We start from the raw sequence: 69,419 nt of genomic DNA, 5'->3' as shown, positions 1-69,419 counted from the left end.
AGAGGGAAAGGTGTCCCAGGGCAGGAGTGATGTGGCTGGTCAGGAACGGTTCCCAGACGGGGCTCACAAGGTGCCATTAGACTCTGAGAGTATGTTTACACTTGCAGCCTAATTCGAAATAGAGCTGCAAATGTATGCATTCAAAATTGCAAATCAAGCCTGGGATTTAAATATCCTGCGCTTGATTTGCATCTTCCCGGCCGGGCGCCATTTTAGAAATTGACAAGACCGGAATAACTGCCCGCAACTACACGCGGCAGGGAAACGGCTGTTCAAACTACCTCCTGCGATGAGGTTTCGAATTAGGCAGCATGTGTAGACACACCCTGAGGGACCAAATGCCCTAGCCAGCGGAAGCGCTTCCTGGTTTGGCAGCCATGTGCAAGCAGGCACAAGCCCCCAGCTGTCACATTACTGGATTTTAAGGGGAGCAGCCAGATCCCTGCTGCCCCCACAGAGAGGTGGTTACCCCAAAGTCGGTACAATGGGGGCCATGGGAGGAGTCCAATGAAAGCATGTGTGCTACTGATTCTGTGTGTGTACTTGTGTGATGTCTGTGTGTGGAGTTATGATTATGGACTCTGTGCTGGTACTGTGCGTGTTCTCTGCCCGAGACAGAGCGGTGGCCAGCAGGATGGAGGAGAAATGCAAAGGACCCCACCAGGCGAGAACAGGCCGTGCCACACACACAGAACGAGCAGCGACTGGCTCAGACAGAGCCCTGCCGCAAGGGATCGGGGCTCAGCGGGGACCCGGTCACTTGTAGAGCAGCGAGTTCCCCACCCCCTAGCCCAGAAGCAATGAGCCGGGGAGCCCTGGGCCTGGCCCTGTGCCCGCACTCCAAGCCGTGAGGCTGTGCAGGGCTGGCTCACTGGGAGATGCTGCCAATGGGCCGGGGTATTGGATCAGAGGAGCTGGACCCATCGCAGGTAACAGAGGGGTCGTGTTTAAGGGGGGCTCTGGATCAGCTGGTCCCTCTTGAGTGACACCCGGCACTAAACACCCCCCGGACCTTGGCACCATGCTCAGAACCCAGAGCGAGCCCAACGTCGAACAGGCCTGGAGTCTGACCTGCTGTGCCACCCGGACCAGGCTCCCAGTACCCAGAGCCCTGCCACGGCGGGGACGTGGTTACGTGGCATTTGCCCGGTGTCCTCGCAAGGGACCTGATGCTGCAAAGTGGCACAAAAGCCCCACGGTGCAAGCCAGTCTGCTCTGGGGGGCAATTCGCTCCCTGCCTGGGGTGTGTGAGCGAGGGCCAGCAGCCAACTCCAGCGCCTTGGCCACACGACAGGGTTTGGGGGGCAAGGCAGCTTTCAGGGCCACACAGAGGCGCTGTGCACACTTCAGTGCCACTCTTGGTGCCACAACACTTCGGTTTTACTAACAAAGAATCCGAGAACCCCAGGGCCGGCGGAGCCCTCGGGAATCACCGAGTGCAGCCCCCGCCCAAAGCAGGACCAACTGCAAGTCACAGAATCATAGAATCATAGAGCACTAGGACTGGAAGGGACCTCGAGAGGTCCTCGAGTCCAGTCCCCTGCCCTCAGTGCAGGACCAAATACTGTCTAGAGCATCCCTGAGAGACATTTATCTAACCTACTCCTAAATATCTCCAGAGATGGGGATTCCACAACCTCCCTGGGCAATTTATTCCAGTGTTTGACCAACCTGACAGTTAGGAACTTTTTCCTAATGTCCAACCTAAACCTTCCTTGCTGCAGTTTAAGCCCATTGCTTCTTGTTCTATCCTCAGAGGCCAAGATGAACAAGTTTTCTCCCTCCTCCTTATGACACCCTTTTAGATACCTGAAAACGGCTATCATGTCCCCCCTCAATCTTCTCTTTTCTAAACTAAACAAACCCAATTCTTTCAGCCTTCCCTCATAGGTCATGTTCTCTAGACCTTTCATCATTCTTGTTGCTCTTCTCTGGACCCTCTCCAATTTCTCCACATCTTTCTTGAAATGCGGTGCCCAGAACTGGACACAATACTCCAACTGAGGACTAACCAGCGCAGAGTAGAGCGGAAGAGTGACTTCTCGTGTCTTGCTCACAACACACCTGTTAATGCATCCCAGAATCATGTTTGCTTTTTTTGCAACGGCATCACACTGCTGACTCATATTCAGCTTGTGGTCCACTATCACCCCTAGATCCCTTTCTGCCGTACTCCTTCCTAGACAGTCGCTTGCCATTCTGTATGTGTGAAACTGATTGTTCCTTCCTAAGTGGAGCACTTTGCATTTGTCTTTCTTAAACTTCATCCTGTTTACCTCTGACCATTTCTCCAATTTGTCCAGATCATTTTGAATTATGATCCTATCCTCCAGAATAGTCAAAACCCCTCCCAGCTTGCTATCAATCATGCAAGTCAATTATTTCAGGCAGGGCTTTGTCAAGCCAGGCGTATGGAAGAATTCTGGTCACTCTGGATGCAGATGAAAAGAAGTCAGTGGATTTATTACACACCCAGCGCTGGTGGAGTACCAATCAGGGGTTAACCTGGTGAGCACTAGTTAATTAAAACAAGTTAGTTAGTTAATTCCTAACAAGCTAAATAAGCCAGCATAAACAAAACAGACAGGTTAATGGCAACTTTGGCTGCTGAAATTATGATGCATCTACTGCGGGGTGATACTGCCTCACGCTGGCATAGTCCTTGGGTTCCAGTTTTATTATCTAGGGTTAAAGGGAGACCGTGAGAACAACGTCCACAAAGTTTGTGTTGATACCAGCCAGGGTCTCATCGGATCGAGACCCTCTTGGAATGTGGTTGCCAGGGCAACCAGGGTCATGTTAACTGCTTGTGCTGTATGTTCCCAGGCCTGTCTCAAATTTAGGATTGAATAGGGGTTCTTAGCAAAATACCATGGACTGCCTCGATTTACCCCTACGGGGACTTAAACACCTCTAGGGATGGAGATTCTACCCACTCCCTACGGAACCCATCCCAGGGCTTCCCCACCCGCTATGGGAAATATTTTGTCCCAATCTCCAACCTAGACCTCCCCCACTGCAACCAGAGACCATGGCTCCTTGTTCTGCCATCTGCCACCCCTGAGAACAGCCTCTCGCCTGCCTCTTTAGAACTCCCCCTTCAGGAAGCTGACAGCTTCTCTCATAGACTCATAGACTCATAGACTTTAAGGTCAGAAGGGACCATTATGATCATCTAGTCTGACCCCCTGCACCGTGCAGGCCACAGAATCTCGCCCACCCCTCTTAGAATAATCCTCTCACCTATGTCTCAGATATTGAAGCCTTCCAATACTTTGAAGGCCCCAACATGCAGAGAGTCCTTCAGCTGTGATCTGTGCCCAATGCTACAGAGGAAGGCGAAAAACCTCCAGGGCCTCTGCCAATCTACCCTGGAGGAAAATTCCTTCCTGACCCCAAATATGGCGATCAGCTAAACCCTGAGCATGTGGGCAAGACTCACCAGCCAGACACCCAGAAAGTTCCCTATAGCAACTCCTATCATCCCTCCATTGACCTATTTCCAACTGGAAATGAATGGTCAATTAGTTACCAAGATCATGTTATTTCATCCAACCATCCCCTTATCATAGAATCAGAACTGGAAGAGACCTCAGAAGGTCGTCAAGTCCAGCCCTCCGCTCTAGGCAGGACCAATCCCATCTAAATCAACCCGGCCAGGGCTTTGTCAAGCCGAGACTTAAACACCTCTAGGGATGGAGACTCCACTACTTCCCTAGGTAACCCATTCCAATGCTTCACTACCCTCCTAGTAAAATAGTTTTTCCTAATATCCAATCTGGACCTCTCCCACCACAACTTGAGACCATTGCTCCTTGTTCTGCCATCTGTCACTACTGAGAACAGCCTCTCTCCATCCTCAAACCCCCCCTCATTCTGCTCTTCTGCAGAGTAAGTGTAGGGCCGGTGTAGACACCCCATTGGATTGGATTGCTTGAATCGGACCCTGGAAGGTGTCGCACAAAGCCCATCCTGATTGCTCTGGGCAGTGCTGTGAGACTAGGCCCTGTGTTCTTCATGAGGAGATTGTGGTGACGCGACGATGGTTGTATTCAGCACAGGATGGGTCACGTGAGGTGTCACGGCAGAGGCTACAAGTTCCTGGCTACAGCTGTTCTATTGTCTGCATCAACCACGTGTGCACCCGGCGCTAGGAACGTGGACGAGACACCAACCACCAATGTGCAGAGCTAGGCAAAGGACCATGGTCTGGCTGGTGAATCAATGGGCCATTAGGGAGAAGAGTGAAGGTTGAAGGAGCTAATCACCCACCTTCCCCAGACGGGTTCTGAGTTGCTGCGTTGAGACTGCAGGGTCATGTGATCATGCCCCCTGGTACTAGCCTCCATCTTAGACTGCTAGTCATTTTCCACAAAGAGAGGCTGGGAGCTGTGGAGATGGGACAGGATGGGAACTCCAGCCCAGGGCAGAAAATGTCGCAGCGGGCACTGGAAATCACGGACTGTGAGACTTCCCTGACCCCCGGGACATGCTCGTTGCCTTGCTTATCATTACGTACAATTGATCTGTCTGCAGTTAATAAACCAGTCTGACATCTGACCGAAACAGTGTTTTGGCTGGAATCTCAGCGCGGGTTAGAAAGGCCGGTGTGTCTTCTCCACACTGAGAGGGGCAGACTGGGTAAGGAACGCCCACTGGCCAGGGCCACGACAGCTCATGAAACCATCTGACCCACCTGGGCAGAAGGATGGCTCCTCTGCTGAAGAGAACTTCATTTAGTGAAGTCCTCTCACACGAATGAAACTGCAAGGCAGCTTGATGGGTATTTAGCCTGCTTAGCTGACACCACGGGTCTGCTGTGGTCTCTCCTGCAATCAGAGAAGTGTCTATCAGGCCCCACACACCTCTGCCTGCCTCAGATGCCTTTGGGAGACTCTTCGGTGTTGCTGGATTTATATATTGTCCTAGGAGAGCAAGGCTGGGCTCTGCTCATTTTGAAACTCAGCTACCTCTAAGATTGAACGAACGGGTTTGTAAATAATCATTGCAAGGCTAAAAATGCTAAAAATGCCCACATGTGCCTGTGGACAAAATTAATAAAGTTCTGTAATTTGACATCTGTATTTAATTTAGTCTCTCTTTAGCTTTATAAAGGAAGGCTGCGACTACATTTACATTCCAGATTTGAAATATAAATGTACAGTATATGTGTATATAATAAATATATATATATATATACACACACACATAAATACATATGCACACATATAAGTATATATATATATGCATGCACATTTTATAAACACACACACACATACACACACACACACACACACACACACACACACACACACACACACACACAGTGCTTTTTTGTGATGGTACGCCCAGGATGGCATATAGGCACCTATTTTCCCATCTTACTTGAATTGAATGGGATTCCCCTCTGGTGAACCAGCACCTGTTTTCTGGGGTGGCTTCGCTCCGGATGAAAGAACCTGGAACACATGGCTCTTAAAGGAGCCGCGAACTTTTTTTTTTTTTGCCCAACAACTTTGATCCTGGGCTATGTCTACACTGGCGGTTTCTTGCGCAAGAATATCTTGTGCAAGGGTTCTTGTGCAAGAAGTCTTGTGCAAGAAAACGTCAACCCAGCCATGTGAGAGCTGTGCTTTTGCACAAGCGCACCCATGGTAGCCAACCTTCTACTCACACACAACCAAGCATCCATGCCCCACCCCTCCAGTGAGTCCCTGCCCTTTCCCTGAGGTCCTGTTGCCCAGACCACGCAGGGAGCGGTGGCAAGTGCTTTGGAGGACAGGAATAAAATTCAAAATGATTTGGACAAACCAGAGAAATGGTCTGAGGTAAATAGGATGACATTCAATACGGACAAATGCAGAGCGCTCCACTTAGGAAGGAACAACTGCAGCCAAAATGTAGGATTTTAGGGTTTGTATAAGAATATAATAAGTATAATGAAGGCTCTAAGTTCTGTATGTTTGGCTTATAAGCTCTGTATCCTTCTGTCTCACCTTCCCAGCCGCCCTTCCTGATTAGCGGTAGGAATGGCTTGTGCTGTTGGTAGATACGTATCGGATAAGCTCCCAAATGCAGACCCAGGTGTTAAGGCAGGAGGAGACCATGACTACTTATGGGCATTTATTCTATCTTAGAACATAGCTTTATTGCAATGTTTGCTATTAGGTCTTGCTTCTTGTCTGCATCATACACTAAGCTGTGCTTGGGAGTGTTGTGAGCAAGACATGAGAAGTCATTCTTCTGCTCTGCTCTGTGCTGATTAGGTCTCATTTGGAGTCGTGTGTTCAGTTCTGGGCAGCACGTTTCAAGAAAGATGTGGAGAAATTGGAGAAGGTCCAGAGATGAGCAACAAGAATGACTCAAGGTCTAGAGAACGTGAGATATCAGGGAGGCTGAAGGAATTGGGCTTGTTTAGTTTGGAAAGGAGAAGACTGAGAGGCGACATGACAGCAGTTTTGAGGTATCTAAAAGGGTGTCACAGGGACGAAGGGGGGGAATTATTCTCCCTGCCATCTGAGGATAGAACAAGAAGTAATGGGCTTAAACTGCAGCAAGGGAAGTTTAGGTTGGACATTAGGAAAAGCTTCCTACTTGTCAGGGTGGTTAAACACCCTGGGGAGGGGCTAGCTAAAGCGCTGTGAGGGGGGTGAGTAGGTGGGTGGGTGGAGTCTTTCCCCCCCCCCCAAGTGGCCTGGAGAACACCCCCGAGGATCCAGCTGTGGCCCTTTTCCCAGCCCAGTTGGCAGCGGCTCCCTCTGCATTTCCCTCCTCCATGAGCTCCAGCTGCCGACTGGATCTTGGGGTCTCCTGGTGAGCTGTGAGGCACAAGACACCCCCCAGTGCAGTGCGGGGCCCAGAGCTGCTCCAGCTCTGATCCACCTGGGGCCCTCATAGCCCGAGATGGACCGTGGGCATGTGGGGGCGCAGCACCACCTACTGGCTGTCAGAAGGAATAATAGAATCATAGAATACTAGGACTGGAAGGGAACTTGAGAGATCCTCCATTCCAGTCCTCTGCCCTCATGGCAGGACCAAGGATCACCTAGATCACGGGTTGGCAACCTTTCCGAAGTGGCGTGCCAAGATTTAACCCTCCTGCCCTGGGCCGTGCCACTCTCCTGGGGGGTAGCTCTCTCCACCATGCACCTCGTGGACCACCTGGGTCAATGCAAACATTTCCGCAGACTACCGGTTGCTAATGGAAACTCACCGTTAATTACATAAAGACACCCGAGACATTTTGCTGGTGCTGCAGCTGGGGAGAAAGGTTTAATTTAAATGATTAAACAGATTACGCATGTTAACTCTCATGTTAGTTTATCAAATTTCATTTTTGCTCTTTATGTCCAGTGCAAAAGGTTTCAATGTTTTCTTCTTTTATGGCAGGGATGGGGAACCTTTTATGGGTTGAGGGCCATTGACCCAGGGAACAATCAGCAAAAAAAAAAAAATCCTCCCAAAACCCCCAACCCTCACTGATGTGGCCCCCAATTGAGACATCTGTAGCCAGACATGAACCCCATCTTGTCCCCCTCCCCCTTGAGAGAGAGCAAGAGAAAGGCAGTCTGCCTTTGATGCCCTGGGAACGCAGGTGTGCTGCCTGTCCCTGACTCGACAGTAAACAGAAACCAGACAGTAAATGGGCTAGCTGATGACCCGGGGCCTCCCGTCGCCCTGCTGGCTAGTACCAGTAATTGACATGCCTGCACTGTCCTAGGAGAGGAATCTTCACCCATCACATACCAGAGGTGCCCATTGTCTGCATTTTCCCAGGTGTGTATTATGCTTTGCACCCTTCCTGGGAAACTTGGTGTTCAAAGCCATTTTTCCTAATTGGCCACTTGAGACCAGGAAGAAGCCTACGTGACCAAGGGGTATAAAGAGGGTTTAGTAGCCCACCCCATTTGAGCTCCAATCATCTACACCTGCTGGCAGGTATTGATCGACTCCCGAGGTCTGTGGGACACCCAACCTCGCCCTACTTCTTCCCGAGGGATTGAGAGAAAGATGCTGGCCACGCCAAGTCTGGAACGCAGGGGTGAGAATATATACCTGCTAGGTGTCTATTTTGCATGCATTTAATAAGAGCTCAGAGAACCAAAAGGGTTTCATGGTACCTGTAAGTGACTTATTAGTGTAATTTCTGTCCTTTGTAGTGGCTGTGTTATCTGTAACACAGTAGTAGCATTTAACAGCTAAGTTTACCCTTTAACAATAAAATAACTGTTTAAGCTGTGACCTGACTCCTTCAGTTGCTGTAACAGAACCAAGCACAATTTTAAAAAGAACTCCAGCCGGTCATAAGGGACAGATATAGGGAGAGCTTGAGCGTTGGATCGTGTTGCTTTTAGGGGCCAGATCCGCTGGGGCATCTCTCAGCCTCCCCAGGCTGCCCGCTGCAAAGGGATTGTGTATCCTAGCAGTCAAAATCTGAGCTGTAATAGGCTCTCCCTGTAAACTCTGGGGCGTCTGTCGGCCTGTTGGCTGCCTGCCGCGAAGGGATCCAGATCCTAGCGGTAAAGACACGGACGTTAAACTCCTCGGGGCGCCCGTCAGTCTCACCTAGACTGCCCACTGTGACGGGGATTTGTGTCTCAGCAGTTGAAGACTCGGGTGTAACACACACGCATGCACTGCCCTGACCATCGACTGACACGTACCAGCACCTGTTCCCTGGAATGGCTTGGCTCCTGACAGAAGCTGGGACAAACAGCTCTTAAAGGGGCCGTGACTGCATTTTTTTTGTCAACAACTTTGAGCCTAGAGTGCCTGCACCTTTATGCCTACAATGTGTGTGTGTGTGTGTGTGTATGAATATGTATATATGTGTGTGTGAATATGTGTGAAAAATAAAGTTGCCCTCCAATACCGCAGTTGGTTACCCATAGCTTTCCATGGGACGGCTATTTTACTTCTGGATATGTGAGTACAATTGAGATGTGATAGTTTTTTACTTTTACTCAAGTAGTTTTCCAGGAGGGTACTTTGACTGTTACTGAGTTACATGTTTCAAAGCAGCAGTACTTTTACTCAAGTGACTTTTTTGGGTACTTTTCCCACCAGTGACTGACTGTGGCCCCCAGACTCCTTCCCACAAATCCGCTCAATTCCTCCACTTGTAATTCAGCTTCAAGGGTGAACTGTGCAGACCCATGTGGCCTGGGACATAACTTCCAACCCGGCTACTGGAGAGATCTCACAGAGCAACGGTAAAGGGGGACGAGGGATCCAGCAGGCGTGGTTTTCAGGGTCTGGCATGCATCTACTCTGAGCCCAGGGCCATATGATGACTCCATTAGTGCTCTGGGTGGAGACCGAGTCCTGCCCCTCAGCCCAAATGCCAGATCCAACCTGCCTCCCTTGGGGATCCCCTCCCTCCTATCCAGTGAGGTCTGGCCTCCTCAGGACCAGAGGGGGCTGGATGGACCCATCTATGCGGGGCCAGGCATGGGACAGAGGCGACACACACAGACCTGCATGCTCAGGAGAGTTTATTGCTGTAGCGGCTGCAGTCATGGAGGGGGAGAGAGGGAGAGGGCAGGGGTGTAACTAGCACAGAGACACTGGGGGGAGGCAGTTTGCAGTTGGGTACCTGAGAGCTGGTCTTTCAGGGCAGGGCAGGACTGGCCCCAGATGCAGCAAAGAAGCTGAAAGTCTGGGATGTTGCCTGATTGTGCCCCAGGGGCCCGGTTCTTTACACCTCAGGTGCTGAGCTCCCCGCTGGGAGTCTGTACTTGCACAGGTAGGGGATTTTCATTTCACATGGATCATCGTTCCAGTTCTTATAACCTAGAAGGCAAGACAGAAATCACTGGGGTGGGGGAAGGGCAAGTGGGTGGTGCCTGCCCTGGCAGTGCCCCCTCCCCCGATGGCATCGTGCGGAGAGACGACCCCGCGGCTGTGTCACCCACTCCCAGCCTCTGACAAAGTTTTTCTTATTGTCCAGCCCGAGCGTCTCTTGCTGCAATTCAAACCCTTTGCTTCTTGTCCTGCCACCAGAGGTTACTGGGGACAAGTTTTCTCCCTGCTCCTTGCAACCCCCTTTCAGGTATTTGGAAGCTGCTCTCCTGCCCCCTCTCCGTCTTCTCCTCTCCACAAGGAACAAACCCCATTTTGTCAACCTTCCCTCCCAGCTCATGTGTTCGAGAAGGTTCATCAGTTTCATTGCTCTGGACCTTCTCCAGTTTGTCCATATTTTCCCTGCAATGTGGTGCCAGAACTGGACACACTATTCCAGCTGAGGCCAATGTGGGGCAGAGCAGAGCAGAAGAATCGCTTCTCGGGTCTGGCTCCCAACACTCCGGTTCATGCCGCCCAGAAGGAGGTTTTCTGTTTTTGGCAGCCGTGTGGCACTTGTTGATGTGAAGTGATGGGATTAGAACAGCCCCTCTCCCGGACGTGTGAGCCGTGGCCAAAAAGGGGTTAAACAATCCCAGGCCAAACGGCTGGGAGTGAACTTGTCCGGGCGTGTGGGAGCAGTTGGCCAGTGACAAGTAGGACCGGCCAGGGCTGGGAGGCACATGGACGGTGAATTAGAGGGAAGACTAGTTGGATGTGGCTACTTGGACCTTAGAGATGCTACCATGGAAACAGACATTTCCTCTGTCTCAGAGATCAGCTGGGGGAGCCGGGGGAGAGGCAGGGAGATGGGACAGGAGGCAAGGCCCTAAGCGGGCTGTGTGGTGTGCACAGGGTCCTGGCGGGGCTCCTTTCTGGGTGCAGGTGTGTTTGAGCCTCTGCCTTACCGGTGGTGACCAGCAGCTCGACACAGTACTCCTTGCCTTTGGCGTTGTTTGGTTCGCCGATGTTCCAAGCTTTGTAGCGATAGACGGAGCCATCTGTCCACACCCAGGTCTTGCCCTGCAGATCCAGGGGAGAAAGGTTGTGGGGGGCCGGGCAGAAGAGACCCTGGTGATACGGCACCATAGACACACCAAACCCGCATACAGCAGGGCCCTGCTCAGGCCGGGGCGAGAGCGGGGGAAGGGGCAGCCCAGAGACACGGACGTCACAGTAACGCTCAGCCCCTCAACTTTCCCTTCTGCCTCCCAAGCCCTTTGCCGACGGACCAAATCCCCACCCCAAGCTGCAGTCACTGGGGGATGGGGGTAGTCCCCAGCGGCCAGGGCCGGCGGAGGGGCAGGGGGCTTCCTGTGCTGGTCTCAGCCGGTGGGAGCAAAATCGACGTGTGTCTGTGATGGAGACGCTGGGGGTCGGGGGAGGGGACTCGGGGCCGTTTCCCTCTCGAGGGCTCAGCGCCAGCCTGGCCCCAAAGCAGCAGGACCGGTAGCTCCGGACACTCAGAGCAGGGCACAAGGGGCCGGTCACTGTAAGGGTCTGGCTCTGGCCTGGCCTCAGCTCTTGGGGGGACTGGCTGGCTTTGGGGGGCACAGAACTTGCTCCATCCAGTGCCAGGAGATGGGGTTCACAGCACCTCCCCCCTCCTACATGGGGCCTGGCCCAGCCTCTGCTCTGGGGCAGAGAGCCAAGGCCCGAGTCTGCAGGAGCTGCCCAGGAGCCTTTCTCCGCATCTCCACCCCCGGCCCAACGCTACCCTGAGCAGGGGCAGGAAATGGATGGAGCAGAGCTCGGATGGAGATCTATGTGGTTACACAAGGGAGCTGTGATGGGCCCCTCCTGCCCCCCTCCCTCCGAACTACCCCCACCCTCTCCCGAGGTTCTTGCCAGGCTGAGGGAGTGTTCAGAGACTCAACTCTTGGGCAGGGAAAAGCGGCTGGAAAACATGGGGTGGTGGATGGGAGACAGGGAGAGGGCTCGGCATAGAGCGTTATCCAGGAGGAGGAAGGGAGGGGGATATTGGGGATGGGGGGGAGGGCTTGGCAGGGTCTGGGAGGGGGAAGGGAGGGGGCAGTAGTTGGGGAGGCAGGTGCAGGTCAAAGGTCAGCCTGAGGATCAGGGGACCAAGTCTGGGCTCTGTCTGCGGGGAGAAGCCAGAGGGGAGGGGGGGCCGGGCAGAAGAGACCCAGTAGGATGGGGATGGAAAGGGGGTGGGGGCCGGGGAGATGGGGCAGTGCAGAGGGGAGACACTGGTGCCCGTGAGGGGGGGAAGGGCGTAGGAGTCGGGGAGGGAGATCCTGGTAGCCACATGAAGGGGTCGTGGGGTTTGGGATGTGCCCAGCCCCTGGGAGCCAGAGCTGTGGGGCGGGGCAGCTGCCAGAGGTGAAGCTGGGCCGGGCACTCACCTTGTTGGGGTCATGGAGTCCGATCCAGACGAGCTCCGTGGACGTCGATTCGCTGAGGTATTGATCCACTACGTCCCTTTCTGCGTCACTGAGGATGGAGGCCAGATGGGCCCCGGGATGGTGATTCTGACACTTCACCTGCAGCAGGGACATGGGCCAGGCCTGTCACCCTGCGGGAGGATGCTCATTGCCCCGGTGTGGGGTCCTGACCCAACCAGCTGCAGCGGCAACTGAGAGGAGAGAGAGTCCCCTCTCGGACCTTGTTCCTGAGCCCCACTCCAGACGATTCAGTTCACCCGCCCCCCGCCCACCTCTTCAACCCCCGCCCCCGGGGCAGTCACCAAACCCACTAACCTGCCCCACCCCCTGGATCCTGGAGAAGAGCCTCCTACCTCAGCCTCTGACCAGGTCAACTTCTCAGAGAAGAACCTGTAGCAGTGGTTTCTGTAGCGGAACCAGCCATTGCGACAGGCTGTGGCCTTTATCCCCGATCCAGTCCAGAGAGAGCGCTCACCTCGGGGAGAGGCTGTTGTGGAGGTGAGAGAGGGAGCAGAGCTGTCAGTAGCTGCCCATGTAGCTTCCCCAGACTTCCGAAAACGCTGTAAAACATTGTCCTCTCCCAAAAGAATGAGCATCGGCAGAAAGGGGCCGTCCTTAGGCGTAGGCAGAATAGGCAATTGCCTGGGGCACCAGTCTTTCTGGGGTACTGCTCTTCCAGGATGGATGGGAAGAATAGGCGAGGAGGCCGGCAAGCTGACCCCGGCTGGGAAAGGTACTGGGCCGGAGGAAGGAAAAGCAGGCATGGCTGCGAGAGGCGCGAGAATGTGCCATCAACCCGGGCAGCAGCGGATGGGCAGAGCCAGGGCTTCGCCAGGGGCAGAGTCACGCGTGGCGCACCAGAGGAGGTGGCACCACGTTGGCGTGATTTGCGGCGCCGTTTTTTAAAACGGCCAGCCACGGATCGCGGAATAAGGCGGAAGGAGTCGCGCCAAGCGGGGTGTGGGGCTGCGAATGCCGAGTGGCCCAACTCCAGGTCCAGCACGTGGTCTGGGGCCCGGGCTGCGGGGACTTCTGGGCCCGATCGCAGCAGACTCCAGCCCTGCAATCTGGAAGGCAAAAGGGAGGTGAGGGGAGGGGAAGAGTGAGGGAAAAATAGGGGGAAGGGGTGGCAGAGGAAGGTGCTTTTGCTGTTGGGAGGGGGAGCCGGTCAGGAGAAGAAAGGGGAAGGCACCAAGGGACAGGGTGGAGGAGAGACAAATGCCAGGACGGGGGCAAGTGCAGACAATGAGGAAAAGGGCAGGACGGAGGTGTCAGTGGGAGGGGGACAGGGTGATGCTGGGAGAGGAGAGGGTAAGGGCATTGCAGGCTGGAGGGGGAGGTGCTAAGAGAAGGCTTGAAAGAAGGGATGCGCATGAGGAAGGTGGGGATGGAGCAAGGCATGTGTGAGGGTACAGGAGCATGAGAGGAACAGGGGCAGAGGGTGGTGAGGGGGTGGGCATCAGGGAAAAAGAGGGCAAAGGGCACAGGGGCAGTAAGGGAAGGGGGAGACACCAGGAGGGTGCAGGGCTAAGGGAACGTGCAGGTGCCAGGAGATTCTGGGGGTGAAGCAGAAGGGCAGAGTCCTGCAGGGAGGGACCAGCACCAGAGGAGAGAGGCAGGGCAGGTGTGTAGAGGGAGGTGTTAGGAGAGAGGATGAGGACGGGTAGCTTGCATGATCAGAGTGGGGCTACTGGAGGAGTGGGCACAGGGGGGAGAGAAGGGCTGGTGGAGGGGGGCAGGTCTCAGGAAGGCTGAGGGCAGTGAGGAGGGCAGGAGTCTGAGTGAGGACAGCAGAGGAGGGTGAGGGGTTGGGGGGCACAGGCACCAGGGGAGCTGGTGGAGCAAGGGGAGGAGACATGGCAGCAGAGGGAAGAGGCAGAGGTTTATAAGATATTTATTAATAACTTGGGGTGTGTCTAGATTACATGGCTCCGTCAACAGAGCCAAGTAGATGAGGCAGGGCAACAAAGGAAAATGAAGTGACGATTTCAATAATCACCGCTTCGTTTAAATCAAAATGAACCCTTCATTGGCAGATCCTTCATGTGAAACGACGCTTACAGGATCTGCCGACGAAGGGATCTGGGGTCGGCTGATCCCCGTCTAGACTGCTGCGCTGTGCCGACAAACAGCTGATCGGCACAGCGCGGCGGCCATTTTGATTTAAATGAAGTGGCAATTATTTAAATCGCCGCTTCATTTCCCTTTTTAGAGTAAACTAATCGACATGGCCCCACCGACGGAGCCAGGTAGTTTATTCGTACCCTTGGGTGCCACGGTGGCACATCCAAACAAGCCCCATGAACTCAGTGCTGGTGCACAACACAAAATTCATTCTGCCCATGGGAGGAAACTCTTAGAGGGCACACTGCCCCCAGCCGCCCCGCCCCCGAGTTAATGTCCCACACTTTGGGGTTAATGCAATTGCAGGATAGTTGCATGAGGGAGGTTTGGTGGGGGCCAAACTAATCCCTGTTGGCAGGAATATGGTGGGAAGAGTCCTTAGAGGGGGATCACATGACACCTTTTACTGTTGGTCATGTGTCCATCTTGCCCCGAGAGCGTTGCCTCCAGAGGCGTGGCCAATGGGGGCCAGGGGCGTGGTGCACAGGGATCAGGGGCGTGGCTACTGGGGGTCAAAGAGTAAATTTTTAAAAAATTCTTTGGTGCACACCCTAATGAAATGTGCTGCGCACGCCTATGCCGGGAAGCCGTGGCGCACGGAACAGCAGGGCTGGGCCCTAGAGAGAGCCGAATGTGCCGCCTGCAGCACAGTCTGAGGGACGGGATTGGCTGCTGGGGTCTCTGGAAAGGGGTGGGGGTAAGGGTGGAAGAGCAAGTCAGGCATAAGGGCATCGGTTTAATAATCCCTCCTAGGGCACCGTAAATACTAAGGACGGCCCTGGGCAGAAATATCGATGGAATTTAACGACGATTATGTTAATAAGCTCAGAACTGGCCGGTGAGGGCTCATGGGAGGAAAGTCGAGGAGAAAAGGGAGTTCCGCAGAGCTGGCCGTGTCTCCAAGAGACGATATTAAAGGTGCAACGGCGCATTCTCCCCACGCAGGGGCTGAGCTCTGGCCGGGGTCTGGATCGATGGGTCGGGTGGGGCAGGGGCTATGGGGACCCAGCTCTGATGGCTGCTCCCCCACGGTGGGGCTGGCCCCCTGAGTGAAATGACTTCACGTCCCATCGGGGCAAACAGAGCCTGGGGTGTCCAGGCCGAGGGGCCGGGCAGGGACTCACCTTCCAGCGAGGGGTTAAAGATCAGGCAGCCGAGGAGGCAGAGGCTGAAGAAGGCGACTGGGCCCATCGTCTCGCTTCCCTGGGGAGAAAACACACAAGGGGGATGGGCGGGGGAGCCTGACACCCCCCTGGAAAAACTCCACCCCCCCCATGGGGCATTTCCCGGGGAGGGTTCTGGGGGGGGCTGTGCGCTAAGGAGCCTGGCCAGGCTGAAGGGCCCCAGAAGGATCCCAGCCCCCAGCCTCGGGGTCCCTGCTCAGAGCCCGTCTCCCTGGCTCCAAAGGGCCCTTTGGTTCTCCCCCTCGCTGAGCCGCGCCCCAGGGACAGAACCGGACACCCAGCAGGGAGCCGGGTCCCAGCTCCGCAGGGCCTGGGCTCTGCAAGCCGCACGGCCAGGGACCCCCACACCAGGGCTGCAGGGGGGACCCCAGAGGGCAGCAGGGAGGCCGGGATCACTCAGGGGGCCCAGGAACCGGATCCTCAGCACAGTGATTCTCAGAAGGGGCATTTGCCATCCCCCGCTGCCCCTCCCCCAGTGCTGGGCTGGCAGGGCCCCACGCAGCCCCCCCCATGGGACCGGGAGGGGGGAGCAGGCGGCGGGAGGGAGGAGTTTGGAAGGGGCCCAGGGCCAGGCGGGGGGCCGGTCTGTGTGCACATGGCTGGAATGGCAGCAGCAGGGGCAGCCCCTCGGCCACAGTCCTCTGGCCAGAGAGCGGGGTGAGTGCTGGGAGCACAGAGCCTCTTGTCTCCACCCAGCGCCCGGGGCACCAAAACCCACTGACCCCCCCCCCCCCCCGGGGCCTTTTCCCCCTCACAGGTGTGTGAACCACACTCATTTCCCCCCCATGGACCCTGAGTGTCTGGGAAGCCGACACCACGTGTGTGGGGGGGGGAAGAGCGGAGGGGGGATTGTTGCTGCGCCCCGGGGAGGGGCTGGATCCCCCTGGCACCGTGACGGGGAGAAGGGCCCAATGGGAGAGCCGCCCTGCGGAGCGCTGGTCCAGCAGGGACTGGGCACGGGGCCGGGGGCTGTCCTGGCTGGGGAGGGGCAGAGCTCGTCACGGCTCCGCAGGGCGTGAGGGGCCGTGGGCAGCGCTGTGCTGGGTGAGGTGGAGATGGGCAGGGCCGGGGGACACACACAGGCCAAGCCTGGCCCCCAGCCCAGCAATGGCCCCGCTGCCACCAGCCACCAGCGCAGGAGGGAGACGGGGGCGGGAGCCGGGGACTCACCTGAGTGTCGCTGGGGAGCTGCTCTGGTGCCGGGTCGGTCCAAGTGCAGCCTGACGGGGAACTGGCCCTGCCTGGGCATTTATAGACCAGTCGGGGAGGGGCCGAGAGGGGATCAGGTATCAATAGTGAACATGTAAATCTGTGGAGATTGGAGATATAGTTATTTCGTGTGCAGGGAAGCAGAAATAAAGGGAACCACGATCCACCTGCCAGCTGGGCTGTGGCCAGGCGCACGTGTTTCTCAGGGTTCAGCTAAGAGACACGGTAAAAGCTTGTCCTCCTGTCTCCCCCTGGCAGTGCTGAGATCCATGGGGCTGTAGGGAGCCCTCTCAGTGCTATCGGGGTCAGACCCCAGTGGGGACAGTCGGGGCAGGGCTATTGCGTTCAGACCCCAGTGGGGACAGTGGGGGCAGCACTATTGGGGTGATTGGGGTCAGACCCCAGTGGGGACAGTGGGGGCAGCACTATTGGGGTGATTGGGGTCAGACCCCAGTGGGGACAGTCTGGGCAGGGCTATTGGGGTCAGACCCCAGTGGGTACAGTCCGGGCAGGGCTATTGGGGTCAGACCCCAGTGGGGACAGTCTGGGCAGAGCTATTGGGGTCACACCCCAGTGGGGACAGTCTGGGCAGGGCTATTGGGGTCAGACCCCAGTGGGGACAGTCTGGGCAGGGCTATTGGGGTCAGACCCCAGTGGGGACAGTCGGGGAGCGCTATTGGGGTATCAGGGGTGCACTGGGCAGCGCTCCATTGGAATCACCGGGGTTAGAACCCCCGCGGGTGAGAACCGGCTGTAGCTCCAATGGGCTCCATGAGGTCCCAGCAGCTGAGATCTGGCCCCGCCAGGGCAGGGTTAAAGGCCACATTTCCAATTCCCAGCCCTCCAGTGCAGAATGGCCCTCGGCCCCTCCCACGGCCTGTGCCTGGCTCGTCGCCCCCCCCCTGCACCGTGTGTTGCTGGGAAATGCACCGTCCTGACGGGGCGAGTCCCTAGTGACTCCTAGCGAGTCTCAGTGTCTCCTGAAAGCTCCCCAGTGAAGTCAGTGTGTGGGGGTGACGCGGGGGGAGAGGAGGCAGGTCTATGGGCAATGGAGGCACCTCGGGGCAGGGCCGGTCTCCCGTGCGCAGGGCCCCTGCAGGGAGGGCGCTGGGTGACTGCACATGCACTTCAGCCGAGCCCTGGTGAGCCCGGGGTGGGGCCAGCTCGGCACCTTCCCCGTCCGGTTCAGCCCGGAGCTCACAGAGCGCAGAGGGAGCCACGGGGGAGCTGCCCTGACAGAGGTATTGCCTGACAACCTGTCTCCCCAAGTCCCTGGGCCTGGCTGAGCCCCAGCCCTCGGGGCCCCAGGGGCCCCCTGCACGTGGACGAAGCGAATGGGTCCCTCCCCATGAGAGGGGCAGGGGAGCCGAGGACAGCCGTGGTCCGCCCGAAGCACTGGAAGATCATGGCCATGGGGGGGTGGGTGACGGTGCGTCAGGGCTCCCCCAACTCCTGCACCCCCGTAGTGGCACGAACAGACTCCTCCAGCCAGTAGTATAGAGGGAGTGTATTGCTTCTCCAAGATGTGAAAGGGATGAGTTGAGCACCAATTTAATTGTACGTGGAAAGGAAAGGCAGCATTGTCAGATACAGGAGATAAAAATAAAAACAAAATTTGATTGGTTGACCAACAATAACCCCGCTTTTAGGGAAGTAAGTAACTCAGACAGCAGTATGCAACAAAGTGCTGATTACCCCAAATGGAGCAGACGAACGTTTTTTTGTAAGGGCAGAACGAGACAACAAAAATCTAACTTCAGCAATTGTCAGGCGAGTCGAGGAGTACCAAAATACCGAAACAGGGTATATGAGGTTGGCTGAAACAGACCAAGAGGGGACGGGTTGCGAATCCAAAAAGCCAGGTCTGATCAATCAGGGCTCCCTCCCCGGCGCTGAATCTCGCTGCCGCACATAAGCTTCAAAAGGGAAACGAACACCGGTCGTAAGTTGCAATGAAAAATCCAAAGAAAGGAAAAACATAAAGGCTGTGTCCAGACTCAGGGGTTTTTTCGGGAAAAGTAGCCTTTTCCCGAAAAAACTTCCCCTGCGTCCAGACTCAAGCCGCGTTCTTTTGAAATAATTTCGAAAGAACGCGGCTTTTCTTTCGATGGCGGTAAACCTCGTTTCACGAGGAAGAACGCCTTCTTTCGAAAGTTCCTCTTTCGAAAGAAGGCGTTCTTCAATGTAAATAGGGCTTCCTCGAAAGAGAGCATCCGGACTCGCTGGGTGCTCTCTTTCGAAAAAGCGGATTGCTCTTTCGAAAGATCCGCCTGCAGTCTAGACGCGATCTTTCGAAAGAGGCTCTTTCGAAAGAAGCCTGCAGTCTAGACATAGCCAAAGAAAAGAATATCTCCTGAATCTAAGCAATGCTTCTATCTTTCTTAACGTGAGTATTATATAATTGTTAACTCCATAAATTGTTTAAAGGTAAATCAGGAGGGTATATCTGTAGGATAAGTTGTTACTTCTTGTTTTTTTACTGTACTGTTTTTCTACTTTTTCTTTGTAGATTATATTGTCTTAAAAGAATCAAAAATAGTGAATTGATTTAAATGGAAAATTAATTATAAAGTAAATAGAAAAATAAATAAATAATCTTTGTTTGACCCTAAAAAGAAGTATTCCTCTGTCTGTGGTTTCAAATCCTTTAAAGAACCAAACACGGCTACCGAAACAAGATACAGCACAGCTCAGATGCAATCTGGTTACAGGAACTGGGGCCAGGGGGCCTCAGGCCCCGCCTTGAGATGTGGGGTGGTTGGGCCCTACAGTCCCAGCCCCCCTCCCTAGTCCCTTTTCCCCTGCTTCCCAGACAGAAACTGCCTCTCTTCCAGCCTTGCCCCCCACACAGCGGTTGGTCTCTGCCTTCCTCGCTTTGTCTCTCTCCCTGGGAGGCGACCTGTCGGACAGGTTGGGAGACACTGGCCTAGTGACTCATCCGCTGTCCTGTTCGGCCGTGCTACAAATAGCACCAGTGGAGGTCACCCACTGCCCAAGCCCAGCAACCAGCCAGGCACCCCCATACCATACCAGGTTATAGAGCAGACAACATGCCCCACTACGTCACCGGTGGCTGCAGGAAAACGGCTTTGCTCTGGTGTGGGCGAGAGGCGCCTTCCTGCAGGCGGGTGGGTGCGTACTCCGACCAACGACCGGGGCACTGTCTGGAGTGGGCCAGGACACGGGGCCAGGTCACCTGAAGCTGGAAGGCATTTTGGATCTGGTACTTTTCCACTCACGGGGGAGACGGGGGGGACTTTGACACTGAGCTCAAACACGTCCCGCCAGGGGCCAAAGGGATGTCGAGGTGGGAACCAAACAACAGGGCCGTGGTCGGATGCCAGGAGACCCTCTGACCACCCAAGGAGCCTGCCTCGCTTGGGAGAAACACGATGAGGAGACGTGCTAGTGTAACACACACCTAGTGCGGGTCCCTGTCCCATGGCGTGGCACTGGGGCTACTTACAGCGAGAGAGAAGAACGAGGGAGCTCTTCAGCCTAAGCCAGTGGTCACCAGACAGTCGATGGGGATCTGCTGGTCGATCCTGGAGCCTCTGACAGGTGACCCTGACTGGTTTGGCCGGGAGGCTGTCCAGTGACGGCCCCTCATCTGCCCCTCTCAGCACGGCCGTGCTGCTCCTGCCCTCTTCCTTGGAGGTTCCCCCTCTCCCCCCAGAGCCTCCTGCTTGCTGTGCCGGGCAGGGGAAGAAGAGGAGGAGGTGCTAATGTCAGGGTGCCCCTCCCCCACCCTGTACCCCATCTCCACAGAGCAGAGGGGTGCAGGGATGGAGGCAGTTTGCTGGCTGCTTTTGGGAGTGGTGCAGGTTAGGGGTGAGCCTGCCTTAGTGCCCTGTACCACCCCCTAGAAGCCACCTGTGGTAAGTGATGCCCAGCTGGAGCCTGCATTACGAACCCCGGTCCCAGTCCTGAACCCCTCCTGCACCCCAAACCTCTGCCCTAGCCCTGAGTCCCCCTGTACCCAAACTCCCTCCGAGAGCCTGCAGCCTGAACCCCAGGCTCAGCTCAGAACCCCTCCCACGCTCCAAATCCTTCAGCCTGAGAGCACAGTGCGCACCCCCTCCCTTGCACCCCAACCCTCTGCCCCCAGCCCGATAACAGTGAATGAGGGTGGGGGAGGGAGGGAGGATGGAATGAGCAGGGGTGGGGCCTCAGAGAAGGGGCGGGAAGGAGGCGGGGCAAGGTTGTTTGGGTATGAGGTAGATCCTGGATTGCACCTAAATTCAAAAGGTGATCGCCTGCTTAAAAAGGTTGGAGACCCCTGCCCTGAGACAAGCACCAGCTGGCTTCATAGCTCAAGCTAGAGCAACTTCTATGATTCTGTACTAAGTTCCAGAGGTCCCAGGTTCAGATCTGCCCAGTGGTGGTTACACTCGAACTGACATAGAGCAAGTTTCTTAGTGTATAATAGTGCATCTACACAGCTCCCTAACCTCAAAATGAGATCCGCAAATAGCTTATTTTGAAATTTGGTGCATCTACACAATGCCAAACTTCAAAATAACGTGCAATTTCGAGCCATCCTTTATCCCTCGTGCAACGAGATTTACCAGGGTTGTGAAATTGTGCGCCCGTTATTTTGAAAAATATTTAGAAATAATGGGCAGCTTGTGTAGATGCGGGCTAGCTATTTTGGGATACCGAGAGTACCCCGAAATAACGGTGCACTGTAGATGTGCCATCAGGCTTAGCTGGCGTAGTTTGCTTATTTTAGCCTAGAAACTTATTTTGATCTATCTGTTTTCACTTGCAATCACTGAAATCCTATTTTTATACTTTATAAAACACTTTTCTTTATTATCAAGCCCACTGTAAATAACTGTTACCTGGGGGCGGGGGCGGGGAGACCACAGCTGTGCATCTCTGTCTCTCATTCAGGAAGAGAATGAACTTACGAGCTTTCTCTGTGTAAAACTGTTACACGGAGTCGGGCGGATTCATCTGGGGGTTGGTCCCATTTGAGGGCTGTGCTCTGGGTGCTGGCCTTGTAGCTGAGCCGAGCTGTTCTCAGCATGTGTGTAACTTTGCAAGGGAGGCTGTTACCACAACTCTGTGCTTTGGCAGGAGGCGACCAGAGTTTCTGGCCAGCCGGACAGAGTGGTGCAGGTAGGCAAGCTCAATGGAATGATCGGCACACTGCATGACGGACATAAGGGGATCTCTGTGATTGATCCTGTCACCCTCACCCCAGAGCCTGCCTGCCCAGCTGGCAATCGCCCCTTGTGTAGTGCTGGGGAGGAGCCAGTGGTCGTGGCACATGTAGGTGCCAATGATGTAAAGAAGGGTAGGAGAGATGTCCTGGAGGCCAAATTTAGGTTGCTAAGAAAGACTGAAACCCAGGACCTCTATGGTGGCACTCTCGGAAATGCTTCCAGTTCCACGCGCAGGGCCAGGTAGGCAGGCAGAGCTTCAGAGTCTCAATACGTGGATGAGACAATGGTGTAGGGAGGAGGGGTTTAGATTTATTAGGAACTGGGGACACTTTTGGGAGAGGGGGAGCCTATGCAGGAAGGATGGGCTCCACCTAAACCAAGATGGAACCAGACTGCTGGCACTAAACATTAAAAAGTCCGTAGAGCAGTTTTTAAACTAAGAGATGGGGGAAAGCCGATTGGTGCGGAGAAGCACGTAAATCAGATGGAGACTTCTCTTAGAGGAGAATCCATTGATAGAGATTCTCTAGGAGGCTGTAGTCAGAAAGAGAGGAGGGGAGACGACAAATCATGGGCCAGAGCAGACAAACAACCGAATATAAAGGAATCCAATGCATCAGGGAAGGGCAGACAAATATACGGTGGCAATTTTTTAAAGTGCTTCTACACTAATGCTAGGAGTCTGACTAATAAGATGGGTGAACTAGAGTACCTCGTATTAAAGGAGGAGATTGACCTAATAGGCATAAGTGACATAAGTGGCACTGTATGTGAAAGATAAGGTAGAATCAAATGAAATAAAAATATTAAATGAATCAACATGTTCAATAGAATCGCTATGGATAGTAATTCCATGCTCCAATAATAAGAAATTAGCAGTAGGGATATATTACCGACCACGTGACCAGGACAGCGATACTGACATTGAAATGCCGAGGGAGATTAGAGAGGCTACCAAAATAAAGAACTCTATAATAATGGGGGATTTTAATTATCCCCATATTGACTGGGTACATGCCACCTAAGGAAGAGAAGCAGAGATAAAATTTCTCAATGGCTTAAATGATTGCTTCTTGGAGCAGCTGGTTCTGGAACCCACAAGGGGAGAGGCAATTCTCGATTTAGTCCTGAGTGGAGTGCAGGATCAGGTCCAGGAGATAACTGTTACAGGACCGCTTGGGAATAATGACCATAATATAATAACATTTAACATTCCTGTGGTGGGAAGAACACCTCAGCAGTCCAGCACCCTGGCATTTAATTTCAAAAAGGGGAATTACACAAAAATGAGGAGGTTAGTTAAACAGAAATTAAAAGGCACAGTGACTAGAGCCAAATCCCTGAAAGCTGCATGGAAACTTTTTAAAGACACCATAATAAAGGCCCAACTTAAATGTATACCCCAAATTAAAAAACATAGCAAGAGACCTAAAAAAGAGTCATTGTGGCTTAACCATCATGTAAAAGAAGCAGTGAGGGACAAAAAATGCATCTTTCAAGAAGTGGAAGTCCAATCCTAGTGAGATAAATAGAAAGGAACATAAACACTGTCAAATCAAGTGTAAACATGTAATAAGAAAAGCAAAAAAATATTTTGAGGAACAGCTAGCCAAAAACTCAAAAAGCAATAGCAAAATGTTTTTTAAGTACCTTAGAAGCAGGAAGCCTGCTAAAAAAACAGTGGGTCCCCTAGACGATCGAGATACAAAAAGGAGCAATCAAGGACAATAAAGCCATTGCGGAGAAACTAAATGATTTCTTTGCTTCTGTCTTCACGGCTGAGGATGTTAGGGAGATTCCCAAATCTGCACCGTCCTTTGTGGATGATGAATCTGAGGAACTGTCCTGGATTGAGGTGTCATTAGAGGAGGTTTTGAACAAATAGAAAAATGCAGGAGTAACAAATCACCTGCACCAGATGTCATTCATCCAAGGGTTCTAAAAGAACTCAAATGAGAAATTGCAGAACTATTATCTGTGGTTATTTAACCTATCCTTTAAATTGGCTTCTGTACCTAATGACTGGAAGATAGCTAACGTGACACCAATATTTAAAAAGGGATCTAGAGGTGTTCCTGATAATTACAGACCGATAAGTCTAACTTCAGTACTGGGCAAATTAGTCGAAACAATAGTAAAGAATAAAATTGTTAGGCACATAGAAGAACATAATTTGTTGGACAAAAGTCAACATGGTTTCTGTAAATGGAAATCATGTCTTACTAATCTATTAGAGTTCTTTGAAGGGGTTAACAAACATGCGGACAAGGGGGAGCCAGTAGATATAGTATACTTAGATTTTCAGAAAGCCTTTGACAAGGTCCCTCACCAAAGGCTCTTGTATAAATTACATTATCATGGGATAAGAAGAAAGGTCCTTTCATGGATTGAGAACTGGTTAAAAGACAGGAAACAAAGGGTAGGAATAAATGGTAAATTTTCAGAATGGAGTGTGGTAACAAGTGGTGTCCCCCAAGGATCAGTCCTGGTACCAATCCTTTTCAACTTATTCATAAATGATCTGGAGAAAGGAGTAAGCAGTGAGGTGGTAAAGTTTGCGAATGATACTAAGCTGTTTAAAATAGTCAAAACAGAAGCAGACTGTGAAGAACTTCAAAAAGATCTCACCAAACTGAGTGATTGGGCAACAAAATAGCAAATGAAATTTAGTGTGGATAAGTGTAAAGTAATGCACATTGGAAAAAATAACCCCAACTATACGTACAGTATGATGGGGACTAATTTGGCTACGACAAATCAGGAAAGAGATCTTGGAGTTATCGTAGATAGTTCTCTGAAAACTTCCACACAGTGTGCAGCGGCGGTCAAAAAGACAAATAGGATGCTAGGAATTATTAGGAAAGGGATAGAAAATAAGACACAGAATGTCTTACTGCCCCTGTATAAAACGATGGTACGCCCACATCTGGAATACTGTGTACAGATGTGGTCTCCTCACCTCAAAAAAGATATTTTGGCCTTGGAAAGGGTTCAGAAAAGGGCAACTAAAACGATTAGGGGTTTGGAATGGGTCCCCTATGAAGAGAGGCTAAAGCGACTGGGACTTTTCAGTTTAGAAAAGAGGAGACTGAGGGGGGATATGATAGAGGTCTATAAAATCATGAGTGGTGTGGAGAGGGTGAATAAAGTTATGTATTAGTTCCCATAATAGAAGAACTAGAGGATTCCAAATGAAATTAATGGGTAGGAGGTTTAAAACTAATAAAAGGAAGTTCTTCTTTACACAGCGCATAGTCAATCTGTGGAACTCCTTGCCAGAGGAGGATGTGAAGGCTAGAACTATAACAGAGTTTAAAGAAAAGCTAGATAATTTCATGGAGGTTAGGTCCATAGAAGGCTATTAACAGGGGATAGAAATGGTATCCCTAGCTTCTGTTTTGTTTGTCAGAGGCTGGAGATGGATGGCACGAGACAAATTGCTTGATCATTGTCTTTGGTCCACCCCCTCCGGGCCATCTGGTGCTGGCCACTGTCGGCAGACAGGCTACTGGCCTAGATGGACCTTTGGTCTGACCCAGTACGGCCATTCTTATCTTCTTGCATCCTGCTACAAGAAAGGGCACCAAAATACACCTTCCCCTCGCAGGCCATTTTCCCTGAGATGGGAGGGGATGGTCCCGCTCAATGCCAGCAGCAGTTTAGAGCGAGCAGAAGGGCCGAGATTCCTTGCCATAGGTTCTAGAGGTACGGACTGATCAGAGGAGAAAAGAAAAGGAAGAGGGTTTGGTTCACGAGCAAGCGAAGCTGCATGGGGAGCAAAACACCATGTGTGGCAGCCTCGTGAGTTCTGGAAGAGACCCGGGCCCCACAGAAGTTTCTCTCCTTAAACTTGCTTGACAGCTTCCTTCATTGCCTCTAACAAAACAACTTGGTCACACCCTCTGTCAACGTACAGGTTCCCTTGAATACACTGTTTGCCTCGTAGGTAAATAGTACTGTGATAACAGCTAGAGAGACAACATCGGCCCCGTGCCTTTTATGTAACCCTGCTCCCTCATGCGAAGTGTCCCGTATCCGCTTGCACTCCTGGATAAGTGCCTAGGCCCAGGGCAGAGGAGGGAGTTCCCACAGCAACAAATGCTGCTCTGGAATGGGCCTACAGAAAAGGACCAGCTGTGGGCCGATTCTGTCTCTGCACAGACCTCGATGGAGCCTTCGCCCCCTTTGGCCCCAGCCCTGCACGTGCGCACAGCCAAGAGGTGCGGGTGCACGATGGTGCCAGAGGAACAAGGGAGCAAACTGTCTCGCTAAGTCCAGTTTCAGACGCCGAACACAGTGGCTTTGCCTTGCAAACGGGGTAGGAGACGGGGTCAGGGATGTGATTTCGGGAACCCACCTACCGTGTAAGGGGAATGTAACAATGATCATTCTCAGCGGTTTACATAAGAACATAAGAGCGGCCAGACTGGGTCAGCCCAAAGGCCCAGCCAGCCCCGTGTCCTGTCTGCTGACAATGGCCAAGGCCAGGTGCCCTAGAGGGAGTGAACAGAACAGGGAACCATCAAGAGATCCCTCTCCTGTCACCCATTCCCAGCCTCTGCCAAACAGAGGCGAGGCCAGTGGTCACCAACCAGTCGATCGGGATCTACCAGTCAATCTTGAAGTCTCTGACAGAGGATCTTGACTGGTTTGGCCAGGAAGCTCTCAAGCGCTGGCACTTTACTTGCCCTCCCGCCACAGTCATGTTGCTCCTGCTCTCTGCCTTGGAGCTGCCCCCCGGGAGCCTTCTGCTTGCTGTGCAGGGTATGGGAAGGAGAAGGGGGGGGCTGATGTCAGGGTGCCCCTCCACCCCCCACTCCTGTACCCTGTGTCCACACAGAAAGAAGGGGGTAGAGGGAGCTTGGCAATACAAATCTCTGTCACTAGCACACACTGGGTGTGTCTCTGGCATTCTCACAAACACACACTGTCCTTCCCCCATCTCCGGACATATGTGGGGGGTTGTTACTTCTTCCACTGCTCGCAGCGTGGGTTAGTTTGGGGGTTGACTGGTCCGTGCATTTCATCATAGGATTCAGAAAAGAGCTAGATAGATTCATGAAGTTTAGGTTCATCAATGGCTATTAGCCTGAATGGATAGGAATGGTGCCCCTAGCCTCTGTGTGTCTGGAGCTTGGTGACAGGGGAAGTATCACGTGAGTATTAACTGTTGCGTTCCCTCCCTCTGGGGCATCTGGTATTGCCCACTGCCGGCAGACAGGACACTGGCCTGGATGGACTGTTGGTCTGACCCAGCCTGGCAGTTCTTATGTATTGTTTGCTTGCACCCAGGTTCCCAGAAAGTCTGTGTCAATGACCCATCCCCTCATTATGTCCCTACTCCTTTCACATTCATTGAGTACAATTAACATTCTTGTCTTCAAAGACTCACTTAAACATTTCCCTCTGCAAACATTGATTCACAGGATAATCTTAAAAAACAACAAATAGTCTGGTACGTACTAAATGGTGGATTCTATATTAGCTGTTAGCGCTCAGGAGAGAGATCTTGGAGTCACTGTGGAGCGTTCTCTGAAAACATCCACTCAATGTGCAGCAGCCGTCAAAAAAGCAAGCACAATGTTAAGAATACTTTTAAAAGGGATACAGAATAAGACAGAAAATATCTCATTGCCTCTGTATAACTCCATGGTACGCCCACATCTTGAATACTGCGTACAGATGTGGACACCTCCTCTCGAAAAAAAATTGTCATTGGAAAAAGTTCAGAAAAGAGCAACAAAACTTATTAGGGATTTTGGAATGGGTGCCATATGAGGAGAGATTAAAAAGACTGGGAGTTTTCAGTTTAGAAAAGAGGGGTATGTCTACACTACCCCGCTAGTTCGAACTAGCGGGGTAATGTAGGCATACCGCACTTGCAAATGAAGCCCGGGATTTGAATTTCCCGGGCTTCATTTGCATAAGCGGGGAGCCGCCATTTTTAAATCCCCGCTCGTTCGAACCCTGTGCCGCGTCGCTACACGCGGCACGAACTAGGTAGTTCGAACTAGGCTTCCTAGTTCGAACTACCGTTACTCCTCGTGGAGGAGCAGCCACCGTGGGGGAGCAGCCACCACAGCTGGGTCCCCAGACACCCTGCCCCGCCCGACCCATCGATTCAGACCCCGGTGTGACGGACCGGACCAGGTCTGGGCACCGCTGAGGGCGTCTGCTCAGGGCTAATTGCTAAAATTCAGGGCTCTCTATAGCCCCAGACTGGAGACCTTCCCAAATAGGCCACAAACCAGTCCTACAGAGCGCTTCAGCTGCCTGCTCGGCCAGCCAGAAGCCTCACGAGCAAAACCCCTCTGACACTCCAGCAATATCCGTGCCCCAAATGACCCCAGGCCTGCCCACAGGTGAGGAGTTTTAGAACCCAATCTCACCTACCCGGAACAAGTTCTGTCCGGTTCCAAGAAACCAGCCACAGATCCCTGGTCAATTTACACTCTGGACCTTACCCACAAATCACGCTGGGCCAATCCTTTAGAATCTAACATCTAAAGGTTTATTACTAAGAGAAAGAAAAGCCTGAGAGTAAGGTTGTTAAGGTATCATACATTACATGCACCGAATCTCCCAGTTCTCAATGCAGGCTTGCAGCAGAGATGTTACAGCTGCTGGCTTAGAAGTCCTCGGTGCACATCCTATGTCCGGATGGGTCCACAGTTCTTCCCGGCTCATGATTCCCTGCGAGGCTGCATCTAGATTCAGGAGAATTTCTGAAGACAAAATGGAGGCTGCCACATGGCATCTTTATCCCTCCTTCCTGGCCTCTTCTTGGCTGCAGCAGGTCACCTGGCCAGCGGCCTGTCCCTGTGTTCCCTGCTGGTAGCCCCTAGGTATCAGTCACCATGCTTGAGGTATGTCCTTGGCCTATAGAAGGCTGTTGGTCCATGGAGACTTGCTCATTAGCATGTCCATAGGCTGAGCATTCTTCGTCTACTGCTCAATCCCATACAGAGAAACCTCCAGTATTAACACAGAATACATATTCCTAACTCCACACACAGACATACAGGTGTATGAAGAGCAGATACAGAATCGGTAGAAGGCAAGCTTTCGTTTGACACCTCCCATGGCCCTTTTGTACCACTTTTGGGGCAACCCCCCCCCCCCATGGGTGCAGCAGTAATCTGACTGCTTCCCTAAAATCCAGTAACGTGACACCCGGCCAGCAGCTCAGCCCCTGCCCGAGGGGAGAGGCTGCGCCCTGCTGCCCCGGCTCTCAGAGCAGGGGGAATCTCTGAGCCCGACGGGGCTGAGTGTGGGAGCCAGGCTGGGAGCTAAAACCCTCCCCCCAGGCCTGCTGCTGCCTAGGGGTGACTTGGGGGGTCCCATCCCCAGCAGGGAACAGAAAGCGCCAATAACGTCCCGAACGGGTCCCCCCCTTTTATTTTGGGTTCACACCCACGCCCACCCCCATCTCGTCTGTCGGTAGCTCCCCGCCTTCCCGCTCCCTCCCTTCTGTGGGCCCTCAGCTATCGGAGACTCCTAGCCCTGGGGAGCTGGCAGGAGCCTCCAGACGGCCCTAGTCCAGCTGCCCCCAGGGAGCCAGGGCCAAGCCACAGTATCTGTGAGAGGAGTTTGTCAACCTGTTCCTTAACCTCCCCATGACAGAAAACCCACAGCCTCCCTTCAGCGCCTCTGCCAGGGCCCCACTAGCCACCACACCCCAGCTGTGGCGTTTCCAGCGCTAACCCCTGGGCTACGGCCACTTGGTCCCGGCCCTCAGCCCTGCAGCTTCAGGGTCCCTTCCCTGGCCACAAAGCAGGGGATACAGGGGATGAGGAGCTGGAGATGAGTCAGCAGGGCGCCCTTGTAGCCAAGAAGGCGAATGGCACGTTGGGGCGTTAGGAGGAGCATTGCCGGCAGGTCTAGAGAAGGGATTCTTCCCCTTTAGTCGGCTCTGGCGAGGCCACATCTGGAGTATTATGTCCTCTTCCGGGCCCCCGCCTACAGAAAGGACGTGGACACATTGGAGAGGGTCCAGCGGAGGGCGACCAAAATGATTCCGGGGCTGGAGCACACGACCTACGAGGAGAGGCTGAGGGAGTTTAGTCTGCAGAAGCGAAGAGTGAGGGGGGATTTGGTAGCAGCCTTCAACTCCCTGAAGGGGGGTTCCAAAGAGGCTGGCGAGAGGCTGTTCTCAGTGGAGGGTAGGGGGCAGAACAAGGAGCAATGGGCTCAAGTTGCAGAGGGGAAGGTCTAGGTTGGAGATTGGGACAAACGATTTCCCTAGGCGGGTGGGGAAGCGCTGGGCTGGGTTCCCTAGGGAGGACTGGAATCTCCATCCCTACAGGTGTTTAAGTCCCAGTTGACCAAGCCCTGGCTGGGACGACTGAGTCGGGTTGGTCCTGCCTTGGGCGGGGGCTGCACTCGATGGCTCCCGAGGGCTCCTCTAGCCCCAGGATTGCAGGGTTCGATGCCTCCCATTCGGCTGGGGAGAATACTCCGGGGAAGTGCGTCAAACACTTGACTGAACCCAGGACCCGTCACGTGTGCGGCTCCCCCAGCTCCACGGGGCCAGAGGCTGAGGCCAGGAATGCGGGGGCTTGGCATGGTACAATTGCCTCAGCTCCATGTTCGTTGGGCTCAGAACCCAGTGATCCCCTTCGGGCTTCCAAACTGCTTCAATCTCCCCCAGTTTCGCAGTCAGGCTGCTGGTCGGGCACGTCCCAGATCTTCGTTGTCCCCCCGTTATCAGGCAGGCTCTGCGTTTGCCTTTCCCTAGTCCACTGGGTCCTCCAGGAATTCTCCCCATCCCCACCCCCAGCCCCCTGCGGACTCTGGTTCAGCCGCCTCCCCTCCCTGCCGAGCTCCCTGCTGCCAGGCACCCATCCTTCCTCGGCGAGGAGACAGCGGTGCCTGTCGGTAGCACAGCCCCACGGCCACAGCCAACGGGGCCAGGCAGCGGCCACTGCTGAATGGGAGCGGCTGCAGCCCCACAGAACGTCACAGGCGGGAGCCGCCCTTTGGGGAGAGGTTCTTCTGCCCCTCGACCTCCGCACGGCCCCGCGGTGCTGGTCACTCCCAGGCCGGCCCACAGCATTTTGGCACTTGAGGCGGGGAGCTCAGATGACGCCCCCAGATGCACGTCTGCACCCGCAGCAGACACAATGTTCTGCACCCTGGGTCCTAGTGGCGCCCTATGCTAAGGCCAGTCCTGGTCGCTCCCTCGCCTGGGGATCCCCTCCCCCGGCACTGGATGGGGCTAGTTCTGTGTCCTCCAAGACAGCCAGTCCCCCAAGCGCTGAGGCCAGGCCAGAGCCAGGCCCTTCCAGTGACCGGCCCCTTGTCCCCTGCTCTGAGTGTCCGGAGCTCCCGGTCCTGCTGCCTTGGGGCCAGGCTGGCGCTGAGCCCTCGAGAGGGAAACGGCCCCGAGTCCCCTCCCCCGACCCCCAGCGTCTCCATCACAGACACACGTCGATTTTGCTCCCACCGGCTGAGACCAGCACAGGAAGCCCCCTGCCCCCCATGGTGCCCCAACAACCAGGAAGATTCCTGGCCTGGTGGCCTGGCGCCCACACAGCTACCCAGAACTGGCATCCCTTCTCCAACCACGTCCTGTCCCTGACACCGACGGCCTGGGCCAGGACCCCTGGGTTCCCTTCCCGGCGTGGCCACCAGCGGCCTCCTGTGTGGCTTCCCCAGCTCCCAGGCTGCACCGGGCCTAATGACACCCACCTGCCACAGCACCACGGGGCGAGGGTGACGCCAGGCACGACTGTGACACACTCAAACTGTTGTGCGTATGGGTGTGAGCGGGGGAGGGTTCAGAAATAAGACAGGTGGAATGATGGAATCCCAGGGGCTTCCTGATGCCACCCCGGGGCGGTGTTCAGACCCGGCCTGGCAGATGAGACCATGCGGGACAGGAAACCAGCGAACCAAAACGGGCGTGTTGGGAATCGAAGCAGAGACGTGGCCCCCCATGGAGACCGACCGGGCGGGACGGCTCGGCGGGTGAACCAGTCAGGCAACAGCTGTCAGGTGAGGGGCTGGGACTGGGGGTACGAGACGGGGGCACCCCTGGGACCCGAGAGTGAGTGTTCAGCACCGGGCGAGGATCAGCCCTTGGCACCGATCTGCTACCGCCTGGTCGGCCCCGTCAGCAGCTTGCAGGTGCCGCAGCCAATCAGCTCCCCGCCAGCGCTGTGCGGAATAAACCCTCGTGCTTGGATCTATACAGTGTCGAACTTCTGTCCCTTCAAGTATGGCTTGTTTAGAAACAGGGTCTATGTTTCCTGGCGCCTGTTCTTCTGCTGGGATTCTCCGTCCTGCAGGGTTGGAGTCCCTAGTCTCTGTTAGAAGCTGGGAATGGGCGTTGGGGGAGGGATCATGTGAGATCCCCTGTTCTGTTCACTCCCTCTGGGGTTCCTGGCCTTGGCCGCTGTGGGCAGACAGGACACTGGGCTGGATGGGCCGTTGGTCTGAGCCAGTCCGGCCGCTCTTATATTGGAGCTTTAGAGCAGTTGGTACCCGCCCTGCTTGTGGGCCTGGCCCCCAAACTATCACTCTGCCCTGTCTGAGGTTTCATCCCCGGAGACCCACTACGGCCTGGAGCCCACGACGGACCGGTCACTCTTCGGCCGGGCGGAGTCAGCCACGCCGGGGGCCACATTCGAGATCTCTTGGCAGTGCCAAAGAGAACCAGCTTGGTCCTCCTCCCCCCAGAAATCTGGGGACACGTAACACCGCCCAGGGGCAAGGCCTCCGCGCTCGCCAGCCCTGGGGGTCACACAGGGAACGGCACAGGGGCGAGTCCGGCCCCGGAGATTCCATCCCACCAGGCCCCCGCCCCCCTGCTCTCTACTGCGTCGTTGCGTGCTGCCTGGCTGGTAGGCGCACACACACTGGGTGAGTTTGTCGACCAGCCAGGCAGTTCACAACTACGCACTGATACTCATGATCATAATACAACTCACTCAGTTAGAAAACACCCGGCAGTTCTCTGTCTGGTATTTTCTCCGTTTGTTTCCCGGGCAGACAGCGCAAATCCCGGACTGTCTGGTTCAAACCAGACTCCTGGCCACCCTCGCTGGAATTGCTTATGCTTTTTAATAAATAGGGAAGTGGTTACGTGTCTCTCTCCGGGCTGTGCTGATTTCCCTCGGATCTAAAAATACATTGAACCGCAGGCCACTCCGCGAGTGCACCCCCCTCCCTCAGGGCAGGCAAAGTCCTTTCCTGCGGCCCCCGCTCGCTCCCCAGAAACCCCAGCCTGGCCCTGCCTGGCGCTCCCATGGAGCGTGCGCATTAGGGCGGGTGCTACCCTGGTGCAATGCGGGGCAAGGAGGGAGTGGGTGCGTCTCTGGGCGCACGGCTTCCATGAGCACCCCCCCCCCCGGGGAACCGCTGGGAAAGGTTTCTGGAGTGACTGGCACGTCCACGGTGGCCGAAAACGCTCGCGTGGGCCCTGCCGCTTGTCGGCCGGAAGCCCGGGTGTGGGGGGGGAGGGGCTGGTTCGGAACAAGCCTTTCCCCCCCAGCCCGTCCCTCGTTATTGGGGAGGACTCATTCCTGCCGACCTGGCCGATGGGAGCTGGCAACAGGGGCGGGATAACAGGCCTGGGGGGAGCCGGGCCCCTCCCACGAGCCTGGCATCCCAGGGCCTCAACCCCGCAGGGAACCGCACAAAGGCCAGGCGTGAGGTGACAGAGTCCGGCCGCTGCCCCTCCAGGTCCTCCAACCCTGGCCAGGGTCCCACAGAGCCAGGTGCAGTGTGTGTGTGGGGGGGGGGGGGGGCGGCGTGTGTGTGGGTGGGTGGGCAGGGGAGTGTCCACAGGAGGAGGGTGGGTGATGGGTTTCCTGCTGCGGTGTGTGTGTGGGGGGGGGGGCGGCGTGTGTGTGGGTGGGCAGGGGAGTGTCCACAGGAGGAGGGTGGGTGATGGGTTTCCTGCTGCGGTGTGTGTGTGTGGGGGGGGGGGGCGGCGTGTGTGTGGGTGGGCAGGGGAGTGTCCACAGGAGGAGGGTGGGTGATGGGTTTCCTGCTGCAGTGTGTGTGTGTGTGTGTGCGTGCGTGTTTGGGCGGGGGAGTGTCCGCAGGGGGTGTGTGTGTGTGACTGGTTTCCTGCTGCAGTGTGTGTGTGTGTGTGTGTGTGTGTGTGTGTGTGTGTGTGTGCGCGTGCGTGTTTGGGCGGGGGAGTGTCCACAGGGGGTGTGTGTGTGTGACCGGTTTCCTGCTGTCCCTCCTCGTCTTGGGCCCCTGCCAGCTCTTCACACAATGACTCAGGAGACTGAAACTCAAGAAATGAAAGTGAGCGGGGCTGGGAGGAAATAGAAAGAGAAAGACACAAAAGAGGGCGAGGAAGCAGCAGGCAGCCGAGAGCCCCTGCCTCACCCGGGGGGTAGGGACACGGTCCTACTGGTCCCTGCTCTGGGCTGTGGGGCTGAGGGTGCACAGCCTGCAAGGGGTGGGAGTGACCCCTCGGGGGGCTGGTCGGGTTGCCAGATGGTTCACGAAAAATCCCAAATGTCCCTCCCCCCATTCCAAAAAAAAGACCGGGGAAAAAATTCTGTTGATGGGGAAAAAAGGTGTGTGTGTGGGGGGGGGGGGGCAAACAAAAAGGACACCTGGCAACCTTATGTGCTGGGAAGCCCAGGGTGGGATTCTACATGTGCAAACGTGTGAGTGTGAGTGCACACGCACACATGGACATACGTGCATACAGACACACACGCATGAATGAACACAAAATGCAGGACAATGTAGCACTTTAAAAACTAACAAGATGGTTTATTAGGTGATGGGCTTTCGTGGGCCAGACCCACTTCCTCAGATCAAATAGTGGAAGAAAATAGTCACAGCCATATATACCAAAGGATACAATTAAAAAAAATGAACACCTCACAGACATAAACACACATGCACACTCACGCATAGACATGAACACACACACATGTAGACACAGAGACACGCACATGCACACAAGAACACACATGCACACTCACTCCCACCCCCCCACGGACATAGAAACACACACAAACATGAACATACACAAACACACAGACATACACACACATAGCCACACACAGATTCACACATGAATGCATACAAACAGACCCACAAGAACACACATGAACACTCAAACAGACACACACACATGGACATGCACGCACATAGACACACACACATGGACATGCACGCACACAGACACGCACATGAATGCATACAAACAGACCCACGAGAACACACATGAACACTCACACAGACACACACACATGGACATGCACGCACACAGACACGCACATGAATGCATACAAACAGACCCACGAGAACACACATGAACACTCACACAGACACACACACATGGACATTCACGCACACAGACACGCACATACAAATTGACATGGATATGGACACACACACACACACATGCACACTTACACATGGACACACCCAAATAGACACACACGCCCACGCCCAGATGTAAGTGTACTTGGCTATCTTGCTCAGGGTCAAAGTGCACCTGGCTATCTTGCTGCAGCTGATAATCCAGGCAGGGTCTAAGCTGCAGATCAGCCGGGGAGCTGAAAGTGAAGTTTCAGTTTCTCTTTCCCCGGCTCACTCTCACTTTCGGTTGCAATTCATCCCACCAGCCAAAGCAATGAGGTCACAGGCTGGCCGGCCAGCCAGCACATAAAGGGCAGCCTCCCTCTGGCAGGCACAGTCCAATCTGGCCCAGACGCGAGACGAGTCTCTCCCGGAGCCGGGCCCTTGGACACCTTGGGAGGAAAGGCAGAGCCGGGAGAGGAGCGTCCCTACCGGGCTGGGATGGGCACACGGCCGATCGCAATGAGGTAGGGGACCGGGGCGCCGGGGGAGGGGGGTGCAGCGCGAGCAGGGACTAAATTCCGACTCGGGACGTTAGGTGGCGATTAATTTGCTAATCGAGCAGTCGAGGGCATTTCCCTAGTCCTGAAGGAAGGGCAGGGACAGCGCTGGCTTCCTGCTCGCGCGGAGTCTCAGCTCGGCTGCCGCGCCGCATCCTGGAAGGGACGGAGCAGCCGGTCCCCCGGGTCTCCGCACAAGCCGCCGTCCCCGCTGTCTCCTGCGTTATTAGGGACGGGGAGCTGGCGGCGAGAGCACGCCGGTTCGGACCCACCCACCGCGAATGCTGCAGGCCAGAGCGCCGCGGGGAAAGGCAAACCTTTGGAGGCTTCGCCGTATAGAACGTGGCAGGAGCGTTACTCGGGAACCTCTCCCTCCCCGCCACGAGAACGCCTAGAAAACAAAGCCCCGGCGTCCGCCCTTCCTGGCTTTCAAAGCCTGTCCTGTCCCCAGACAGATGGGAAAACCCAGCGGCAGTCGCTGGTCTGGAACCCAAAGGCATTGTTGGGAGGCAGGCAACTCGCCCGGTCCTCTACCTGCTGCCTTAGCACAGCTGCCGCTCTCCCTTCCAGGCTCCCCCGCGCCCTGCCAGCCCAGCTGGGGCTGCCTGGAATGGATGCTCCTCTGCCCAGAGCAGTGGGGACTGCCCTTGGTTGCCAGCTGGGATGCTACTGGTGGGCAAGCGGGACTGAGCCAGCAGCTTTGCATGGAGGTTCCCTTGTCCCTAATGAAGAGCAGCAGGGGAAAGGGATGGGAGGGGGCTCGCGGGACCGGCTGCTCCGTCCCTTTCAGAACGCAGAGCGGCAGCCCCGGAGGTGGGGCGGAGAGGTTGTCCTGAGACCCAGCAGGGGACCAGAGACTAAGCCAGTGTCCTTGCACGCCGGCTGCTCTCAGTCATCTGAAGAGTGCAGAGCGGTGGGGGAGGAGGGGAGATTGAGTACTAGCTCCTGCTTCTCGGGCAGTCGACTACCCGTCCAGCTCCTTAATTCCGACAGCTTCCGAGCCTGCAATCCGGTTTGCAATCTCGGGGGCGGAGGTGTGTGTGCCCAGTCTCATGTATCGTTGCATCCTGGTGACTCTCCAGGCTGGTGACTCATTGGGTGAAAGCGAGCGCTTGGCCATCGGAGCTGACGCCTATTTGCATTGTTCTTTGGCCAGCTCCCCTGGCTGTGACTTGCCGGGTAGCACCTCCCTCTCGCTGGGTCTGTGTCCATCCGTCCGTCCCTCAGCCTCCTCGGACATGGCCTTCTTGGTGGTGGCACCGGCACTGAGCACTTCCATAGCACCTTCTGTCGGCCCCACGCTCCTACGGCCCCTCCTGTCCGCAGGGACTGAGCTCTCCCTTGGGGGATTCACTGTCCCCTCCCGCAGAGGGCTGGGGTTTGGGGGCGCAATGCGACGGAACTAGGGGAGCTTCTCCAGAACAGAGCAGGTCACTTTCTGGACATCCCCACATATATGAGGTTAGATGGTTGTGGTTGCCTCCCCGCCCCCGGATATGTCTGGGGGGGTTCATGGTACCAGGGAGTCTGGCTGGTGGAAAATAAGAATTTAGAACATTGAGAGCAGTGCCAGTGACCAGTGTGGCCATTGCAAGAGGCAGGTGATAGGACAAGCGGGGGCAGGTACAGTGCGGGGAAAGGTGGTAACTGGCCGTGGCTGAAACTTCACGGAGCTTTGAAAGGGGAGGGGGCGTAGGCCTGCAGGGCAGCAGAGGTCACAGAACACTGAGCAAAGGGCTCAGGGCAGACAATGTGGGATACTGGCGGAAGCCAATTCTCTCCACAAAACCCACAGCGGAGGCCACACTGGCTCTCCATTGACAGTAAACGGCGGCGGCGGGGGGGGGGGGGGAGAGAAAAAAAAAGTCTCTTGTAGGGTGGAAGTTTTTGTTGTCAAAATTGGGCATTTCCTCGACAGCAGTCGAATCGCAGTGAAAACGTTCCCCCTGTTTTGTTGCCAAAGGCAGGTTTGGGTGACAACATTTGGTAGTGGAGACCAGGCCTAAGGGTTTGGCTGCACAGCAGGAGCTCAGTACCCACTGCCCCCCAAGTTAGCGTGCAGCCCTGATCGAGTTTTCTTTTCCCCTCTCTCTGCAGCTCCCTGCCGCTGAAGGAGAAGCTGCAGGCCCTCCAGTGCCACTTCACCTGGGACTTTGAAATCAGGGACAAGGTGGACGCCGCTCACATCCTCCATACGGTGGCTCTCAGAGTTGCCCACACTCCCTACCCGAACCAGGCTGTGTTCCTGGCCATGAAGGCTTATCTCTGCCACCTGCAAGGGCGATATGAGGACGCTCTGCAAAGCCTTAGGGAAGCTGAAGAGTTCCTGCATAGAGATCACCCAGGTAACGTCCCCCGCCAGGCCCTGGTCATTTACGGGAACTACGCCTGGATCTACTATCACCTGGCCCATTACGACGTGGTGGAGCGTTACCTGGACCAGGTGAGCCAGATCTGCCGCTCCCTGAACAGCCGCTCGCCATACGCAGCTCTGATCCCTGAGGTCCACGCACACAAAGGCTGGTCTCTCCTGGCGGCCGGCTTCCGCCACGGCCAAGAGGCCACAGAGTGTTTCCAAAGGGCATTGGCAGAAGATGAAGCCAATGGGGAATATCTTGCTGGGTCGGTAATCGCAGCCTATGCATTGTGGACCCACTTGTCTGATCCTGTGTCTTGGAAGGAAGCCAAAGAGAAGTTGGGAGACATTATCCAGAAACAGCCACATAACTATGAAGCGAAGGTGTATTTAGCCCGGTTCATTAAGAAGGGAGATAGAGGCCAAGCTGAAGCCCTCTTAGAAGACGTGCAGAATAGCCGAGACCCTGAAGTCCTGAGATATGCAGCCAAGTTCTTTCAAGCAGAGTTCCCAGATAAAAGAATTCCTATTCTACAGAGGGCAATATCGCTGGACCCCACGTACCATCTCCTGTACTATGACCTTGGTGTCTGCTACAAACAACAACTGGCGGTGGCCAACATGGGGAGAAGAGAAGAAATCTTGGCAGCTGCTACAGAGGCCTTCAAGAAGGCTGTGCGGATAGATCCCGCCTTTGTGTTTGCAAAGCTGGCGCTAGCTGAAATGCTCGGAGAAAAGACACCTGGCTACCAAGAAGAGATTTACCTCAACCTCATGAGCGAGGTGTCCACCCTCAGCAAGAGGTGCCAGCAGGCCGTCTACCTTCACTGGGGGGACTTTCTCCTCTACACGCGGGAGTCCCTGCCCAAGGCAGCTGAGATGTACAAAGCTGGTTTCGCCATCCCAGACAAGTACCTGGAGAGACCACAGCTGAAAAGCAGGTTGCAAGAGGTTGCAGAAAAATTCCAGCAGAGCTCCCAGACCACTGAGGCGAAGGCCATTCGTGACTTCATTAACGCAAACGAACGCCCATGGGGGGAGAGGAAGTCCTCTGATTGCACCAGCAGAGCAGGAGGGTGGAGAAGTGGGGAAAATGGGGGATCCGCTCCCTTTCCAGGGCGCACCAAGACCTGCTTCTGAACCAGCCCTGGTGCCCCATCCCTGTACCAACGCCGTGCGTGTTGCACCGGATCCTGGGTCCCTGCCTCGTTCAGACCCTGGGCCCTTCCTGCTGCTGCCTCTCGTGATTCTCGTTAGTGATTTGTATTGGCAGCCCCTGACATGCCCCAGGATCCCACCCAGCCTGGCCCCAGAGAGCCTGCGGCGGAGGGACCCAGCAAATCAACAGGGCAGCACAAGGGGACATGACTGCTCAGCCCAACAGACCGTGGTCTCAGCCCACCAGTGGCTCAGCCACGGCCGAGAGGGCCGGAAGCGTTGTGGAGCTGCATGGCTGTTTCCACTCAGAGGGGACGGAGCCCCCCTCCGGGTCTCTAAGCCTCTGGCAAACCTCCCCACAAGCTCTGCTGCTTTCTCACACCCCCGCGGGACCTCGGTGGGGAGTTTCCTCTACCCGTCGCTCCCGGAGCAGGCCCCCCGGCTGGCGTCTCAGAGGTTAGCGCGGTGGAAATCAAGCAGCTCCCTTTGTTCTCCGCTGGCGTGCGAGAACCCAGCATTGCTCTCCATGGGGTGGCAGCTCAGGGTATCTGAGCATGGAGGGTCTTTTCCTAAAGGGCTGTAAGCTCCCGGGGAGGTGGGGAGAAAGGGGGTGCAGCGGTGCGGGTAAAGGCCTCTTACCTGGCAGGGTCACAAGCCCTGCTGGGGGTGCCCAGTTCCCAGAGCCCTCGAGTACAGGGAGCCCACCAGGTGCTAGGGAAGCCGCTCTCCCGGGCCCCACAGCCCTGCAGTGATGGGACCAGCAGACAGCCTGGGCCAGCAGGGTGCCCGTGAGCGGGGGCTGGGCTGGGGCTGGGGTGTGCACCCCGGGGTGGTGCTGGGGGCCTGTTTTGGTAGGAAGACTCCAGACTAGGGCCCTGCTTTCAGCCCCAATCCTGTTCCGCTGCAAACGTGGGCAGCCAGCCGGTGCCTGCCCCAGGGCTGTCCTGGGGTGGGGTCCCTCCCAGCGGCTCTGTGGGGTTACTAACCCTCGCCAGGCCAGGCCTCGGGCATCGGCATCGACAGACCAACACAAAGCAAAGCAGCTTTGCATCCTCTTTAGATCCACTGCCCCAGCCGTGGGCCCCGGGTGCTGCCCGTTCCCTCCTCCGCCCCACACAACTAGGGCACAAACCAGGCTTTTAAAAAGTCCATTGTCCTTGCTCTGTCGCTCCCCTCCTTCCTTCCCGTCGGGCCGTGGGGCTCCAACTTTTTGGCCCGTGGCCCGCCTGGCTCAATGCAGAGCCAATCGGTTGCTAATGGCAACACGCCACTAATTACGTCCTTCTGACCCAGCTATTTTGCGAGTGCGGCCGCTGGGGGGAACCGTTCATGTGAACCAGTTAGAAAGGACACGTTCATGTGATTAAACCGATTAAACGCTTTAACGCTTTCGTGCGAATTTGTCAAGCGTCATTTTAAATAAACTGAAACATTCCGTCCAACAATAACGGTTTCGATGTTGTCGTTTTGCCAGCGGTGGGGAACCTCTTCCAGGTCGGGGGCCACGGACCCCAGAAAACTCAGTTGGGGACCATGCAAGTGAGGAGCAGAAAACCTCCAGAACCCCCCAACTGGGGACACCTCGTTTCTCTGGCGCTCCAGCCCCACAGGGGGAGGGGGAGGGGCAGGAAGGACTGAGGGTCAGGGCTTCACATGGGCCCATTTACGTTTCTGGGGTTAATGGATTTTGTGGACCCCCCTTAGGCTTCGGGGTGGGGCCAAAAATGAGGGGTTCAGTGAGCTGCTAGTGTGTGGGATAGGTAGGGGGTGCAGATCTGGGTGAGTTGGGGTTCAGGAGGGAGCAATGGGGTGAGGTCTGGGTGGGAGGGATGGTGCAGGGGCAGGGGCTGGCTGAGTGAGGGAACATGGGAGGACGCGGAAGAAAGGACGGGGCAGGTAACGGAGGCCCCGGGGAACCGAGGTGAAGAGAACCCCGGGACGGCCACACCAGGGTAGAGCGCGGGTCGGGCTTGCCGCTGGGGGGTTTGTAAGGCCCAGGGAGGGTCGCGGAGCTCATGAGCAGGCGAGTTTAGGGGCAAGCCCCCACCTGCTTCCACTGGGAGCCGAGCTCCTGGTGTTAGGGCCCTGGGCCTGGGTCCGGGAGTGAGGGAGAGCCCGGACCCCACCCTGCCAGTGGGGGTTATAGCCGCGCCTTGAGCGGCCTAGGAACAGTACTGATAAAGCACACCTGGGCCACGGGTGACAGCATCCCTGACAGGTGTCTGTCCAACCTACTCCTAAATATCTCCAGGGATGGAGATTCCACAACCCCTTCCCCCTCCAGGCAATTTATTCCAGTGTTTAACCACCCTGACAGGTACAAAGCTTTCCCTAATGTCCAACCCGAACCTCCCATGGTGCACGTTAAGCCCATTGCTTCTTCTCCCGTTCTCAGAGGCCAAGGAGAACAATTTCCTCCCCTCCTCCCTGTGACACCCTTTTAGAGACCTGAAAACCGCTAACATGTCCCCTCTCCGTCTTCCCTTTTCCAAACTAAACAAGCCCAAAATTCCTTCAGCCTTCCCTCATAGTTCATATTTTCTAGACCTTTAATCATTCTTGTTATTCTTCTCTGGACCTTCTTTAATTTCTCCCCATCTTTCTTGAAATATGGTGCCCAGAACTGGACATGACACTACCACTGAGGCCTAACCACCACAGAGCAGAGTGGAAGAATGACTTCTTGGATGTGTCTAGACTGGCCACTTATCCGGAAAAGCAGGCGCTTTTCTGGAAAAACTTGCCAGCTGTCTACACTGGCCGCTTGAATTTCCGGAAAAGCACTGACGATCTCATGTAAGATTGTCAGTGCTTTTGCGGAAATACTGTGCTGCTCCCGTTCGGGCAAAAGTCTTTTTCTGAAAAACTTTGGCGCAAAAGGGCCAGTGTAGACAGCTCAGATTTGTTTTCTGCAAAAAAGCCCCGATCGCAAAAATGGCGCTCGGGGCTTTTTTGCGGAAAAGCGCGTCTACATTGGCCATGGACGCTTTTCCGCAAAAAGTGTTTTTGCGGAAAAGCGTCCTGCCAATCTAGACGCGCTTTTCCGAAAATGCTTTTAACGGAAAATCATGCCAGTGTAGACATAGTCCTTGTGTCCTGCTCACAACACTCCTAAGCACAGTTTGGTTTATGATGCAGACAAGAAGCAAGACCTCATAGCAAACATTGCAACAGAACCATGTCCTAAGATAGAATGATTGACCGTAAGAAGCCATGGTCTCTTCCTACCTTAAAACCAAGGTCTGCATGTATGAGCGTACCGGAGGCGTATCTACCAACAGCACAAGCCATTCCTACCCGCTAATCAGGAAGGGCGGCTGGGAAGGTGAGACAGAAGGATACAGAGCTGATACGCCAAACATACAGAACTTAGAGCCTTCACTAGACTTGTTATCAGGGCTCGCCAGCTGCGCTGTCCGGCGATCTGCGCATGCGCAGATTGTCCTGCGATCGCACAACCCGGCTCTTCTGGGTTACAATCTACTCGCCACAGATGAGTAGATTGTAGAATTTGTCGAGCCCTGCTTATTAGATTCTTCTACAAACCCTAAAATCCTACATATTGGCTATAGTTGTTCCTTCCTAAGTGGAGCGCTCTGCATTTGTCCGTATTGAATTTCATGCTATTTACCTCAGACCATTTCTCTTCAAAAATCATTTTGAATTTTATTCCTGTCCCCCAAAGCAGTTCTCTGTAGGGGATCCCCAGCTCCACCAGGCAGGGAGGGGCAGGGGGACCCGTCACCAGCTGGGAAGAAGCCCAGGCAAGAACCTTGGAGTTGGGCGGGCACCAAGCCAGCCTGGGCTCCGGACGTCAGCCCCGTCACAGCTCCCCTGTGTAACTGTATCGAGCTGCATCCGATCTCTGTTCTATCCATTTCCCAGCCCCCTGCTCAGGGCGGCACTGGGGTGGGAGGTGGGGTGGGGGGCTCCTGGGCAGCTCCCGCAGACTCGGGCCTTGGCTCCCTGCCCCAGAGCAAAGGCTGAGATGGGTCCCAGGTGGGAGGTGGGGGGAGGCGCTGTGAACCCCGTCCCCCAGCAGTGAATGGAGCTAATTCTGTGCCCCCCAAAGCCAGCCAGTCCCCCCGCGAACTGAGGCCTGGCCAGAGCCAGGCCCTTACAGTGACCGGCCCCTTGTCCCCTGCTCTGAGTGTCCTGAGCTACTGGACCTGCTGTCTTGGGGCCAGGCTGGCGCTGAGCCCTCAAGAGGGGAAACGTGCTCTGTGAGCTCTCTCCAGTAGCTGAGTCGGAAGTCATGTCCCAGGCCACAGAGAACCAGCCAGGGCCTGGACAGAGACAGCCCAAAGCCTAACTTGCCATCGCTGTGGGCAAAAAGGCCACAAGAGGGCTCAGTGCACCAGGTCTCATGACCTGGGACTTTCCAGGGTTAACTGGCTGGGGCGGGAGGAAGGGCAGGCTGGCCCAGAGGCAAGGGCTGGCCGGCAAACCTCAGCTCAGAGTGGAGGGAAGGATGCTCAGTGCACCTCCCCTGGGAGGTCTGACCCTCGGGAGGCGGATTTCTCCGTGTACCGGGTGGGGCAGGACGGCCCCTGTGGAGCGAGTGCCTCATACCCCTGGAGGTGGATGGTAGGAAGGTGACGGGCTTCTGGGACATGGGGGCGGAGGTGACTCTGGCCCGATCCGACATAGTGGCCCCGGAGCGGATACTACTCCACGCGCAGCTGACCCTGAAGGGCATAGACGGGTCCCCGTTTAAGGTGCCTGTAGCCAGGGTGCATCTGAAATGGGGGGCGAAGGAAGGCCTCAAGGAAGTGGGGGTGCACCCGCACTTGCCCACCGAGGTGCTGATGGAGAATGACCTAGAGGAGTGGCCCCATGAATCCCAGCTGGCTCTAGTCACTACCCGGCGCCAGAGCCAGCGGGGGGCTGACAACCTGGGTCCAGGGAAGGACTCCGGGCAGCGTCCTCAGGGTCCCATCCCAGCGGACACGGGGTCCAGCCAGGCTGGGACTCCGGACCTAGGCAAAGGTGGGGAACAGGTCCCGATCCCTGCCTCAGCAGCTGAATTCCAGGCTGAGGTGCAGGCAGACCCCTCCTTGCAGAGGCTGAGGGACCAGGCTGGCCTCCGTGCAGCTCGGCCCCGGGGGAGAGGTGGCCAGGAGAGATTCCTGCGGGGGTGTGGACTCCTGTTCTGTGAATGGCTTCCCCCCACGAAGGCGAGGGCATGGGGGGGTCCAGCGGCAGCTGGTCGTCCCCCGAAAGTATCGCCTCAAGCTGCTGTATTTGGCCCACGATGTCCCCGTTGGGGGCCACCGGGGGATCCGGAGCACCCGGCTGAGGCTGCTCCAGCACTTCTATTGGCCGGGAATCTTTACAGCCGTGCAGCGGTACTGCCGGTCCTGCGACTCCTGCCAGAGGGGCGGGAAGGCCCAAGACAGGAGGAAAGCGGCTTGGGGGTCTCTACCCCAGATAGACCCTCTGGGCTCGCTGAGAGAGTTATGGGAGGGGAAGACCTCCCTGGATGGAGCTTCGGGGGTGGAAGCCGCCCTGGCTGTCCAGAGAAGGCTCACTGGGCTCAGGGCCCCGGCCCGAGAGACCCTGGCCAGAGATCAAGGCCAGCGGAAGGGTGGGAGTGACCCCCGAGGACAGGCCTGGGCCAGTCGCCCTGGAGTGGGGTGGCGAGTGGACGGAGGAAAGCCAGCTCATGTGGGGCCTCGCCACGGCCGGCCCGAGTCAAGGGGAGCACCCATGGCCCCAGGGCGGGTTCCCACGCAGAGGACCCGAACTTCCCTAGGTCACGAGCGGAGTGACCCTGCTCAGTTCGCTCTCGGAGGGGGGAGAACTGTGACGTAGTGGGGGTACTTGCTGGGCTGTGGTGACCCCTGCTGTCTGGAGCAAGACCCAGCAGGGAAAACCTCGCTAGGCAGAGGTAATGCCAAACTTGTTGAACCAGTGGCCAGACACCCCCCATGGAGAGGAACAAAGGAAGGTGGATGCTGCCCTGGCTGGGGGGCAGGGCTGGAAGGGAATTTAGTTAGACTGTCTGGGAGCATGGAGGAGAGCCTAGGAGAAGGGACTGGAGTTTAGGGGCCCAGTCTCCCCCATCTCAAGGGGGCCTGAGGCATCCTAGCCCAGCTCTGTGACCAGACTACATCTGTGCTGTGCTGTATCCTGGAGAGGCAATAAACTTCCTCTAGTCCACCGGCTGGTGCAGTCTGTTTGTGCCATTTCGGGGTGCAGGAGACGGGGGACCCCCAACGCGCCGTCACACTGAGCCCTCTGGCCGCCTCCTGTTTCAGTACGGGGATGAGCTCCTGCAGTCAGTCAGCTGGGGGGACCCGTTGCAGTCCACAGGCCCTCTCAAAGGGGCTGAGGAATCCGTCTATGTCGCCCATGTCCTTAAGGAGGGAGCGAGGGGGTGAGGTCTGGGTGGGACGGATGGTGCAGGGACAGGGGCAGGCTGAAAACAGGTTGTCTGGCCGGGCCAGGGGGCGAAGGGCCAAGAACAAGGGAAGGTGCCGTGTGTGGCAGGAGGGAAGGTGCAGGAACAAGGGTGGGGACAAGGTGGGGGAGGGTGTCTGATCAGAGGGGAGGCTGCAGGAGCAGGGGAGGGTCACAGACTCCTTCTGGCTCTGGGGTCACTTTCTCCGGTTACCCCAGGGGCAGGCGACATCCAGCCCACGGGCCAGATCCGGCCCCCAGCCTTTCAATCCGGCCTTCTGGAGCCTCAGGCAGGGAGCCGGCCCAGGGCTCAGAGCGACTGGCTGTTCCATGTGCCCCCCTGCACTGGGTGGAAGGGGGAAGCTTTGTGCACGGCCCCACCCTCAGCACCATCTCTCAGCTCTCATTGGCTGGTTCTGTCCAATGGCAGCTGAGAGATGGTGCTGGGGGTGTGGGAAGCCAATGGGAGCCAGGAGAGAGCCACGGAGAGCAGCCAGCTGCTCTGTGGGTCCTGCTGGCCGCAAGCTGCCTAGGTAAGCGCCTCCTGGCTAGAGCCTGCATCTGGCACCCCACCCCCTCCTGTACCCCACTCCTCATTCCAGCTCATCATCCCCTGCTTCCCCAGGTCACCATTCAAAGCCTCTGCACCCCCTGCTCCTCTTCCAGGTCACAACTCCCTCCCACACCCTGCCCCCTCTGCTCCATCCCTCCCCCAGGCCAGAATCCCCTCCTGCACCCAAACTCTTGCACCCAGTCTGCAGCAGGTTGAGACGCCGCCTGCCATTAGAATAGAGAGAATGTATTGCTTCTGCGAGGTACAGCACGGCCCGGTTCTATGTGGGCATTGAAGTGAGGGGCAGGCAGCCTCAGACCCCTTGTGGGAGCGATCCACAGGCCCCTGACCCCCCAGTACTCAGCTTAGTCTCTTCTCTTCATGTTTTCCCAGCCAGGACAGTCCCTTCTCCAAACCACCCCCTCCTTTTGTCCAAAACCCTTCCCTGCTCTCCTGAGAACGGGTTGGGCCAGTGTCCACCTGACATGAGGTCCCTCAGGGTGACCCCCGCTGGGCAGTACTTACAGACACTGGCCAATGGGGGTCGCCCACAGGTCAAGCATACTGACCAGTGAATGCCAGAGTGTACAGCACACCCACTACGTCACACCTGGCTGTCACGGGATAAAACAGAGGGGGGTGCCCAAATCCGACGTGCCCCGCAGAGAAGCCAGTTTCCAAACGCTGGTGCCAATTTCCCTTGCCCTGTGGGTGGAGAAGGAACCACCCCTCGGATGTCTGTGGGCTGAGATCTGTGTGACACTGGTGCATGTGAAAGGGAAACCCGGCCCTGCATCCCCTCTGACAGCCAGTAGGTGGCGCTGCGCCCCCACATGCCCACGGTCCATCTCGGGCTATGAGGGCCCCAGGTGGATCAGAGCTGGAGCAGCTCTGGGCCCCGCACTGCACTGGGGGGTGTCTTGTGCCTCACAGCTCACCAGGGGTCCCCAAGATCCAGGCAGTAGCTGGAGCTCATGGAGGAGGGAAATGCAGAGGGGGCTGCTGCCAATTGGGCTGGGAAAAGAGCCACAGCTGGATCCTCAGGGGGGGAGTGTTCTCCAGGCCACTTTGGGGGGGGGGGAAGACTCCACCCACCCACCTACTCACCCCCCTCGCAGGGCTCTAGCTAGTCCCTCTGTCTCCGCCCGCCCGTCCGTCCTCCTTCTTGTGATGTTTAGCTTTTGGTCTGAGAAAGGGAAAACCTGGCCGGGGCAGCCTGGCCTCTGGGGACTGACTCCTTCCCATCCCCCACGCGGCCTCTTTTCTAGCCCACTTTTTAGACACCCGCCCTGTGCTGGCCTTTGCTGGAGTGGTGCACCGGGGGCATGCCCTTCCCCTCACCTCTGCTCGCCAGGGCGCCCGTTTGCAATCTTAGAATCCTAGAATCCTAGACACTAGAACTGGAAGGGACCTCGAAAGGTCATCGAGTCCAGTTTCCTTATGGCAGGACCCGGCACCATCTGGCCCATCCCTGACAGGTGTCTGTCCAACCTGCTCTTAAATATCCCCAGTGATGGAGATTCCACAACCTCCCCAGGCAATTTATTCCAGTGTTTAACCACCCTGACAGCTAGGAAGCTTTTCCTAATCTCCAACCTAAACCTCCCTTGCTGCAGTTGAAGCCCATTGCTTCTTGTTCTATCCTCAGAGGCCAAGGAGAACAATTTCCTCCCCTTCTCCCTGTAACACCCTTTTAGATACCTGAAAACTGCTAACATGTGCTCTCTTTGTCTTCTCTTTTCCAAACTAAACGAACCCAAAATTCCTTCAGCCTTCCCTCCTAGCTCATGTTTTCGAGACCTTTAATCATTTTTTCTTGCTCTTCTCTGCACCTTCTGCAATTTTCGACATCTTTCCTGAAATGTGGTCCCCAAAACTGGACACAACACTTTGTTCAGTCCATGGAGCCATGTAGATTTGTTTATTGGGCAAAGGGAAATGAAGCGGCGATTTAAATAATTGCAGCTTCATTTAAATTGAAATGGCTGCCGCGCTGATCTGATTAGCTGTTTGTCGACTCAGTGTGCTAGTCTGGAAGCTCCACGTTCGACATCAAAGCCCTTCGTCAACCGCACCGATAAACCTCATCCCATGAGGAATAACGAGGCGGTCGACAAAGGGCTTTGATGTCGACCGTGGAGCTTCCAGACTAACGCGCTGAGCCGACAAACAGCTGATCAGCTGTTTGTCAGCACAGCGCGGCAGCCATTTCAATTTAAATGAAGTGGTGATTATTTAAATCGCCGCTTCATTTCCCTTTGCCTAGAACCCTAATCTACATGGCTCCGTCGATGGAGCCATGTAGTCTAGACACAGCCTTTGACTGAGGCCTAATCAGCGCAGAGTAGAGTGGAAGAAACACTTCTCATGTCTGGCTCACAACACTCCCAAGCACAGCTTAGTTTATGATGCAGACAAGAAGCAAAACCTAATAGCAAACATTGCAGTAAAACCATGTCCTAAGATAGAAGAAATGACCATAAGAAGCCATGGTCTCTTCCTGCCGTAACACCGGGGTCTGCATTTATGAGCATACCGGAGGCGTATCTACCAACAGCACAAGCCATTCCTACCCGCTAATCAGGAAGGGTGGCTGGGAAGGTGAGACAGAAGGATACAGAGCTTATTAGCCAAACATACAGAACTTAGAGCCTTCACTATACTTCTTATATTCTTATACAAACCGTAAAATACCACGTTTTGGCTACAGCTGGTCCTTCCTACATGAAGCGCTCGGCATTTGTCCATATTCAATGTCATCCTATTTACCTCAGACCATTTCTCTGGTTTGTCCAAATCATTTTGAATTTTATTCCTATCCCCCAAAGCAGTTCTCTGTAGGGGAACCCCGGCTCCACCAGGCAGGGAGGGGCAGGGGGACCCATCACTAGCTGGGAAGGAGCCCAAGCAAGAACCTCGGAGGGGGGAGGGCACCGAGCCAGCCTGGGCTCTTGCCGGCAGCCCCATCACAGCTCCCCTGCGTAATCGCATCGACCTCCATCCGAGCTCTGCTCCGTCCGTTTCCTGCCCCTGCTCAGGGTGGCGCTGGGGTGGGGGAGCCCTGGGCAGCTCCCGCAGACTCGGGCCTTGGCTCCCTGCCCCAGAGCAGAGGCTGGGCCGGGCCCCATGCAGGAGGGGGAGGCGCTGTGAGCCGTTCTCCAGCCTGCTCAGCCATCCAGCTCCCCTTCCCCCGGCACTGCATGGAGCTAGTTCTGTGCCCCCCAAACCCAGCCAGTCCCCCCGAGCACTGAGGCCAGACCAGGGCCAGGCCCTTACAGTGACCGGCCCCTTGTCCCCTGCTCTGAGTGTCCGGAGCTCCCAGTCCTGCTGCCTTGGGGCCAGGCTGGTGCTGAGCCCTCGAGAGGGAAACAGCCCCGAGTCCCCTCCCCCGACCCCCAGCGTCTCCATCACAGACACACGTCGATTTTGCTCCCACCGGCTGAGACCAGCACAGGAAGCCCGCTGCCCCCCCGGCGGGCCCTGGCCCCTGGGGACTGCCCCCCCGAGTGACTGCAGCTTGGGGGGGGGGGATTTGGTCCGTCGGCGAAGGGCTTGGGGGGCAGAAGGGAAAGTTGAGGGGCTGAGCGTTACTGTGACGTCCGTGTCTCTGGCCCGGCCCTTCCCCCGCTCTCGCCCTGGCTTGAGCAACGCCAGACTGCATGCGGGTTTGGTGTGTCTATGGTGCCGCATCACCATCCTTTCTTCTGTACCGGACGGGGAGCCAAGAGCCCGGACTTCAAAGAACCGGACCACTGGGGCAGGATCAGGCAACATCCCAGACTTGCGGCTGCTTTGCTGCATCTGGGGCCAGTCCTGCCCCTCCCTGAGTGACCGGCGCTCAGGTCTCCAGCTGTAAACTGCCTCCCCCCAGGGTCTCTGTGCTAGTTACACCCCTGCTTCCTCTACGGCTGCAGCCGCTACAGCAATAAACTCTCCTGAGCATGCAGGTCTGTGTGTGTCTCCTCTGTCCCATGCCTGGCCCCACGTAGATGTGTCCATCCAGCCCCCTCTGGTCCTGAGCAGCCCGGACCCCACTGGATAGGAGGGCGGGGACCTTAGAGCGAGGCAAGTGGGACCTGGCCTTTGGGCTGAGGGGCAGGTCTGGGTCTCCACCCAGAGCACTAATGGAGGCATCGTACGGCCCCGGGCTGAGAGGGGATCCGTGCAGGACCCTGTCAACCGCACCTACTGGATCCCTCGTCCTCATGGACCCGTGCTTTGTGAGATCTCTCCGGTAGCCGGGTCGGAAGTCATATCCCTGGCCATACGGGTCTGCACAGTTCACCCTTTAAGCCGAATTTCAAGAGGAGGGATAGAGAGGATTTAGCGAAGGAGTCTGGGAACCACAGTCACTGGTGGAAGAAGTCCCCAAAAAAGTCACTCGAGTAAAGTACTGCTGCTGTGAAACACCTGAAGAACACGGGGCCTGGTCCCACAGCGCTGCCCAGAGCCGTCAGGATGGGCCTTGTGGGACACCTTCCGGGGCCGATTAAGCAATCCAATCCAATGGGGTGTCTACACCGGCCCTACACTTACTCTGAGGAAGAGCAGAGTGAGGAGGGTTTGAGAGCAGCCATCAGCTTCCTGAAGGAGGGGAGCACTAAAGAGGCTGTTTTCAGTGCTGGCAGGTGGCAGAACAAGGAGCAATGGTCTCAGGTTGTAGTGGGGGAGGTTTAGGTTGGAGATTAGGACAAACTACTTCCCTAGGCGGGTGGGGAAGCCCTGGGCTGGGTTCCCTAGGGAGGGGGTGGAATCTCCATCCCTAGAGGTGTTTACGTCCCGGCTTGACCAAGCCCTGGCTGGGATGACTGAGGGGGGTTGGTCCTGCTTTGGGCGGGGGTTGAACTCGGTGATTCCCGAGGGCTCCGCCAGCCCTGGGGTTCTAGGATTCTTTGTTAGCAAAACCGAAGCGTTGTGGCACCACAGAAGAGAAAAAAGCCTCGTGCCATATTCCGTAGCACCTTGTTTCTTAAACTTCTTAAGACCAAGGAACACCAAAAAATATTTTTTTAATGAAGAACACCAAGGATTTTTTGCTGAGCCACAAAAAAAGGGGGGGAGGTGTTGGGGAAAAAGGGCCAGGGGAAAGTTATTGAGGAAAAAAAAAGCGCCCCTTTAAAGGAGGCCATTTTGAATTCTGTTGCTGTCCGTGGCACACCTCCGACTGCCTCGCAGGACATGGCTGTGCCCTGGAACACAGTTTAAGGAACACTGCTGTAGCAGGATGAAAGCCTGAGACGTAAGCTTGAGCTGCAAGGGGAGGGATAGCTCGGTGGTTTGAGCATTGGCCTGCTAAACCCAGCGTTGTGAGTTCAATTCTTGCCCATTTGGGGGAAAAAAATTGTCAGGGATGGTACTTGGTCCTGCTGTGAAGGCAGGGGACTTGACTTGACTTGATGACCTTTCAAGGTCCTTTACCTTCCAGCTATAGGCAATCTCCATTAATTACTTAAAGCTCTTGCGTTGGAGGCCTGAGAGTGGGCCAAGGCAAAACTCTAAGCTTTGCTGATCTAAAGCACAGACAGACAGGCTATGAGGGAGAGGCAGGACTAGTTCACAGAATCTGGCAATAATAAAAAAAATCATAGACTCCTAGAACTGGAAGGGACCTTGAGAGATCATCAAGTCCAGTTCCCTGTCCTTGTGGCAAGACCAAGCACCATCTAGACCATCCCTGGCAGGTGTCTGTCCAACCTGCTCTTACATATCCCCAGCAATGGCGATTCCACAATGTCAAGGGCCAGATCCAGGCAAGACAGGGTCCATGTCCATACTGTGGGAGAAAAATCAAATAACTCCAACTGTCTAAGGAGGGGGGACTTCTGTAAGGGCTAAAAGTTTTCCAGGCCTCTCTCCCTGTAACAGAGAAATCATCTTAACTCTAATCAAGACCCTTATAATGCCTCCTATCTCAAGTTCAAGTTCATGGAGAGACTCCTAGTCTGTCACAAATTGTCATGTAAACTCTTATCTTATCTTTGTCACAGTTTGCCTTGTAGACTCCTCACTCAGGTTGTCATGTGCCTTTGTTCTGTAAAACTTACTTCTTTCACTACTGGTGGAAACAGAAAGGTCTCAGAGTACTTCTGCTGAGACTTTGATATGTGAAAGAAAACAATCAACAACTAAACTGAACATAGAGGCAGTCCCCGGGTTACATGGATCCGACTTACATCGGATCCCTACTTACAAACGGGGTGAGGCAACCCCGCACTAGCTGCTTCCCCCCAGCAGACCAGGGAGACGCGAAGCTAGCACCCCACCCCCCAGCAGACTAGGGAGACGTGAAGCTAGCACCCCCCCCCAGCAGACTAGGGAGACGTGAAGCTAGCACCCCCCCAGCAGACCAGGGAGACGCGAAGCTAGCACCCCCCCCCAGCAGACTAGGGAGACGTGAAGCTAGCACCCCCCCAGCAGACCAGGGAGACGCGAAGCTAGCGCCCCCCCCAGCAGACCAGGGAGACGCGGAGCGGCTTTTCTCAGCAGACACCTCAGCTTGAGAATAAAGGACTGAGGGAAGTGAGGTGTGGGAGAATAAAACTGAGCTCTGGAGAAATGTTTGGCTAGAGTTTCCCCTACAATATGTACCAGTTCCGACTTACATACAAATTCAACTTAAGAACAAACCTACAGTCCCTATCTTGTATGTAACCCGGGGGCTGCCTGTACTGTATAAAGGACCCTGAAACTGTCTCTCAGGGCTGCTGCGGCTCTCACTCTGGTAGCTGTCAGCCTGCCTGCATAATAAAGTTTTCCTTCTAGATTTCTCTCCTGCCTCACTGCTTTGACTTCCAGCCTCGGACCCTTCTGGGGGCTCTGTACCCCAGGGGAGCGAGATTTCTCCAACAATACCTCACCCCTGCTCTGGGCTACCATCTAAATCACTGATGAAGATACTGAACAGAACCAGTCCCAAAACTGACCCCTGCAGAATCCCGCTCTTCAGTTCTGCCTGGCATGACTGTGACCCATTGAGAACTATTCTCTGGGAGCAGTTACCCAACCAGTAATGTACTAATCTTGTAACAGCCCCATCTAGGGTGCATTTCCCTAGTTTATTAATAAGTAGGCCATGGGAGTCTGTTCGAAATGCCTTATTAAAGTCTATATCACATCTACCACTTCCTCCTTCTCCACCCAGCTTGTTATCTTATCAAAGAGAGATACCACATTGTTTTGACATAACTTGTTCTTTACAAATCCATGTTGACTGTTACTAGTCACATTATTATCTTCTAGATATTTACAAACGGTTTCCTTTGTTATTTGCTCCATTATCTTCCTGATACTGACATTAAGCTGTCTTATCTGTAGTTTCGTGAGTTGTCCTTCTTTCCCTTTTTATAGATGGGTAACTAGATTTGCCTTTAGAGACTAATTTATTTGGGCATAAGCTTTTGTTGGTAAAACTGCTTTGTCTGTTGTATGGGGTGCGAATCACAGAGGAGGGATATATATACATATGTACTAGCATATCAGCAGCATGTAGACATAATTATAAAGTCTGTGGAGCAGACCAAGCACGGAGGGGTTGCAAGTACTTTGGAGGATAGGAATAAAATTCAAAATGATTTGGACAAACCAGAGAAATGGTCTGAGGTAAATAGGATGACATTCAATACGGACAAATGCAGAGCGCTTAGGAAGGAACAGCTGCAGCCAAAATGTAGGATTTTAGGGTTTGTATAATAATATAATAAGTATAATGAAGGCTCTAAGTTCTGTATGTTTGGCTAATAAGCTCTGTATCCTTCTGTCTCACCTTCCCAGCCGCCCTTTCCTGATTCACTTGCACTGTTGGTAGATACGCCTTGGTATCCTCACAAATGCAGACCCCGGTGTTAAGGCAGGAAGAGACCATGACTTCTATGGTCATTTCTTCTATCTTAGGACATGGTTTTATTGCAATGTTTGCTATTAGGTTTTGCTTCTTGTCTGCATCATACACCAAGCAGTGCTTAGGAGTGTTGTGAGCCAGACACGAGAAGTCATTCTTCCGCTCCATGCTGTGCTGATTAGGCCTCAGTTGGAGTACTGTGTCCAGTTTTGGGTTCTGCATTTCAGGAAAGATGTGGAGAAATTGGAGAAGGTCCAGAGAAGAGTAACAAAAATTATTAAAGGTCTAGAAAATATGAGCTAGGAGGCAAGGCTGAAGGAATTGGGCTTGTTTAGTTTGGAAAAGAGAAGACGGAGAAGGGACATGACAGCGGTTATCAGGAATCTAAAAGAGTGTTACAGGGAAGAGGGGGGGAATCATTCTCTGTGCCGCTGATGATAGGACAAGAAGCAATGGGCTTAAACTACAGCAAGGGAGGTTTAGGTTCCTACATGTCAGGGTGGTTAAACACTGGAATAAATTGCCTGGGGAGGCTGTGGTATCTCCATCACTGGGGATATTTAAGAGCAGGTTGGACAGACACCTGTCAGGGATGGTCTAGATGGTGCCGGGTGCTGCCATGAGGGCAGAGGACTGGAATCAATGACTCTCAAGATCCCTTCCAGTTCTAGTGTCTAGGATTCTCTGATTCCAAACTAACATCCTGGGGTCTGTCTACACTACTAAGTTAATTCGAACTAACAGGTGTTAGTTTGAATTAGCTTTGATAGGCGCTACACTAGCGCTCCGCTAGTTCAAACTTAATTCGAACTAGCAGAGCACTTAGTTCGAACTAGGTAAACCTCATTCCACGAGGACTAACGCCTAGTTCGAATTAAGTAGTTCAAATGAAGGGCTGTGTAGCCACTTAATTCGAACTAGTGGGAGGCTAGCCCTTCCCAGCTTGCCCTGGTGGCCACTCTGGGCACCACCAGGGAAACTCTTCTGTCCCCCTCCCGGCCCCAGAGCACTTTAAGGGGCATGGTTTGGCTACGGTGCCTGTGCCACATGCAAGCCTGCCAGCACCCAGCCAGCAGACCCTGCACCTGGCACGGCATAAGCCAGCCACCTGCTGCCACCCAGCCCTTCGCCTCTTCCTGGGACCAGGCTGGCAGCTCTCAGGAGCCTGCCCAGGGCTGCAAGAGGCGGGCGCCCGCCTGGTCTAGTGTGGAGATCGTGGACCTCATCCACGACATCCGCACTAGGCACAGGAAAATGGCTGTCTAGGGCAGGATAGCTGCCAGCCTGGCCACCAAAGGCAACATGCAAACCCAGGAGCAGGTTTGCATGAAAATCAAGGTGGTCCAGTGAGACCCCTGACCCTGAGCCCTGAGCTTAAAACATAAGAACATAAGAATGGCCATAATGGGTCAGACCAAAGGTCCATCTAGCCCAGTAGCCTGTCTGCTGACAGTGGCCAGAACCAGGTACCCCAGAGGGGATGGACTGAAGGAAATGACCAAGCCATTTGTCTCATGTCATCCATCTCCAGCCTTCCACAAACAGAGGCCAGGGACACCATTCCTACCCCCTGGCTAATAGCACTCCATGGACCCAATCTCCATGACTTTATCTAACTTCTCTTTAAACTCTGTTCTAGTTCTAGCCTTCACAGTCCCCTGTGGAAAGGAGTTCCACAGGTTGACTATTTGCTTTGTGAAGAAGAACTTTCTTTTATTAGTTTGAAGCTTGCTACCCATTCATTTCATTTGGTGTCCTCTAGTCCTTATATTATGAGAACTAATGAAGAACTTTTCTTTATGCACCCTCTCTACACCACTCATGATTTTATAGACCTCTAGCATAACCCCCCTCAGTCTCCTCTTTTCTAAGCTGAAGAGTCCCAGTCTCTTTAGCCTCTCTTCATATGGGACCTGTTCCCAACCCCTGATCATTTTAGTTGCCCTCCCCTCTCCCACCCTCTCTCTTCCCCTCTCCCACCTCCTTTTCCCAGTCTCCCTGAGTTTTGTTCAATAAAGAGAGTTTCTATTTTTGAACACATGTGTCCTTTATTTTGTACATCAGGAAGGGGGGCTAGGGAAGGGTAAGTGGAAGGAGGTGAGGGAGGAATGGGGTACGAGCCCCCGATGGGGAGGACTGGGGTGGCTCTGCGGGCTTCTCAGGGTGGAAGCTCTCCTGCAGCCCCCCGATTACCCCCCCCCGGATGGCAGCCTGTGGCAAGTGCAGCCGGTCTGATGGCCGAGTGCTGTGATGTGCCCAGTGTGGGTGGTCCGGGCAATCCAAGCCAGGACTGCTTGGCAAGCGGGGCACCCTGAGAACTGTCTGTCCGGGGTGGGGGTCGGGTCCCTTTAAGCACAGCCCTCGGCTAGCCTGAGACAGCAGCTCCACGCTCTAAATTCTAACTTGATGCCCTGCCGGCACTGCTTCCGGCCAGCCTTAACCCCGGTTCAGGGTCCCCTCAATGTGGACATGCTAGTTCGAATTAGCAAAACGTTAATTCGAACTAGTTTTTAGGTCTAGATGCACTAGTTCGAATTAACTAATTCGAATTAAGTTAGTTCCAATTAGTGCTGTAGTATAGACATACCCTTAGTTATGACCTATAAAGCCTTAAATGAGTTGGGTCCGGGGTTTTTGAGGGACCGTCTTCTCCCATATGAACCTGCCTGGGGATTGAGGTCAGCTGGGGAGGCGTTGCTTCGTGTTCCCCCACTTGTGGAGATAAGATTAACATCTACGCGGAACAGGGCCTTCTCAGCTTTTGCTCCCAGGCTGTGGAATTCTCTTCCTCGGGATATTCGCCTGGTGCCAACGCTAGTGTTATTTCGGTGTCAGGCTAAAGCTTATTTGTGCTTTTATTAATGTTTGAGTGTGTATGTATGTGTTCCTCCTCTCTCTATATTTTTAGCTGGTTATGTCCCTCTGGGGTCTCATATTTTAAATTTTTATATATACTTGTATTGTGTTTTTTTTGTAAGCCGCCTTGAATATTTTAAATACAAAGGCGGGTAAAAATATTTAAATAAATAAACTGCATCAGTTCCATTGAGACCTTTTCATTTCCTGTCTGATCGTGCTGGGGGCTCTGCTCTGCTTGTCTCCTGCCCTCTGGCCCCCCGGTTCCCCTCACCATCTGGGAACCCCGCTCAGTGCAAGCTCCATGGACTGGTGAGGTCTCTCTCTCTCTCTCTCTCTCTCTCTCTCTTCCCCTCCCCCACAAGCATAGCCTCCTGACCCTGCCCTATGTAAACTGCTATATGGTTAGCTACCCTAACATCTGTAAATTTAGATTTAATCTTGTAACTGTTAGATTTAAGATAGTCACAGTTTTGTGTGTTTGGCTCCCCAATTATCTATATTCACGACTCAGAAATAAATAACGTTCATTGGGAAGCTGGTTGCTTCTCTCTCTCTTTCTTTCTCTTTTGCTCATTCTTCTTCAGGGGTCTTGTTCCCCAACCCTGATAAAAACAGGCAGACTTCCCCTGTTGGTCAGGAAGTATCAGTCTCTCTGGTCTTAGGCTGTGTCTTGGACATAAGAACATAAGAACATAAGAACGGCCGTACTGGGTCAGACCAAAGGTCCATCTAGCACAGTATCCTGTCTGCCGACAGTGGCCAGCACCAGGTGCCCCAGAGAGGGTGGACCGAAGACAATGATCAAGCGATTTGTCTCCTGCCATCCCTCTCCAGCCTCTGACAAACAGAGGCCAAGGACACCATTTTATCCCCTGGCTAATAGCCTTTTATGGACCTAACCTCCATGAAGTTATCCAGATTCTCTTTAAACTCTATTATAGTCCTAGCCTTCACCACCTCCTCTGGCAAGGAGTTCCTTGGAGGTGAGCTCTTCTTTTCAGGTCTCCCCCCCTCTTCCTGGTCCTCTTCTAGCCTTTTCTTCCTTCTGTTGTTTCTGATCTTCTTCCTTCCTTCTCTTTCTTGGACCCCAGTTTATATAATGAAACCCGAGTCTTGCTTAGCTAGACCGTCACCAATTATTTTAGTATAATTTTACTAACCAATCATAACAAAATGACCTAACCAATCCTACCCCACCACCTTCATTGATTTACACCTAGCAGCATTAATTATCTAGCAGACAGAAACAGTCACAAACTAGCCAGAGATCACCCAGGCAAGTGTTGTGACAATGCTCATAGGATGAGGATCCCACGACATCCTCTATGGAGAAGCAGTTTCTGGCCAGACAGAACGGTGTGACATCAGTTTTCTTTACCCATCTTGAGATCTGTTTCTTTATCTGGTAATGGGGGGGGGGAGAGGGAAGGTGAGGGGGTAGCTATCAGGGCAAAGTCCCCTCCTTGAAACCTGGTGCGTCTCTTTGTAATACAATTTAGATGGCACGGTGAGTATGTGACTCCAGGCCTTACAGCTAATGGCTGAGTGAGGGTTTAGGGATTTTCTAACCTGCTGCACATTAAACCTGTGGAGGGATTTACCACCATCTCCCGCTTGTGAGTCCTTTGGGCTGCGCGGAAGCCAGTCAGCCACCCTGCGAAACCACGGCAGAGAAGAATGTTGTGGTCATAGGTCATCAAGGTGTTGCATAAAAAAGCCTTCACCTGAGTTTACTTGATTTATACACCAAACTGTAAGGTTTTAAACTGCAACTTGAGTATTTTTGTCAAACTTTGCAATCTGTGTAACTCCCAGAAATTTACTGTAAACTGCAGTTTTGTAATCTTTATCACTCTCAGCCACCTAGCTTGTAACTTTCCCTAAGCTGCATTCTCCCCTGGATGAATGGAGAGTGTGAGCGTGAGAGTGTTTGGAGCAATGGGCCACATATTAGTTATCACAGTCTGGGCATGCTCTCTGCTGGAAAAAGGGAAGTCTGGGCATGCTCCCTGATGACGAGGTGAATGAGTCACAGGGGCCATTCGGACACTATATAAAGAGAGGGAGCACATGTGAGACTTCCCCTGATCCTGAGAAGCTCCTCTCCAGTATCTCTCCTCCTGACCTGCTTCCCCAGCCATGATGAGCAGACACACACTTACACAGACATATGGGTTGCAGAAGGAGACAAGGCATGTGGATCTTGGAGGGTCTGAGTGCCTGAGGGCAGGAATGAATGGGTGTGAATGAGTGAATGAATGGAGGGGTGTGCTTGCTTGCTTGCTTGCTTGCTTGTATGTTTGTGTGACGGGGCGAGGCAGCCCTGCACTGAACCTACAGGGCCCAGCCAGGGTTACCTGGCTGCAGAGGCCCCTCCCCCACAGCCCTACCGAGCATGCCCGGGCTGCAGCAGGGCTATAAAAGCCTGGGCCAGGTCTCACTCTGGGGAGACAGCTGGAGGAGAAGGGAGTGCTCGCTCAGCTGTTGCCAGGGTCTCCAGGAGAGGCCGGAAGGGACGTGGAGGTGAGTGGGTGCAACCTGGGGACTGCCTGCCGAGGGGATGCTGGCCTGGAGATTGCAGCCAGCTGGGCAAGGACAGGGGCAGAAAGCCCGGGGATCCAGGTAGGAAGTGGCCCAGGGCAGGAGTGGGAGCCGCCTCTCCCGGGCCCGAGAACCTCGGTGCGTTTTGGCTGGATGGCCCCGCCAAGGCAGTGACCCAGTACCTGGTCGCTCACAGGGCCCTGGGCTGGGACCCAGTGGAGTAGGGTGGGCCCGAGTCCCCCTACCTGGGGTGTGCCCCCGCTACAACTATAAACTGCTTCGTGGACTCAGGCCGGAAGGCTGTGTCCTTGCTTAAAGGGCCAGTTACAAACTGCCTTGTGGACTCGGGTCAGGGCTGATTCCCTGGACTCAAGAGGGCAGGCGGGAGGGGCCCGCCACAGTGTGTGAGAAAGGGAGCTCTGTATCTTCTTTAGTTTAAATCTTTGGTGGCTGCTCTCTCCTCTTTAGTTTTATCTAGTGGCAATAAACCCATACTAGTGTAACCCTGGGTGGTCTCCAGTGAGAATATTTTTGGGGCCCCAACAGTGTACCAATGAGACACTCCTTTTATATTTGCTACATCAAGTCACGTGACTGGGGAAAGTCACAGGTATTAGCAACGTGGGCACCAGTGAACCTAAAAATAGTGTTTTACCCTGTTATGTTCTATTTGTCTCCTGTTTAATACAATTATTGTGTGTGTGTTATTTCTTGGAAGTCTCCAACTATCTGGCAAGTAAGTGGGGATTACCCTGTGGCTAGAATTTTCCTCCCATGCTGCCCTGGTGACCCTGCCAGGAAGGAGTGAGGGGGGTGGAGGCACCGCCAAATAAATTCATAGGAAAAAATAAAGAAGAGACACCCTATTGAGTGGGTGGCAGGATTCAGAAGAACCCAGACCTGTCCATCAAGACCTGTAAACAGATTGGCATTAAAGAAGGAAAATAGGTGGAGAGGGGGCGCTACACCCCTTTGTCAGTTGTATGGGGTACAAATCACAGAGGAGGGATATATATTTATATGTACTAGCATATCAGGAGTAAGGAGTTACTTATCGAGTGTAGGACCAGTGTTCACAGGGGCAGTTCAGTAAGGGTGGATGTGGCTCACTCCCAGCAGTTGAAGGGGAGGTGTGAATACCAAGAGAGGGAACAATTCAATTTTTCAGTAATTTTAACTTTTCCTATTTTACCTTCTGAACCGATTTCATTTTCACCAGCATTCCCGATGCGAGGCGAACCATCATCACCAACTTCGATAAAAACTGAAACAAAGACGTTATTAATCACCTCTGCCATTTCCACATTCCCTTGTATTGTTTCTCCCTCTTCACTGAGTAATGGTTCTACCCTGTCCTTGGTCTTCCTCTTGCTTCTAACAGATTTATGTGACATTTTCTTCTTGCCCTTTATGTCTCTAGCCTATTGGAGCTCGTTTTGTGTCTTGACCTTTCTAATTTTGCCCCTACGTATTTACGTTATTTGTTTTCATCCTTTATAACTTGATCTAATTTCCCCTTTTTGTGGCACTCCTTTTGGATTTTAGATCATTTGAGATCTCCTGGTTAAGCCAAGGTGGTCTCCTGGCATAAATCCTATCTATCCTATCTTTCCTGTTGGTAGATATGCCTCAGGTACACTCCTAAATGCAGCCCCTGGTGTTAAGGCAGGAAGAGACCATAACTTCTTATGGTCATTTATTCTATCTTAGGACATGGTTTTATTGCAATGTTTCCTATTAGGTTTTGCTTCTTGTCTGCCTCAGTTGGAGTCTTGTGTCCTGTTTTGGGCACCGCATTTCAAGAAAGATGTGGAGAAATTGGAGAAGGTCCAGAGAAGAGCAACAAAAATGATTAAAGGTCTAGAGAACATGAGCTAGGAGGCAAGGCTGAAGGAATTGGGCTTGATAAGTTTGGAAAAGAGAAGACGGAGAGGGGACATGACAGCAGTTTTCAGGTATCTAAAGGAGTGTTACAGGGAAGAGAGGAGGGGGGAATTATTCTCCTTGGCCTCTGAGACAGGACAAGAAGCAATGGGCTTAAACTGCAGCAAGGGAGGTTTAGGTTCCTACCTGTCAGGGTTGGTTAAGCACTGGAATAAATTGCCTAGGACAGTTCTGGAATCTCCATCACTGGAGATATTTAAAAGCAGGTTGGACAGACACCTTTCTGGAAGGATGATCTCTCAAGGTCCCTTCCAGTTCTAGGAGTCTATGATTTTTTGATTCTTACCCGATTCTGTGAGCAAGTCCTACCTTTTGCTCTTAGCATCTTCGCAGGCAGGCTGCAGACCTAGACTATATCTACCCCACAGACTGTACCGCAGCGCAGTGGTGCCTCTGTCCGGCCTCCTGCGTAGCCACTGGATTAAACCATCCCCTAGAACTGGGGCGTTTTTCTCCCTTGCACTCGGCTGCCAAAGGTGCTGGTGCCGACACAGCCCTAGTGAGCAGGGCTTTGAACTAGGTTAATGGGGGGATGAGCTAAGCCCTGAGGTAAGTGGGGAAGTGTCCTTTCCACACTGGGTGGGGGGAGGAGCCAACTGGGGAAGAAACGTCCACTGGCCAGGACCACGACAGCTCACGAAACCATCAACATGTTTTCTTAGTCTTGAAAGTCCGACCAGACTATTTGTTGTTTTTAAGCTTATCCTCGTTTCTATATTAGTTCTCATTCGTTTGTTTTCCAATATAGGTCCTAACCACCTCAGACAAGAGACGGAGCCCCTGCTGGACCCGCCTGGGCAGCAGAACGGCTCCTCTATGAACAGAACTTCTTCCTTCAGTGAAGCCCTCGCACACGCATGAAACCGCAAGGCCGCTTGAAGGGTATTCAGCCTGCTCGGCGCACAGCATGGGTCACTGTGGTCTCTCCTGTAATCAGAGAGGTGTACATCCGGCCCCACACACCTCTGCCTGCCTCAGCTGCCTATGGGAGACTGGTCAGTGCTGCCGGATTCGTGTTTTGTCCTAGGAGAGCAAGGCTGGACTCTGATCTTTTTGAAAATCAGCTGCCCCTAAGATTGAATGGACATTTTTGTAAATAATCATTGCAATGGTAAAATTCTAGAAATGCCGACGTGTGACTGTGGACAAAATAAATACATTTCTGTCATTTGACTCCTGTATTTGATTTGGTCTCTCGTTAGTTTTGTAAATGAAGGCTGCAACTGCATCTACATTCCTGATTTGAAATATAAATGTACAGTATATGTGTGTATATACACACGTATGTACATATGCACACATATAAATATATATATTCATGCACATTATTTATATATATATATACACACACAGTGCATGGTTTGTGACAGTACGCCCCAGGACTGCATACCGGGTGGCTCCTATTTTCCCATTTTACTTGAATTGAATGGGATTCCCATCTGGCGTACAGGAACCTAGTTCCTGGAATGGCTTGGCTCCTGACGGAAGCGCCCCTGCGACTCATGTCTCTTAAAGGAGCCTTGACCACATGTTTTTTCCTCAACAACTTTGAGCCTAGAGTGCCCTCATCTTTTTGCCTATAGTTTGTGTGTGTGAAAAATAAAGTTGCCCTACAATAACGCCTCAGCTGCCTGCAGGAGATTGGTCAGTGTTGCTGGATTCATGTTTTGTCCTGGGAGAGCAAGGCTGGACTCTGATCATTTTGAAAATCAGCTGCCTCTAAGGCTGAACAAACGTTTTTGTAAATAATCATTGCAATGGTAAAATGCTAGAAATGCCCATGTGTGACTGTGGTCAAAATAAATACATTTCTGTCATTTGACTCCAAGTCTCGGCTTGACAAAGCCCTGCCTGGGTCGATTTAGTTGCAATTGGTCCTGCCTAGGGCAGGGGGCTGGACTTGATGATCTGCTAAGGTCTCTTCCAGCTCTGTGGTTCTATGATTCTATAATTTGATTTGGTCTCTCTTTAGTTTTATAAATGAAGGTTGTGACTACATCTACAGTGCAGATTTGAAATATAAATGTACAGTATATGTGTATATAATACACACACACATGCACACACACACATGCACACATATAAGTATATACATGCATGCATATTCTATACACACAGGCTCTTTCTGTAACGTTACACTCCAGGACCACTTACCAGCTCCTATTTTCCCATCTTATTTGAATCGAAAGGCATTCCTCTTGTCAAACCAGCACATGGTTACTCAAATGCCTTGGCTCACGATGGAAGCATGCCTGAGACACACGGCTCTTAAAGGGGCCACAACCACATATTTTTTTCTCAACAACTTTGAGCCTAGAGTGCCCGTGCCTTTTTTCGCCTTCAATGTGATTGTGTGTGTTTTTTTGTGTGTATATATATATGAATACATATATATATGTGTGTGTGTATGTTTGTGAAAAATAAAGTTGCCCTACAATACCACGGTTGGTTACCCATAGCTTTCCATAGGAAGGCTACTTTTAATTCTGGATACGTGAGTACAATTGAGATGTGATACTTTTGTACTTTTATTCCAGTCATTTTCCAAGAGGATACTTTGACTTTTACTGAGTTACATGTGTTTCAGAGTAGCAGTACTTTTACTCAAGTGACTTTTTGGGAGGACTTTTTCCACCACTGACTGACTGTGGCCCCCAGACTCCTTCCCACAAATCCTCTCGATTAATTCTTGAAATTCGACTTAAGGGGTGAACTGTGCAGAACTGTATGGCCTGGGACATAACTTCTGACCCAGCTACCGGAGAGATCTCACGAAGCAAGGTCCGTGGGGATGAGGGATCCAGTGGGTACAGTTGTCAGGGCCTGGCATGGATCTGCTCTCAGCCCAGAGCCGTACGATGCCTCCATTAGTGCTCTGGGTAGAGACCCAGTCCTGCCCCTAAGCACAAAGGCCAGGTCCCACCTGACTCATAGACTTTAAGGTCAGAAGGGACCATTATGATCATCTCGTCTGACCCCCTGCACAGTGCAGACCACAGAATCTCACCCACCCCTCTTAGAATAATCCTCTCACCTATATTTCTCACCCTCCCTCTTATCCAGTGGGCCTCCGGCTGCTCAGGACCAGAGGGGGCTGGATGGACCCATCTATGCGGTGCCAGGCATGGGACAGAGGAGACACACACAGACCTGCATGCTCAGGAGAGTTTATTGCTGTAGCGGTGGCAGCCGTGGAGGGGAAGAGAGGGAGGGGCAAGGAGTGTAACTAGCACAGAGACACTGCAGGGAGACAGTTTGCAGATGGGGCTCTGATAGGCGCTCTCTTAGGGAGTGGCAGGACTGGCCCCCGATGCAGCAAAGTAGCCGAAAATCTGGGACGTTGCCTGATCATGTCCCAGGTGCCCGGTTATTTGCAGCCCGGGTGCTGAGTTCCCTCTTGGGCGGGGGCGAGCGGCTCCTCTGGCTTGGGTTGATACTTGCAAAGGTAGGGGGCTTCCCTTTCACAGGGAATATCGTTCCATTTCTTATAACCTAGAAGGCAAGACAGAAATCAGTGGGGCAGGGGAAGGGCAAGTGGGTGGTGCCTGCCCTGGCAGAGCCCCCTCCCCTGATGGCATCGTGCGGAGAGACGACCCCGCGGCTGTGTCATCCATTCCCAGCCTCTGACAAAGTTTTTCTTATTGTCCAGCCCGAGCGTCTCTTCCTGCAATTCAAACCCTTTGCTTCTTGTCCTGCCACCAGAGGTTACTGGGGACAAGTTTTCTCCTTGCTCCTTGCAACCCCCTTTCAGGTATTTGGAAGCTTCTCTCCTGCCCCCTCTCCGTCTTCTCCTCTCCACAAGGAACAAACCCCATTTTGTCAACCTTCCCTCCCAGCTCATGTGCTCGAGAAGGTTCATCAGTTTCATTGCTCTGGACCTTCTCCAGTTTGTCCATATTTTCCCTGCAATGTGGTGCCAGAACTGGACACACTATTCCAGCTGAGGCCAATGTGGGGCAGAGCAGAGCAGAAGAATCGCTTCTCGGGTCTGGCTCACAACACTCCGGTTCATGCCGCCCGGAAGGAGGTTTTCTGTTTTTGGCAGCCGTGTGGCACTTGTTGATGTGAAGTGATGGGATTAGAACAGCCCCTCTCCTGGACGGGTGAGCCGTGGCCAGAAAGGGGTTAAACAATCCCAGGCCAAACAGCTGGGAGTGAACTTGTCCGGGCGTGTGGGAGCAGTTGGCCAGTGACAAGTAGGCCCAGCCAGGGCTGGGAGGCACATGGACGGTGAATTAGAGGGAAGACTAGTTGGATGTGGCTACTTGGACCTTAGAGATGCTACCATGGAAACAGACATTTCCTGTGTCACAGAGATCAGCTGGGGAGGCTGGCGGAGAGGCAGGGAGACGGGACAGGAGGCCAGGCCCTGAGCGAGCTTTGTGGTGTGTGCAGGGTCCCAGCGGGGCTCCTTTCTGGTTGCAGGTGTGTTTGAGACTTTGCCTTACCGGTGGAACTCCACAGCTCGACACAGTACTCCATGCTTCTGTCATTGTTTGGTTCGCCAGCCATCCAAGTACGGTAGCGAAAGCGGGAGCCATCTGTCCACAGCCAGGTCTTGTCCTGCGGAGCCAGGGGAGAAAGGTTGTGGGGTGCCGGGCAGAAGAGACCCTGGTGATGTGGCACCATAGACACACCAAACCCGCATGCAGCAGGGCCCTGCTCAGGCCGGGGCGAGAGCGGGGGAAGGGGCAGCCCAGAGACACGAACGTCACAGTAACGCTCAGCCCCTCAACTTTCCCTTCTGCCCCCCAAGCCCTTCGCCGACGGACCAAATCCCCGCACCAAGCTGCAGTCACTCGGGGGGGGGGGGCAGTCCCCAGGGGCCAGGGCCCGCCGAGGGGGGGGGGGGGCAGGGAGCTTCCTGTGCTGGTCTCAGCCGGTGGGAGCAAAATCGACGTGTGTCTGTGATGGAGACGCTGGGGGTCGGGGGAGGGGACTCGGAGCCAATTCCCCTCTCGAGGGCTCAGCGCCAGCCTGGCCCCAAGGCAGCAGGACCGGGAGCTCCGGACACTCAGAGCAGGGGACAAGGGGCCGGTCACTGTAAGGGCCTGGCTCTGGCCTGGCCTCGGCGCTTGGGGGACTGGCTGGGTTTGGGGGGCCCAGAACTAGCTCCATGCAGTGCCGGGGGAGGGGGAGCTGGATGGCTGAGCAGGCTGGAGAACGGCTCACAGCGCCTCCCCCTCCCGCATGGGGCCCGGCCCAGCCTCTGCTCTGGGGCAGGGAGCCAAGGCCCGAGTCTGCGGGAGGCTCCCTCTGCCTCCCCCCTTCCTGTCCCCGGCCCTGTGCCAGTCTGTGCAGGGGCAGGAAGCAGATGGAGCAGAGCTCGGATGGAGCTCGATGTGGTTACACAGGGGAGCTGTGAGGGGGCTGACAGCCAGATCCCAGATCCCAGGCTGGCTCGCTGCCCCCCCTACCCGGAGGTTCTTGCCTGGGCTCCTTCCCAGCCGGTGACGGGTCCCCCTGCCCCTCCCTGCCCGGTGGAGCTGGGGCTCCCCTACAGAGAACCAGGCCAGGGCGGGACCCCCAGGCCGAGGGAGCGACCAGCAGTCGGGGGTGTTCTGAGGCTCAAGTCTTGGGCAGGGAAAAGTGGCTGGAAAACGTGGGGTGGGGATGGGAGACAGGCTGCGGGAGGGAGGGAGAGGGCTCGGCACAGTGCGTGGGCTGGGAGGGGGAAGGGTGGGGGCTACTGGAGATGGGGGGGGCTTGGCAGGGGCTGGGAGGGGGAAGGGAGATGGGGCAGTAGTTGGGGAGGCAGGTGCAGGTCAAAGGTCAGCCTGAGGAAGGAGGGACCAGGTCTGGGCTGTGTTTGGGAAGAGAGAATCCGGGGGGGGAGGTTACTGTAGGATGGGGACGGAAAGGGGGCAGGGCAGGGGTGACGGGGCAGTGCAGAGGGGACACACTGGTGCCCATGAGGGGAGAAGGTTGTAGCAGTGGGGGAGGGAGATCCTGGTAGCCACATGAAGGGATCGTGGGGCCTGGGATGTGCCCGGCCCCTGGGAGCCAGAGCCGTGGGGCGGGGCAGCTGCCAGAGGCCAAGCCGGGCCGGGCGCTCACCTTGTTGGGGTCGTGGAGTCCGATCCAGACGCGATCCGTGGAGGTCGCCGTGCTGAGGTATTGGGCGACTATGTTGGTTTCTGCGTCATTGAGGATGGAGGCCAGATGGGCCCCAGTCTGCTCGTGCTGACACTCTATCTGCAGGGGGACATGGGCCAGGCCTGTCACCCTGGCGGAGAATGCTCATTGCCCCGGTGTGGGGTCCTGCCCCACCCAGCTGCAGCGGGGAAGTGGCAGGAGAGAGGAGAGAGAGTCCCCTCTCGGAGCCTGTTCCTGAGCCCCAGAGCCGGCACCCAGACAATTCACCTCAGCTGCCCCTCTTCAGAGCCAGTCACCAAACCCACTAACCTGCCCCACCCCATGGATCCTGGAAATGAGCCTCCTACCTCAGCATCTGACCAGGTCAGCTTCTCAGAGAAGAACTTGTAGCAGTGGTCTCTGTAGTGGAACCAGCCACGGGAACAGGCTGCGGCCTTTCTCCCCGATCCAGGCTGGAGAGCGCGCTCCCTTCGGGGCGAGGCTGTTGTGGAGGCGAGAGAGGGAACGGAGCTGTCAGTAGCCGCCCGTCCAGATTCTCCAGACTGCCAAAAACACTGTGACATTTTGTCCTCTCCCAAAATGGCCCCTCTGTCCTATTGCCCCTCAGCTAAAAGAGCTGCCCCTCTCACCCTCTTTCGCTGTGGCAGTGAGGCTGTGCTACTGACAATGACCGGTGTCCCCTCCCCCATGGGACAGGCACTGAGGTGTCCTTAAGGAAGATGTGCAGCTCCTGTCTTCAGTGGGGGGGAGAAGCAAGAGGGAGAACAGTGAGGTAACAGCCTCTCAGACGTCTGCACACCAATGCAAGCAGGAGCTCCCTGAAAAGAGGGGGAAGCAGTGATGCCAACTCCCACACGAGGAGTAGGAGGAGGTATTTCCAGAAGAAACAGTAGAAATATTCATAGAACTATCCTATACAAAGAAAGGACAGGAGCAGGTATTAATAGGGGGATTTCAGTTTCCCAGCTCTTGGTTGGGAAAACGTGAACATTTCACAATGTCCTTGGGCCGTATGAGGAGCGAAGGGGAAGAAGGTCCGAGGAGAACAGTCACCTCAGGGTTAATTCTGACTCACAAGGAGAAATTGGTTGTGGATCTGAGGTTCTAAGGCAGCGAGGAGAAAGTGCCCCTGAACGCGCAGAAGGAGGGAAGGGAAGGAGTGAGCATCGGCAGCAACAGCAATGGCATTGAACGAGGTTTATTTAATAAGCTCAGCAGTGGCCGGTGAGGGCTCATGGGAGGAAAGTCGAGGAGAAAAGGGAGTTCCGCAGAGCTGGCCGTGTCTCCAAGAGACGATATTAAAGGTGCAACGGCGCATTCTCCCCACCCAGGGGCTGAGCTCTGGCCGTGGTCTGGATCGATGGGTTGGGCGGGGCAGGGGCTATGGGGACCCAGCTCTGATGGCTGCTCCCCCACGGTGGGGCTGGGCCCCTGGGTGAAATGACTTCACGTCCCATGGGGGCAAACAGAGCCTGGGGTCTCTAGGCCGAGGGGCCGGGCAGGGACTCACCTTCCAGCGAGGGGTTAAAGATCAGGCAGCCGAGGAGGCAGAGGCTGAAGAAGGCGACTGGGCCCATCGTCTCGCTTCCCTGGGGAGAAAACACACACGGGGGATGGGCGGGGGAGCCTGACACCCCTGGAAAAACTCCACCCCCCCATGGGGCATTTCCCGGGGGGGCTCTGAGGGGGGGGCTGTGCACTAAGGAGCCTGGCCAGGCTGAAGGGCCCCAGAGGGATCCCAGCCCCCAGCCTCGGGGTCCCTGCTCAGAGCCCGTCTCCCTGGCTCCAAAGGGCCCTTTGGTTCTCCCCCTCGCTGAGCCGCGCCCCAGGGACAGAACCGGACACCCAGCAGGGAGCCGGGTCCCAGCTCCGCAGGGCCTGGGCTCTGCAAGCCGCACGGCC

The 69,419-nt window shown here is 54.6% G+C and overlaps 3 protein-coding genes across 3 annotated transcripts in view; 1 reads left to right on the top strand and 2 right to left on the bottom strand.

Annotated features, from left to right (window-relative positions):
• Positions 1-9,697: 9,697 nt before the first annotated feature.
• Positions 9,698-16,783, bottom strand: LOC142827864 (C-type lectin-like). The gene is made up of 6 exons (XM_089777627.1): positions 16,724-16,783; positions 15,494-15,572; positions 12,599-12,732; positions 12,207-12,344; positions 10,749-11,028; positions 9,698-9,792 (listed from the first exon to the last, which is right to left on the bottom strand). The coding sequence occupies exons 2-6, from the start codon at positions 15,558-15,560 to the stop codon at positions 9,698-9,700; spliced, it is 714 nt and encodes a 237-aa protein (XP_089633753.1). The 5' UTR covers positions 15,561-15,572; positions 16,724-16,783.
• An 18,789-nt stretch (positions 16,784-35,572) lies between these two features.
• On the top strand, positions 35,573-40,746 carry LOC142827930 (interferon-induced protein with tetratricopeptide repeats 5-like). Its single transcript, XM_075924552.2, has 2 exons — positions 35,573-35,738; positions 37,869-40,746. The coding sequence occupies exons 1-2, from the start codon at positions 35,713-35,715 to the stop codon at positions 39,265-39,267; spliced, it is 1,425 nt and encodes a 474-aa protein (XP_075780667.2). The 5' UTR covers positions 35,573-35,712; the 3' UTR covers positions 39,268-40,746.
• Positions 40,747-64,557: 23,811 nt separating this feature from the next.
• The window catches only part of LOC102452476 (C-type lectin BfL-2-like), a 5,749-nt gene continuing 887 nt past the window's right edge, over positions 64,558-69,419 (bottom strand). The window contains exons 2-6 of the mRNA XM_075924603.2: positions 69,028-69,106; positions 67,865-67,998; positions 67,479-67,616; positions 65,870-65,984; positions 64,558-64,913 (exon numbers count right to left, since the gene is read on the bottom strand). Coding sequence (XP_075780718.2) covers positions 64,789-64,913; positions 65,870-65,984; positions 67,479-67,616; positions 67,865-67,998; positions 69,028-69,094 — 579 coding nt within the window. The 5' untranslated portion in view covers positions 69,095-69,106 and the 3' untranslated portion in view covers positions 64,558-64,788. The remainder of the gene's footprint in view (positions 64,914-65,869; positions 65,985-67,478; positions 67,617-67,864; positions 67,999-69,027; positions 69,107-69,419) is intronic.

This window comes from Pelodiscus sinensis, chromosome 1 (genome assembly GCF_052426305.1).
Source record: "Pelodiscus sinensis isolate ZL-2025 chromosome 1, ASM5242630v1, whole genome shotgun sequence".
NCBI classification, from domain to species: domain Eukaryota; kingdom Metazoa; phylum Chordata; order Testudines; family Trionychidae; genus Pelodiscus; species Pelodiscus sinensis.
Note: the sequence above shows the minus strand (reverse complement) of the source record. Positions and strands in the feature narration are given on the sequence as shown.

Bases quoted from the DNA above. Each gene is read 5' to 3' on its own strand.
- LOC142827864 (XM_089777627.1), bottom strand. From the start codon at position 15,560: ATGGGCCCAGTCGCCTTCTTCAGCCTCTGCCTCCTCGGCTGCCTGATC. The intron at 11,029-12,206 runs GTGAGTGCCCGG...GAAAGTTGAGGG, and splicing joins GACTCCATGACCCCAACAAG to GCTGAGCGTTACTGTGACGT. The intron at 9,793-10,748 runs GTAAGGCAGAGG...CTTGCCTTCTAG, and splicing joins CGAGCTGCTGGTCACCACCG to GTTATAAGAACTGGAACGAT.
- LOC142827930 (XM_075924552.2), top strand. From the start codon at position 35,713: ATGGGCACACGGCCGATCGCAATGAG. The intron at 35,739-37,868 runs GTAGGGGACCGG...CTCTCTCTGCAG, and splicing joins ACACGGCCGATCGCAATGAG to CTCCCTGCCGCTGAAGGAGA.